At 36.5% G+C, this 72,089-nt stretch overlaps 1 protein-coding gene across 1 annotated transcript; it reads left to right on the top strand.

Moving 5' to 3' along the window:
- Window positions 1-506: 506 nt before the first annotated feature.
- On the top strand, window positions 507-57,100 carry RAD51B (DNA repair (Rad51) family protein). Its single transcript, XM_089982763.1, has 11 exons — window positions 507-597; window positions 5,704-5,817; window positions 5,909-6,061; window positions 28,911-29,014; window positions 29,134-29,197; window positions 30,330-30,410; window positions 55,804-55,869; window positions 55,976-56,067; window positions 56,141-56,260; window positions 56,396-56,539; window positions 56,641-57,100. Exons 1-7 carry the CDS (start codon window positions 514-516, stop codon window positions 55,804-55,806), a joined length of 603 nt encoding a protein of 200 aa, XP_089838889.1. The 5' UTR covers window positions 507-513; the 3' UTR covers window positions 55,807-55,869; window positions 55,976-56,067; window positions 56,141-56,260; window positions 56,396-56,539; window positions 56,641-57,100.
- The last annotated feature ends 14,989 nt before the right edge of the window (window positions 57,101-72,089 follow it).

Here is a 72,089-nt window from a genome sequence, read left to right on the forward strand (position 1 = left end):
AACTCATGAGGGATGGAGGCTGGGATTTTGAGACAAGGCCGGGGTGGAGGACCTTGTCCCCCGCTCTTGCCCTGGTCCACTACCATCCCTAGGGAACATATTTTTGATGGAGCTAGGTGTGAACTCATTTTGATGGGAAAGATATTTTTGTTGCGTTTATTACGTTGATCTCACCAGATACTTCTCATGTGATGTTTGTCACCCTCTAAGGAATGCATCCTTGTTTAATATGAAAGATGCCCCAGAAAAGTGGATGAACCAAACATCCCCTTTGAGATCCCCAACTAGCAAGTCAGAAAACACTTTCCCACGATGGGAAGCGTGAAAGCATTTTCATAAAAAAGCACTAGTGGGGCCCACTATAAGCCGGCATTTCCACTCATTGATGTTGAGTGAAACAAACGGGTCCGCGGCAGCTGAACTTGGAATTTGGGTTCTACCTCGTGACTTTGCTGTTTGAGAGAGAGAGAGAGAGAGAGAGAGAGAGAGAGAGAGAGAGAGAGAGAGAGGGGGATGGCGGGGAAACTGATTAGCGAGATGGGTCTTCCATCTTCTGTAGCGAACATCTTTGCAGCAAGAAACATATTGACTGCCAAGGTAGAGCATTCCTTTCTTCTTCCCAGCTGCGACCTCCCCTCCCAACTGATGATGAATTCGTGTACATTTTCGTCTTTCTTTCTTTCTGTCATTTCCGTGTTTTCTTTCTGCCGTTGTTTTCCAATGCTAAATTTGAAAGGATCGAATTCATATTGGTTTATCAGCGATTCAGCATGCAAGAAATGTGCAAATGTTACGTGGCGTTTCAACAGATTGGTGGTCTGATTGAGTCATATATTATGGAATATGAGTTTATTTGGAGTAAAGCCGTCAAAGAAATAAAACTATGCAGCACATTTGCTTATGTACCGATCCAATTGTAGTTAATGGTGATAATGGTACACGATTCCTAATAATACCCAACAAAATTTTGTGTGGATTCGTGGCCATTTCTGCATTTTTAAGGGTGCCCAAGCCTACCAATGTGGTCAAGCGTCAATGTGTCCTTTTGTGGTGCCTATATCCAGCAAGGTTACTTTATGGACATGGCAAAAGAAATAATTTAGATGCCGGTTGAGCCTGGACTTCTGGTTCCTGAGATACCTATGTTCTGAATGTATTTAGAATTGAAGATTGCCTTACTCTATATGCGGCAGGATATTCAATGTTCCTAGCTTAGTGTGAAGTGTGTGATTGCGAGAGTGGCTGTAGAGTTGAGGTGTTGGTGCCAGGGACTTTGGTGGAGGAGGTTGTGGAGTTGTTTGTCGAAGTAGATTGAAGCAATTCGGTTTTACCAATTAATCAGGGACTGGTTAGGAGGTTATTGAAATTCTCAAGTCATAATTGTAGTCTGGCATATTCATTCATCATATTGGGATCAGTTATGTTGGCTAATACATCTAGATACATAAGCATGAGATTCTTTGTTAACAATTTAAGGAAGGTTATGCACATGCTGACCTAAAGAATATGTATGCGTGGTGAATCGAAGTTGGCCTTAGGTGTAATAGAAGTTCCAGTTGCTTCAGGCGATCGTATACTGAGGTGCTCCACTGGTTGTTGGAAAGACACAAGCCTGTCGAGTGGAGCCTTCGACTCCATAGGCCTTTTGCTTGTTTTTGGCTTAAGGTCCATGGTGGGGGATAACTTCTTCAAAGTGTTAGTGAGCCTTGTTTCTTTCCTGATAGGCGGAGCATCACAGAACCTTGCATATATGTTTTGAGAAACTTTTTGAGCTCATCCATCTCTCACATGTAAAGCGTTCATGACCATGGCCTGTTGAAGAACTGTTGGCAGGTGGAATTTATACACCCAATAGACTCTTATCAAGCATTTGAAGCTGGTTAAATTTTGAATTGCTTGTATAGTGTGTCAATTTAAACATTTACTTCCATCTCAGCCATGTTATGCCAACTATTAGAATTTCGGTTGGTGGCACTGCTGTGTCCACCTATTTTATGCCGCATACTGCTCTCATCTCAGAATAAAATGTGTTAACCATGCGATACTAGGTTCTTATCAGTGGATTGTATATATTGTATATTCAAGGTCAACCATTCTTTAAATGTTTTAGCCTCTATGTTAATATGTTATAAATTTGTAGTTCGATATTCATACTATTTTTTTTTTGTTATATCAATATTGTGTAATTTCATTCAAATACACATAAATTTGCATCAATACACACACTTGTTTGTCTATTTTTATCAGTATGTCATCAAGTGTGTATTTTTCTTTCTTTTAAGGTTTAGGATAATGATTCCTTTCTTTTTTTTTTTTTTTCGAGAAGAAAAGAATTGAAGTGGCAAAGAGAGTATTTGAAACTTGGCAAGCACTCATCAACTTTGGTTTGACATGCTCTACCATATCTTGCAAGATATTTCTTTCTTTCTTTCTTAATGAACAACCCAAACTTATGTGTTAGGGAGTGAAAATTTTATGCTTGCTTGGAACATAGGGTCTTTAACTGGTAAGTTGGTAGAGTTAGTAGATGTTATGTGTAGGAGAAAGATTGATATTTTATGTCTACAAGAGACCAAATGGGTAGGTGAGAAAGCAAAAGTGATAGAACCTTGGGGATATAAGATTTGGTATACAGGAATAAATAAGAATAGGAATGGAGTAGAGATTGTTATGAGTCGTCAGTTTATAGATAATGTAGTTGAGGTCCGTAGGAAGGGTGATAGAATTTTACTTATTAAATTAGTATTAGGTACGGATATTATTAATATTATTAGTGTTTATGCACCTCAAGTAGGTTTAGATGATTCCATTAAGCATCAATTTTGGGAAGATTTAGATGGAGTAGTACAAGGGATATCTTATGGAGAAAAGCTTTTCATCGACGGTGACCTTAATGGACATGTAGGCATTAGTAGGGATGGATTTGAGAGTATCCATGGAGGCTATGGTATAGGAGAAAGAAATGAAAGTGGAGAAAGGATTTTAGATTTTTGTTTGTCCTATGATATGATCTTAGCAAACACTTGGTTTAGGAAGAGGGAGTCTCACCTAGTAACATTTAAAAGTGGGGTTAATACGAGTCAGATAGATTTTTTCCTACTTAGAAAGAGAGATAGGGGTTGTTGCATCGATTGTAAGGTTATACTGGGAGAAAGTGTAGCTACACAACATAGAGTCTTAATTTTAGATCTTAGAATTAGACAATGCCGCAAAAGGGATAGACATAGGATAGATCCTAGAATTAAGTGGTGGGCACTGAAAGGAGCTAAACAAGAAATGTTTGTAGAGCAGGTAGTTAAGAAAGCTGATTGGTGTCTCGAGGAGGATTCAGAATCAATGTGAAATAAGATAGCGGGTGGCATGAGAAAAGTGGCTAAGGAGGTATTGAGTGAGTCTAAAGGCGGTGCACCACTAGGTAAGGATACATCATGGTGGAACGAGGATGTCAAATTAGCTATTAAGGTTAAAAAAGAGTGTTATAGAAATCTAAGTAAGAGTCGTGATAATGAGAATTTGGAGAAGTATATGATAGCAAAGAAGGAAGCTAAGAAAGTAGTTCGAAACTCGAGGGCTAAGGTATATAAGGAGGTTTATGACAAGTTGGATACCAAAGAAGGCGAGAAGGATATTTATAGGCTTGCAAAGATGAGAGATAGGAAATCGAGGGATTTGGGTATGGTTAGATGTATCAAAGATGAAACGCAAAGGGTTTTAGTCAAAGATGAGGAGATTAAGGAGAGATGAAAAAATTATTTTGATAAGCTATTTAATGATAGTCATGCTCAAGATCTTGGAGACTTCTCCATTCCTTTTCATGAGATAAATCGTGACTTCATGCGCAAGATTCAAAAGAAAGAAATTGCAGAGGCTTTGAAGAAAATGAAATCAAGAAGGACAGTTGGCCCAGATGGTATACCTATCGAGGCTTGGAAATGCTTGGGAGAGAAAGGTTTAGAATGGTTGACAAATCTTTTTAACTTGATTTGGCGAACAAATAAGATGCCTAATGAGTGGAGGAAGAGTACTTTGGTGCCTTTATATAAGAATAAGGGTGATATACAAGATTGCACAAACTATCGTGGTATAAAACTCATGAGTCATACTATGAAACTTTGGGAGAGGGTGATTGAGTCTAGGTTGAGGAAGGTTGTCATGATATCGGAGAATCAATTTGGTTTTATGCCTGGAAGATCAACTATGGAAGCTATACATCTTCTTAGACAACTTATTGAAAGATATAGAGAGAAGAACAAAGATTTGCATATGGTTTTTATTGATTTAGAGAAGGCATACGATAGAGTACCTAGGGACGTTCTCTGGTGGACAATGATGAAGAAAGGTGTTTCTCTCAAGTACATTAGTATAATTAAAGATATGTATGAAGCAGTAGTAACCAATGTCCGAACTTGTGGAGGGGTGACAACCAATTTTCCGATAACAGTTGGGTTACATCAAGGATCTGCTTTAAGCCCTTTCCTATTTGCGATAGTGATGGATGAGCTTACGAGATCAATTCAAGAAAATGTACCGTGGTGTATGTTGTTTGCTGATGATATTGTTTTGATTGATGAGTCTAGAGCTGAGGTTAATGCTAAGTTAGAATTATGGAGACAGACATTGGAAGCTAGAGGTTTTAAGTTGAGTAAGAGTAAGACTGAATATATGGAATGTCGGTTTAGTAAGCAACGAAGTAGTGATGGGAGTGTAGTGAAGCTTGGTGAGCAAGAAATACCGGTGAATGATTATTTCAAATATTTGGGATCTATCATTCAAAAGTATGGAGAAATTGATGGAGATGTAAATCATAGGATAAAGGTTGGGTGAATGAAATGGAAAAGTGCAACTGGAGTGTTGTGCGATCGTAGAATGCCATTGCGGTTGAAGGGAAAGTTTTATAGGACGACTATTAGACCCGCTTTACTATATGGTACGGAATGTTGGGCTGCCAAGAGACATCATATTCAAAAAATGAGTGTAGCTGAGATGCGGATGCTTAGATGGATGTGTGGAAATACAATAAAAGATAAGATTCGGAACGAGGAGATACGTAAGAAGGTAGGTGTTGCACCCATTGAAAATAAGATGCGAGAGAATCGTTTACGGTGGTTTGGACATATTCGGCGAAGGCCTAATGATGCTCCAATTAGAAGGTTGGAGAAATGGGAAAATATATTAGTTAAAAGAGGTCGGGGTAGGCCTAGGAAGACTTGGATGGAGATGATAGGAAAGGATATGAATGCTTTGAACCTCACCGAGGACATGACATTGGATAGAAATGATTGGAGGAAAAGGATTCATGTGGAAGACCCAAAATGAATTTCTTTTTTTGGTTCATATCGCTGACCCCAATTGTTTTGGGATGAAGGCGTAGTTGTTGTTGTTGTTGATGCAATGTGTAGCCATTGGACTTTGTCTCACAAAGTCACCATCATTTGTGTTGCTCCAAGAACATCTTTTACTTTTGTACAAGTGGTTCTATGAGTGCAAAATTTGGCTTTTGGGATCTGTTCACTTAATTGCTAGTGTAAGGTATATCAACATTCTTGTTTGTTTATTATCAGTAGTGAGTTTACGTTGCAAGAGAAGCTATTGCTGGTGGTCTTGTAAAACTTCCAACTAATTGCATGAATGATGTGATTTTGCTTACGTAATTTTACCAAATGAAGTTACAATATTGATGTTAAATTCTTAATTTCTATGCAGGATGCACTATCATTAAATGAATTGGAGTTGATGGAGCTGTTAGATGTGAGGTTGGATATTGTAAAATCTGCAGTAGCTCAAATTAGTAAATCTGCATGCCCCTCTTATCAAACTGTAAGGTTTTAATGTTGTAATAAATTCAAATCTATCCTTTTATTTTTTTCTGGTGTGATCGGCTTACTTAGATCGACTTATTTGTTTCCAGGGATTCCAACTTATGGAAGAACATGTTCATAAAGAATACCTTGGTGGTCATCTTCCCACATCCCTAAAAGGTTTAGACATAGCATTGTGTGGAGGTATACCATTTGGTGCCTTGACTGAGTTGGTTGGTCCTGCAGGAATTGGTAAAACTCAGGTAATTTGGTGTTGCTAAAAATTTTCATGCGATGTCATAATGACATTACAATAATGTGAGGGGTATTTTTGTACATTGTGAAAATATTACATATAGTATCAATATAAGGACGTCCCAATATAGGTAGGGTACGATCCATCATATTTTTCCTTCCCATCTGGTTTGTTCTCTTCTCTTGTTCTTGAGCTTTTGCAGGGCATGCATCCCGAGGCCAAACTATGTCAGTATAATCTATAAAAAAAGTGTATTTCCATGTAGAATGCTCGAAAGTATACAATTAACCAAAAATACTACTAAAGTTACTTCATTCCAAAATATCCTAGGAACATTTTCAGAAAACGAAAGCGCTGATGTAATCTCAAGAATATGTCTATTCTTGCATTCAACCATTTCATTCTGCTCTTGAATATAAGTGCAAGATTTTTTATGTATTATTCCTTTTTAACTAATATTTGTTGCAAGTTAGCACAATGCAAAACCTTCAAGCAACTTGAAAACTAGGTTTCATCCAAGGGACAAAGCTATTTGAAAATACCAAACAATTCACTGTTATTTTTCATGAAATGAATCCATGTATATTTTGTGCAATCATCAAAGCAAGAAAGTGTGAGGACTTTCCTTTTAAAAGAATTGGAGAAATTCCCCATACATTACAGTGCACAAGATCAAACACATTAAAGGATTTAGTGCAACTAATTTCAAATAGTAGAGCATGACTGTTGGCTAACTTACAAATTTTTTATATTCTCTAAAGGTCATATAGAACTATTTTAGATTCATCAACCAAACCAAAAAACAACATATGTTAAAGTCTTGAGCTAGATACATCTCCTAGATGTTAATGCCACAACAAAAATAAAACCAAAGCAACACCACAATACCCAAAAATAATGGTAAACTAAAATCTGCGTCTAAAGAATCCAGGTAACATAAATGCCCTATCCGATGCCTAATCCCAATCCTTCTCCTAGATTACTGCTCATGCACATAGCAACCATTTGGAGAAAATACAACATCGTAGTTACGTGGAGTTACTTATCCAATATAATCAAGTGCATAGCCAGAGAAGGAACATGATGTGCATTAGAATTATGTAGTTACATTTTGAAGTATGATCCCGATGAAAAAGATCCAACTCTAGCGACAATCATGGTAGTTCAATTTGCAGTAAAAATCTATAGTGAGCTAGTATAAACTCATTTTGATGCAGGAGCAGAGCAGATATGATACTCCTGAGTTTGTCAACCAACCTAACTACCTAAGATAAGGTTTGATACACTTGTAGTACAGAATAAAGCGAAAGATAAAAGCAAGAATACAGCTGTTTGGGCAATAAGATGCTGCATTTATACAGCAACTAAGTGTGTTCCATAGCATCAATAGTAGTTGTACAAGATACAGATGAGTCATGGCCAAGGCAAGTGCTTCCCTTATTTAGCTTGGGACAATCATACTTTACATGGCCCAATCTCTTATACTAATTATTGACTGTGTTCACGCTTTTCACCTTCTCCATTGTAGTTACAATTCCAAACAAAACTAGTGACCAGTCACCAGAGTGCGGATACTATCCTCTTATAGACCGTCAGCACCCACTTAGTCAATTCCATCAAGCACACTTCAAGACAGTCACACAACCAATCATTCATCCATTTGGTCAAATACTCGGTATGCATACTCCTAGCAACCATTCTATACATATCAAATTCCAGGACACAAACTATCTGAGTTTATCAATAGAGATCTCAAAGAAACAAAATCATCTGCTCAGACCAGCTGTTCATATAGTCACAACACAGCTTTCTTTCTGCTAAAGACATTCTAGCTGCCAACCTTGAGTGTCTATACCCACTGTGACCAAACAAATCCAAACCAAGTCATAAAACAGCCAGCCACTACTAATAAATGGCTGCATGGCAACCATTCTTCAAACCAGCCACTAAAACTGCACGTGTATTACAAATGGCAGTCCATAAATGGACTGCCTGCCTGCCACTTTGCCCCCTTGAAAGATTTTCACAAACTCTAAAATCACTGCTAGATAATTCAAAGCACCACTTCTATTGTGCTTACCAAATCAAACAGTCCAATCAAAATGCTCAAATCAGACCAGAAATCAATGATCTTCAGAACTGTCCTGATTTTCCAGAAAATAAAGAAAAATCATAGGTTACTCAATATAACTACAAACGACTTGGGGTTTGTTTCCAAATATTTGTTCTCATACACTCTTTCAGCATCAATTACAATTCAAAACAATCCAGCCACTTCTCAGAAGGTTTGTTCCAATAATAGGTGATGTCAGCCACCTCAAACGAAAGCCATAATAGGTGATGTCAGCCACCTCAAACGAAAGCCAAAGGAAACCTCACTTTAGCCAGCTTCAAGTACTTCAATTCTCTCGTTTAAACAAGCCAACTCCTCCTAAATCAAAGAGAGAGAGAGAGAGAGAGAGAGAGAGAGAGAGAGAGAGAGAGAGAGGACTCCAACTCATACCCGTTAAAAAGTGGAAAATTTTCTTTTTTTGAAAACATTCCCAGAGAATCGGGGCCTTTACAGCAAGGTTTTAAAACCCGTGACTCGGAACTCGACTCGTTCTTTATTGACTCGTGACTCGGCGGGTCAACTCGGTGACTCGGACCGGGTTTTGTTAACTTTTGATTTTAAAAGAAAAACAATATATAATTTGTCTGAAACCATGTTTTTGAGTAAACATAGTCTCCAAATGTCTGTAAGAATATAAAACAACTGCAAAGAGCTATAGAGGTTTGCTTGAATAATTGAATTTGATATCTATACAAGCACTTTGATAAAGATTAAAAGTTTATTAGATGTAGAACAGTTGGTCACGACAAGCAAAAATTCATTAATTTTGCTAGTTTAAGTCCCGACTGCCAAACCATTTCATCAGCTTGCAGAAAGTACTAGACTCTTTTAGCCTTACTCAAGACCTGGTTCTCCATTTCAACAGTTTATCTGATTTTTCATATCAATCCCAATTTTGAGGTAAACAAGGTCTGAAACTGCAAAATAGACCATTTTTTATTTGACAAAAGCAAATGCATACAAAAATCTCCTGGTTTTGCCAATAGAGTAAGTTTTTCAATGTATGTTTTTACACAGTCAATTGTACATACAATCTATTAGAACACAAATTTTTTTTTCAAATAGTTTGTCAACATGTAAGCAAGTTTCTCAAGGGCTTCACAAATCAATGGCCTACAATATGCCAAAATTTCATGACTCAAAAAAACATATTTTTACATAACAAAATATGATAAAGGTGTGATTCCTAGCAAATAAACCATGTTGAACACATATATGAGGTCAGATTGCTTAGATACAACTTGTATCTATGATTTTTCAACTAGATTGTACAGACAGTAAATAGTAGACTGCATATATGTAAATATATCATTACCATTTGAAACTCAAAAAACAAATTTCAAACATCCCAGAGTTCGCCTGAGTCAGGCCGAGTCAAGCCGAGTCAGGCCGAGTCAAGCCCGAGTTTTGGCAAACCGAGTTTGCCTTGCCGGGTTGACTCGCTGGAGGGCTGAGCCGAGCCGAGTCAACGAGTTGACTCGGCGAGTTTTAAAACACTGCTTTACAGTCATAACCAATCTACAACCACAAGGGATCTAAAATTACCATAATCCAAACCAGACCAATTTTATTAAATAAAAAAAGTCTTATAACAATACATAAATGAATATAAATAGATCAAAAGGTGGAGCCACTCTGTCTCTAAGTGAAATTGTCAAGCAGTCGTGTATCCCTCGTAGTAGCAGGTCCCCTTACTGGGTCTCATAGGCTGTGAAAAATAGAAAAGTAAGGGTGTCAGAATCATGGATCCTGTATACGAGTCTCTCTAATGAATCACATAAGTAAAAAGAACATAAATAAGATTCATGCAACATTTCAGAGGGCTACAATTACAACAAAATCATTATTCAAATAATCATTCATGCAATAAAGAACAATTATTAAGAAATAAAAAATTATTATCATGCATTAGAAAGCAATTATCATGTAACTATTAATATAACACAAGTGAATAGGTAAATATGCATGTTCTAATACATAACAGGAATATGCATGATATCAATGCACATGCATGAGTAAATTATTATCTTTTATCAGAGTTTTCTTTTATATATATGTCTCTATTAAATGCATACCATTTTTGTTCTTCTTTTTATTACCATTGCCCGCGGATACTCAAAACGGGTAAATAATTCTCGAGGTCAAGTTAGACTCCCAGTTGTAGTTCAGCACACAATTTATATTTTATTACTGGGTTCCACACTTAACTCTCGACCGATATCAGGAATCAACACCACCCATCAGAACATTAAAAATCAATATCTAATGCCGGGATATTAGGGAAATCAATATCCACTAATGTCACTTTCTTGGTATACCAATAACATCAGCTGTGTCTACACACCACCTCCAGGCAAAGTGGCGAAAACTCCCTAAAACCGTGGCCGGTAGGTGAACCATCTAGTTGGGTTCATGGGCACAACAACGTACACAAAATTTTAGTATGCTCACGGTTCTTCAAAACCACAACTTTAGGATTCCCACACTAAATGAAGGAACATTCATGAAAACGTGAATTACACTGTTCTCTCCTTTTTATCTTTTTATTATTTCAATTTCTTTAGTTTGCAATTCAACATGCAAAACTAACATCATACGTTTTGCAAATCAACATGCGAAACTCATCACGGGACCACAACCCGTGACAACATGAAAAACATGGAACAATGCAATTAATTCAATAAACATTAAGTTGATTTTTGCAATGTATAAGAAAACTAAACATGGAACAACATCTGCTCGAGTCTCACACGGCCTACGATGATCCATCTTTTGACTATCGATGCATCTAATGCAAAAACCATAATGAAGATGCCACTTATGCATTTATTTCATATGCTTTTAAATGCTCATTCACGCATGCTAATCATGGATGTGCCTGAATAACAATTCTTATATACATGTGTTCACATGATCATGCAAAATACATGTTTCTTTTCATGAATCATCTTATACTTAACATGCCAACACTCATGCAAATATGCATATGCGAAACAACATGAAAGTTCAGGATTTGCACATGCCACTAGATGCAAATGTAAGTAACATTGCATTAGAAATATTGATCATGCATAATCGATCAATCATGAGCATGCGAAAACTCAATGCTTAACATGCGTATAGCCTAATCGTTCATTATAGGCAAATCTGAAAATTAAGTACGCTAAACTGAATTTTCGTGCACAATTCTGAATATCAATTCCACATAATCTGATACATGAATCATATCGACCCCCTCTCCCCCCCCCCTCCCCCTATTCCATTGCTTTTATATACTTTTTTTTGTAGCAATCTGGCCAACTAGGTGAAAAAGTGTGAAAGTGTGTTTAGGGTTTGGATATCATATCAGACCCGAGTTCTTTTAATGTATAGTTTTTATTTCATTCCGGGTGTGGATATTATACCAAACCCGAACCCATACTGTACACACAAACATATTAATACATTGTTTAGGTCGCGATTTCATTGATTGAAATCGTGACAGCTGCAACCCCTTCTCCTTCTATTCTCTTTCTCTTTCTCTCAATATAGGTTCCAGAGGATTCTAACATGGTATCAAAGCCGAGATCCATCTAGGGGTTGAAGAGGCTTCCAAAGGGTGTGACCGACCAAAGGTTTGAGGTTTTCTTCGTCTCTTGTTTTCACTTCAGTTTTTTTTTTTCTTTCTCCCTCTCGTTTCTTCATTTCTGCTCTAACTCCTTCTGGTGGATTCACGTCTCACGTCAATCCCGTGCGTCATATAAAAAAAGAAGGGAAAATCTGTTTCACGTGAATCACTGTGTATTCCTCATGACCCATCCTCTCCTTCGTCTGCTTTTTCAGATCTGATGCACCAGATCTGTGCGCACTGCGTATTCCCCCTTTGCTGTCCATATTTGCTGTGTGACGATAAATATTCAATCTGATTCTTATTCTTTCCAGCGATTCCATCTTCAATCTGTTTCTTCTTGCTGTCACAACTGATATCCACATACCAGTTGTCTGCCCACACCATATTCATCTGTGTTTTGTCTGAAAACACAATCAGTTAATTTTTTTTTTCTGTCCAACAAATTTTTTCTTATTGCATCAATCACAAACCAAAAATAAAAAGGGGAGGAAGGGAAAATCCAGACCTAATTCCCTTTTGAATGTGACAGTCTCCGATCGTTACCTTTTTAATCTGACAGTCTCCGATCGTTAGCCTCTTGAAGGTTGCACAACCACAAAAAAAAACAAAAACAAAAGGGGCGACCAACACACTTCTCAGGCAGTAGACTGAACACTTCGTGAACACCCTTGTTAATTTTATTTCCCCATGGATTCTCATTCTTCTCAATCGAGTCTTTCTTCGAGTTTTCTTAATCAGCTTGTTTCTGAAAAGTTAACCACCTCAAATTTCTTGATTTGGAAGAGACAAATCATTCCTTTTATAAGGAGCCAAGGTCTCTTAGGTCACTTGAATGAAACCACTCCAGTCTCGTTAGAATTTGTTACGAGAGAAGAGAAAGATGATAAAGGGGCAAGTTCAATTATGTATGTCAAAAATGCAAAATACCTCAACTGGGAAAGGAAAGATCAATCAGTAGTTGCATACATCACTTCTACCTTGTCTCGAGAGGTTCTTGTTGCAATCCCCGACAATTGTACAACCCTGCAACTTTGGGAGAGATTGGTTCAGACGTATTCACAAGTTTCATAGGCGAGGGTGGTTTTTCTTAAAAGGGAATTTCAGCTGCTAAGAAAAGATTCCATGACCATCATGGAATATCTAAGCAAAATGAAGACTATCACAGACCAACTTGCAGTTATAGGATGTGTCGTGAGTGACAGTGATATGGTGCAACAAACTCTAAGTGGATTGAGACCCGACTATAATATGATTGTCACTTCACTACTGTGTCTGCCTGCCCTTCCTACTTTTGATGAGTTGCGAGCTAAATTAATTCAGTATGAAATGACTCTGAAGGGATTTTTTGAAGAAACTCATGCTCATACAAATTTCTAAGAAGTTTTCGTCACAAGAGTGACTTATGGTCGAGGACGGGGGCAAGGGGGACAAAGGCGAAATGGACACAGAGGACATGGATTGCTTCCCACTCCAAATATGTTGACTGATGCTTAGGGACAAGGATCTATCCCCACTTGCTTCCTTTGTAACAAAAGGGGGCATATCAAGGCGAATTGTTGGCACAATCCTGAAAATAAAAGAAAGACTCCACAGACAGAACCAAAAAGAAAGTCTACCAATATTAGAGACAGTGGAGAGATTAGGGATCTATTGATATCCGCCTTATCATAATTGAAATTAAGGCAGAATGATCAAGGCATTTGGTTCGTTGACTCAGGGGCAGTAACTCACGTGACTGGTGATGCAAGTAAACTTTCTAAACCTATTCCTTATTTTGGCAAAAGTAAAATTGTCACTGGAAATGGATCCTACCATCCTGTTTCTCATGTTGAAAAATCTGTCATTCCCATGCCACATTCTACTCTTGAATTTTCTGATGTTCTTCATGCTCTCAATATCAAGAAAAATATTGTCTTTATTTCTAAACTTGTTGATGATAATCATGCTTCAGTCGAATTCACTCCCTTCTCTGTACAGGTCAAAGATCTTCGCACGAGGGAAACATTCGCTGAAGGAAAAAGATGAGAAAATATGTATGTCTTTGAAGAAGCTCCATGTCATCCTGTCTGCCCCACTCATCTGGATTCGAAGTCTTCATTAGAGTCGTGTTCCTTCTCTTCAGCAAATGTTTTTAGTATTTCTGAATGTAATAAGCCCTTCTTATGGCATAGTCGATTATGACATTGTGGGAGTCATTTTATTGAGAAACTTGTTTATAATAATCTCATTCCAAAAGAAGGTCTCAATGTGGATGAGAAAAGTCAGAAGTGTTCCAGTTGTCTTTTATGCAAAAGTCATGTATTGCCTTTTCACTCTATTAATAAGAGAGCTTCAAAGCCTTTTGAGGTAATATGTTCTGATGTATGAGGACTTGTCCCAGTTGTCTCTGGATCTGGGAGCAGATACTACTTAATTTTTGTTGATAGCTACTCTTGATACATCTGGATGTACTTCATAAAAAATAAGTCGGAAGTTTTTCTCTTGTTTCAAAATTTTCTTTCCTTAGTAAAAAATCAATTCAGTAAGTCCATCAAATTCTTCCAATGTGATGGAGAGTTCTCATCTAGTGACTTTATTTTCTTTCTTCAAAATAATGGAATAGGTAGAAGGGTGTCCTGCTCACACACCCCTCAACAAAATGAGATTGTTGAGCGAAAACACAGGCATATCGTTGAAAGTGCCATGAGTATGCTCCATGACAGTAATCTCCCCATCAATCTGTGGACAAAAGCTTTTCATTCTATACTACATGTGATAAATAGATTACATATGGTTGTTTTGGAAAATAAGTCTCATTATTACTGTCTTTTTGGAGCTCATCCTAGTTATCATGATTTGCGTGCCTTCGGATGTGTTTGTTATGTGTACATTGATCGGTCCCTGAGAAACAAGTTTAAGGACAAGGCTTAGAAATGTAGATTTGTGGGATATGCAGACGACTACAAAGGATATAGGTGTTATGATCCCGCCAACAGACGTATCAGAATCTCAAGAAATGTTATTTTGATGAACACAATTTTGATCACAAAGCTGGAACAACAGATATGTCCCCTACCATCACCGAAGTTTATTACCCTTGGCTGAATTCCGAGCTTTTTGCTAGTTCCAATGAAGTTTGTTCTCCAGGTTGTGGGCGACAGGAAGAAGACACGTCTGAGACTATTAGCACATCGGGACCACAGAATGGGGAAGAAATATCATCCGTACCGGGCAGATACAAGGGCATTTGCTATACTAAACGACGAACGACAGCACCAGACCTTTCAAATCACACCTCAGCAGCTGCACCTACTTCCTCTCATACTCTTGAGGTCAGAAGATCTAATTGCATGCGACACCCTATTGATAGGTGGGTTACCTATAACAATTTCTCCTTAGATTTTCAGCTCTTCTTAATTGCCCTAAATAAAGAAGATGAACCTATTATGTACTATCAGGCAACCACTTCTACCAAATGGGTAGAAGCCATGAATGATGAAATGCAAGCCTTACATGAATGTGGAACCTGAGAAATCGTTCCTAGACCACCTGACAAAAATGTTGTTGGATGCAAATGGGTCTACAAAATAAAGTATAAACCAGATGGAACCATTAAACGATATAAGGCAAAACTGGTGGCAAAAGGGTTCACTTAAGAAGCAGGGCAAGACTATGATGAGACCTTCAACCCAGTGGTAAGAATGAGAACGATTCGAATTATTCTTTCCTTGGCCGTTGAACATGAATGAAAGCTTAGTCAGTTTGATGTAAAGAATGCATTCTTGCATGGGGATTTGAAGGAGGAAGTTTACATGGAACAACCCCCTGGATATCAAGAGCAAAATTGTAAAACACATGTGTGCAGGCTAAAGAGCACTATCTATGGCCTAAAACAAGCCTCTCGTTCTTGGTTTGACAGCTTCTCCTTTGAGATTCAAAAGCATGGATTTTCACGCTCTCCACTGGATCACTCATTATTCATTTTTAGAAGTTAGAATGTGATAACTCTTATTAATTTATGTTGATGATATGGTTATCACAGGAAACTCTCAAGATCACATCAAAGAAGTGAAAAATCTATTAGGTCAAAGGTTCAAAATGAAAGATCTCAGGACCTTGCACTATTTTCTTGGCATAGAAATCGATAGTCAGACTCATGGCTTGACTCTCACTCAACACAAGTATATGATAGATGTTCTCAGTAAGGCAGGCATGAAATATTGCAAACCTTTAACAACTCCAAGTGTGCTCTACCACAAATTGAGTACTCATGATGGAGACCTGTGTGAGGACTCCACCAGGTACCGCAGTCTAATAGGGATGTTACAATATCTCACATTTACTTGACCTGATATTGTTTATTCAGTAAATCAAGTGTCTCAATTTATGCATGCACCACGTACTGGACATATGGAAGCGGTTAAGAGGATACTCAAATATCTGAAAGGGACCATTGGAGATGGGTTGATATATTCTCCATAGTCGTCTGGCAAGGTTGTGTGTGAACTTACTGTATATTGTGATGCAAACTGGGTAGGAGATCTTGATGAGTGAAGGTCTATGTCAAGATATTGTGTCTTTATTGGAAGAAATTTAGCCAAGCACCGAAGCTGAGTATAGATTCATGGCTGCCGCTACTGCCGAAGTCACATGGGTCAAGCATTTACTAACTGAAGTGGGAGAAACGATCTCTCCATCTACCTTGCTGTGTGACAATCAAAGTACTCTCAATATGTCATTTAATCCAGTACATCACAGTCGCGCTAAGCATATTGAGATCGACCAACATTTTGTGAGACAAAAAGTTAAAGAAAAAGAGATCAAGCCTGAGTTTGTTAATACTAAAAGACAAGTTGCAGACATTTTTACAAAGGGCTTGACAAAAGATCGCTTTTGGATGCTTAAGGGCAAGTTGTTCATGGTTCAAAACCATGATCAACTTGAAGGGGGGGTGAAAAAGTGTGAAAGTGTGTTTAGGGTCTAGATATCATATCAGACCCGAGTTCTTTTAATGTATAGTTTTTATTTCATTTCGGGTCTGGATATTATACCAAACCCGGACCCATACTGTACACAAACATATTAATACATTGTTTAGGTCACAATTTCATTGATTGAAATCGTGACAGCCACAGCCCCTTCTCCTTCTATTCTCTTTCTCTTTCTTTCAATATAGGTTCCAAAGGATTCTAACACTAGGCCCAACACCATGGTTCAAACATTTGTGCCAAGATCCATGATGTTATTGAGTTGCGCACAAAAACATTCATTCCATAAATTGGGTTGCTTTCAAATCCATCAACCTCTATTTTGACACATGCAGTTCATAAGCCGTGACCATGGCATATGAGGGCCATGGGTTCACACCTCGAAGGCATGAAATTTCATATTTTTTTTGACATATAATTGCAGGAACCTTCAGATTACATTGTTACACTATAATATTTGCAGTAGTCATCCATCTTTGATCTTGTAGTAAGAAGCAAAGCTAGGTTAGTGCTTCAACATATACACCATAGGGAAATTGAGCTTAATGACATGTACCAAGCTTCCGTGGATATGTTCACAATAACCAACCAAGGCAAAGCCGCACATAAGACTTCCATTGCAACATACACGTGACTATCATAATTTGATGCAATGCAATGTAAAGCATGCATTAACCACAAGACACCAAATAACCATTACTGCAGCAAAGAAACCAATAGAGCTTAGCGCTGGTAACCGAATCAAACCACTCATGATTCAGCTTTGTTCAGCTTATCACGATAAGTTCGTATAGCTGGCAAGCCTAGCCACAAACAGCTTGTTTAGCTTAATAGCGTCAAGCCCAAACATAGAGAGTTCAACTCAGTTCAGCTTGGGTGAGCTCATATATATAAACTGTATATTTTATCCAGTCGTCTGGCCCAGCCGAACTCAGGTCGGCTGGCCTGGCCTAGCAGGCCCTGCTCAGCCCAGCCGAACCCAGGTCGGTTGGGCCTAACAGGCCTCTGCAAAGTTTGGCTGGGCCTGGCAGGGCTTTCATTTGCCCAACAAAAAAAAACTTTTTTTATACTGAATGTCTGCCGGCAGGGCCTGCACCTGCCCAGCCAAACTGGCTGGGCCTGGCAGGTCCTGCGCTTGCCCAACCGAACCCAGTTTGGCTGGGTTGGCAGCCAGCCCAGCTAATTTTTTTTTTCCTTTACATTTCTATTTTTTTTTGCCGATTTGACAGTGTGCCAGCCCCAGCCGACCAGTCTGCTGGAGGCTCACTATATATATATATATATATATATATATATATATATATATATATATATATATATATATATATATATATATATATATATATATATTTAAACTTTTTTTTTTTTTTTGAACAGAGGCCCAGTCTCAGCCTGGACAGTCAGCTGGGACTGTCCTGTCCCAGCCGACTGTTCAGGCTGTTGTTCAGTCCCAGCTGACTGTCCAGGCTGGGACTGGACAGCTGTCCATTCTGTCCCGGACAAAAAACACCAAATCGGAAATATTATTTATTTATTTATTTATTTTTTCAAACAGATATATATATATATATATATATATATATATATCTTGTCCACCTGTTCGGAATTGTCCACTTGTCCAGCGGACAGATCTGTCCAGGACGGATAGAACGGATAAAGGTTCTTATCTGGCCAGATCTGCCCATCATCACGATGGCCAGATCTGCCCATCATCACGATGGCCAGATCTGCCCGTTAAACATATGAGACAGATCTGTCCAAATATATATGTAAATACATACGTTCCACACATATATATATATATATATATATAAAATACATAAATATATGCATGTAAACTAATGTAGGAATCAAAAATACATATTCTAACCATGCATACATCGATTCCCATGGATCGGAACGGTGAAACTAAAATAAAATTCATAGTTTTTCTTCAAAATCTTGCCTAAAGCCTATTTAGGCTCTCTTTCTCATCCGAAACAAAAGAGAACACCCGTATCTTACTTAGAGTTTGAAAAGCTACCGAGAGGATTGGCGGATGGTTGGAGAGGAAAAAGATTTCTTCTTCTTCCCTTCTCTCTTTCTCTCTTTTCCTCTCTCCTTTCTCTCTTTCCCTCTCTTTTTTTTTTTAAGCTTATATAGAAAAATAGGCCCTTATCCTTCAGGCCCCTTCTAACGTGGACTGTGCTGGAGAGAGGACTTCTCATTTGGGAGTCCTTTTCCACCCTCTTTCCATTTTTTTTGAAATTCTTTTTATGTTGACTTTTTCACCTCCTTTCCTAATTCAAGTAGCCTTTCTTATTTCTACTACCTTCCTCAAATGAGTAAGGACTCTACTAAGGAGTCCTAATTAATTAACAAATGTTGAAATTCAAAATTAATTATAATTAATTAATTAATTATTAATAATTAAATATCTAGAAACTTTCAGAGGGTACCTTATCTCTCTGGGAGTCTTTTTAACTCTAATTAATTTTAATTCAAGCATAATTATCGAATTTAGAGTTGTATTTTTGTTGGACATGGATTTTGGATTCGGATTCAAGATCCAAATCTATATCCAAAATCCAATCGGATCCTAAGATGGATCAGTTCTAATTTAATATGGGTCTTGGACTGAGTCCAGATCCATATTAATTTGGATCATGCAGATTGGATCCAGTTCGATCCAAATCCGGACCCGGCTCGTCGAAGCGGTCCTTTTTTGAAAATTTGCGATTTTTGGGCCAACTGTGGCCCGAATTTGAAAAAGTAAAATACCATAATACTTAGAATTTTGAGACACATCTAACAATATATAATTCGAATTTCGCCTTTGAAATTCACCCAAATTTAACTCTAGTTTCGCTTGAATTTAAAGGTTGAAAATAAATTTTTTTATCACCTTTTAATTGACTCATTTTGGTCTCGTCAATGAGACCTGGGCCACACCCAGACTCAATTATCGCATCCTAATATCGAAGGTTTTCTTATATTTCTACAACACAACCACATTTCAGAAATCTCAAAATTTAACTAAGTATGAAAATACACGATATTACACACACACAGAGAGAGAGAGAGAGAGAGAGAGAGAGAGAGAGAGAGAGAGAGAGAGAGAGAGAGAGAGATGCAAACAATGAATACATCTGGCTCTAGAGGTTGACCCCTTAGTTTGACAGTTTGACTCTCTAAACAAAACTTGGGCAACTATATCGTTATGAGGTTGGCCAGATACAAATGGACTATATATATGAATGAATGAAGAAAGAAAAGTATAAAAACACTTTGTTTACCTTGGGTATTGGGTTGGGCAACCAATGGGTGGTGTTGAGCATCTGACCCAATGTGGGCAGAGTTTGGGTTGCCTTGTGCTGCCCGAAGCCTGATAAATATCGAGCCCATCCAGATCCACTTAGTAGATGGGCAGGGTCCAGGTAAAAATGTTGTCTCAGTGGAGCTGATCCCGGCCCGACCTGTTTACTCTTGAGTTTTGAGGGACCAACCCAACCCACTTGGAACCCAGCCTGATAAGCCTCTGACCTGGCCTGAAAGCAACAAGAGTCAGGTTGGGCTTTCAGCAAGCCTGGGTCTGGGTTGGGCCCCAGGTCTGGCTTGCTTGGGCCAGCCCAATGTGCACCCTATGTGCATATGTCATCCTAATCATGACCATCATTACATTGTAAGATGCATTTTCTTCCCTATTTGAACAAGATATTCTGCTCGTCTCCACAGATATGCAGTTATATTGAAAATGCTTGACTGGTCTGCAAAATGGTTGACCTACTCATGGCTTTTGTATAGCATGAGCATGATCAGCTATGTCACATAGGTGCAGGTGCGGATGCGGCACTTTAAAAAAAGTTGGGTGCGGGGGTGCGGGGAGTATATATATATATATATAACAGTTTTCAGTTAACACTACATGTATTTGTGTGCATTTATGTATATATATATATATATATATATATATAATATAGATAAAAATGAACTTGATTAGGGTTAACAGAATCTACTTTTGGATAGAAATGAACCTCAGTGTGGTTGACTTCACCTAACACAAAGGAAGTTATGTCCAAGTGTCGCACCCGCCTGGGTGCGGGTGCGGTGCCATGTTAGAAGAGTCCGTGTGACATAGATGATCAGCCTTCTTGGCACTTCAAGGAATAACAAACTGTTCACCTAGTCTATGTGTCTTTAACTTTGTGGCCCTTCGCGCCTTCTAATATGACATCTATTTATTTTGGACTCATTCTTGAATGCTGTATCCTATAATTTTACATTTCCAAAGAGTTATATATCATCAGATACCTTAAGGATCATTTATAATGAATCCTCAAGGATTCAAATGTAGAATGCCTACTATGGGCAAGAGCACAAGAACAACCCACAAGGGGCACTCACAAAGCCAACACAAGAACACAATCTTAAAAATATAATCTTTGTTTATCAAATATGTATTACAAAAGTGCATAACATTTAATGGGACAAGAGGTCCTTGTTTATTTACAAATAAGAGGGCCAAGAGGACACATATAGCTATTGGGAAAGACCCTAACAACCTGAAATATAGTTGTTGGAGATTCTCGACAGCTATATTGACTAAAAGACAAAACTAAATATAGCTATTGGAGATTCCCAACAGCTATATTGACTAAAAAAAAGGGTCTGTTCTACCTCTAAAAGGAATAGCCTATTATATTTACAAAATTACCATTATGCCCCTAATGGGCAGAGCCCATTTCATGTACATAATTATCAAAATACTCCTAGAGGGTATTACCTATTACAAAGAAGAAAAACACATATCTATATATATCTATATAAATATATATTAACACTCCTCCTCAAACTTACGGTAAGATCACCAAAAGATTATCAAGAAGAAAGTAGAACCTAGGAGAAGGAAGCGCCTTGGCGAAGAAATCTGCTAGTTAATACTCACAGGTAACATAAGGCAATGATATAGTTTTCTTCAAATATTCTTGACAGACATAATGGCAATCCATCTCAATGTGCCTAATTATCTAATGGAACGTGTGATTGCGTGCAATGTAAATTGCGCTCTTGTTATCACAACAAAGTTTTGAGTGTGTCATAAAAATAAAAAGAATATATATATATATATATCAAGGTTGCTAGACTAGAAAGCGGAAGCGAGAAACGATACGGGAAGTGAAATGAAATGAGGATCTTCCAAACACGAACTAAGATCCGTAAGAAAGAGTGTCTTAAAAGGACACTTAAGCATAACCCTTAAAAGGGTATGAAAGGAAACAAAAAAGAATAAAATATATTCTTTAGTTAAAAGAGGTCGGGGTAGGCCTAAGAAGACTTGGATGGAGATGATAGGAAAGAATATGAATGCTTTGAACCTCACCGAGGACATGGCATTGAATAGAAATGATTGGAGGAGAAGGATTCATGTGGAAGACCCAGAATGATTTTCTTTTTTAGTTCATATCGCCGACCCCAATTGTTTTGGGATGAAGGCGTAGTTGTTGTTGTTGTATTGAAGCTGGAGAACTTAATGCTTAAGAAGCATTGAGATTATTTTACAAGAGGGGCTGCACCCCTATATATACAAGTTTGAAAAAGGGAAGAAGAGGAGAGCTCTTAAGGAGCTCTCCTTGTAGCCGTTGGAATGGTCCAACAGTTAGAAATGTAACCGTTGGACCATTCCAACAATTACCTTTCTAGTTAAGTTCCAAGTGAAACTTAACTAGATAAGGTTAGTCTAGTTCTATTAGAACTAGACACTAAAAAATAAAAAAATAAATACAGAAAAAATACAGAAAAATAAAATAAAATTACAGAAACATATAGATATAATAATAATATTTATATTATTATTATATCTATATGTTTTACATTTTAACACTCCCCCTCAAACTTACGATACAATGAGCGAAAGTTTGTCTAAGAGGAAGTGAAAACGAGGAGCAACGAGAGGCTTTGTAAAGAAATCTGCTAACTGATACTCTGAAGTAACATATGACAGATCAATTGTCCCATATAGATATTCCTCTCTGACGTAGTGACAATCCATTTCGATGTGTTTGGTGTGTTTGTGGAATGTTCTGTTACTTGCAATGTAGATCACACTTTTGTTGTCACAACACATTTGTGAAGCTTTTGTTGCTTCAACTCCCATGTCAGCAAGCAGACGTCGGAGCCAAACTACTTCCATGGTCGTGGTTGCCATAGCTCTGTATTTAGCTTCAGTGGATGATAGAGAGACCTTCTGCTGCTTTTTGCATCTCCACGAGATTAATGATTCACCTAAGAAGACACAAAAACCAGTGATTGAGTGTCTGTTATTGGGATCACCTCCCCAAGCAACATCAGTATATGCAATTAAATCAAGGGAGGAGGAGGAAGACAAGAAAAGTCTCCGTGAAAGAGAGGATTGAATGTATCTGATAATATGCATGACTGCTCCCATATGAACAGAGGTGGGAGCGTGCTGAAACTGACTTGCTGTGTGAACAACATGTGCTATGTCTGGTCTGATAATGGATAAATAGGAAAGTGCCCCGACAAGCTGTCTGTAAGGGGTAGGATCTGCAAGAAGTTCTCCATCATCAATCTTTATTTAAACATTGACAACTTCTGGAGTGTCTACTTTCTTATCATCAATAATACCAAACCTGAAAACAATGTCAAAAGCAAATTTAGTCTGAGATAATAAATATCCTCTAGGAGAAGAAACAACTTTAATGCCTAAAAAATATCTCAATAAGCCTAAATCAGTCATCTCAAAATGAGATTTAAGAAGTGTTTTGATCGTTTCAACTCCCTGTTTATCGCTTCCAGTGATGATCATATCATCCACATAAAGAAGAAGTACAATGATTTCTGCACCAGAATTCTTAACAAACAAAGCAGTGTCAATTAAACAGAATTGAAAACCAATATCAATCATAACACGACTAAACCTATTATACCAAGCTTTTGGTGCTTGTTTAAGTCCATAAAAGGCTTTTTCTAAGCGAAGGACTTTACCCTTAGGAATACTTAGACCAGGAGGGGGTTCCATGTATACTTCTTCAACTAGCTTTCCATTTAAAAAGACATTTTTGACATCCATTTGAAAAATGAACCATTTCTTGATAGAGGCTAAGGCAATTAAGGTTCTGACAGTTGTCATACGAGCCACAGGAGCAAAGGTTTCTTTATAATCAATGTCATATTCTTGGGCATAACCTTTGGCTACTAATCGGGCTTTATATCTTTCAAGAGTGTCATCACTCTTGGTTTTAATTTTATAAATCCAACGACATCCTATAGTTTTCTTGTCTGGAGGAAGATTTTGAATATTTCATGTAGAAGCCTTTTTGAGTGCATCTAATTCAGCTTTCATGGCTTCTATCCATTTGACATCATTTTTTGCTTGAAGATATGTAGATGGTTCTTCATATGAGTGAATTAATGCAATGACTACCCTATACGTAGGTGAGGACTCGTATGACACAAACTTTCCTGGAGGCCTCGAGACTCGAGATGACCGTCTAGTTGGAATGTCAGAATATCTTTCAAGTGCACATGGAAGATTAGGCTCTCGTCGCCTGAAATACTGTATACTAGTGTCTCTATGAACTTCTTCATTGTCAACATTATGATCAAGATCAATAATTCCTTGATCATTATCAAAGTTATAGTCAAGATCATATTCATCAGATTTTGATGTTAGATCTAACAAAAAAGAGTACTCAGTGACTTCCTTTGGTTTTTCAAAATCAAAGAAGCTCTCCTTTTCGAGAAAGGAAACATTTATAGACATATATAATCTATTATTTTTGAGGTCAAAACACCTATAACCTTTTTTATTTTCAGTATACCCTAAAAAGGCACATAGAATCGCACGAGGAGAAAGTTTATCATTTTTGTCGATAAATATGAAACACTTACATCCAAATATTCTCAGTCTAGAGTAATCTGGAGAAACGTTCATAAGTTTTTCAATGGGAGTTATATTTTGCAAAGAAGAGGATGTCATCCTATTAATCAGATAGGTGACAGTTAAGGCAGCTTCTGCCCAAAAATATTTCAGGACTTGATTTGCTATTAATAAAGTCCTAGTAGTTTCCATAATATGGCGATGTTTACGTTCTGCCAACTCATTTTGTTGAGGTGTGTATGGACATGACCTTTGATGTGTGATGCCATGTAAATTAAGATAATTTTTAAAATCTGTGGATAAAAATTCTCCCCCTGAATCTGTGCGAAAAATAGTAATATCATTTTGAAACTTGTTTTTAACCATATTATGAAATGTTTGAAAGTATGAAAATACTTCAGACTTGTGTTTAAGAAAGTAAATCCACGTATGTCGGAAAAAATCATCAACAAAAATAACGTAATAAGAAAGTCCTCATTTAGAAATTACTGGTGCAAGACCCCAAACATCCGAGTGTACTAATTCAAGTTGTCTTTAAGAGATAAAAGTTCTGTTCTGAAATAGTATTCTTTTTATTTTGCCAAGAATACAATCTTTACAATCAAATGATTCAGAGTTACAAAATTTTCCTAGATTTGGAAAATGTTGGATTTTGGCTATATGTGGATGACCAAGTCTTTTATGCCACAGTTCCAACTCATTTTTCTGAATGTTATAGCAAAAGGCATTCTTCGGCATTTCCAAAAAATCCATGTAATAGAGTCCTTCTCTATGGCCTTCCCCAATCAATTTTTCTGACTGACGATCCTGAACCCAACAACCATGAGAAGAAATTGAAATATTACATCCATAATCAAATATTTGAGATACAGATAAAATATTTAAATTTAATTTGAGAATATATCTAACTTCTGGGATAGAAAATCTTTTAGTTTTATGTTTTTTTTTCAAAATTTTCTATTCCTTCTATTTCAAGAGAAGTTCCATCAGTTGTAAAAACTTTTGACACACTTGTTTTATTTTTAACACATTCGGATAGACTTTGATTACTTGGGGTCATATGGAAAGAAGCACCAGAGTCAAGGAGCCAAGAAAAGTTACCAGGATCAAAAAAAGATGAGACAGCTGCGCCAGTTGAAGCTTCAGATGAAGAGTAGGCTCCTTTGATGAGAGGTTGGAGAATCTCCATTAGTTGAGCCATGGAAACTGATTCATCTTGATCTTTGGTCTCCAATCCAGCAATCACAACTCTTTTCTCTCTCAGCTCCTTAAGCTTGAGACATTGTGGCCTGTAGTGTCCACTTTGTCGGTTAAAATGAGGAGGTCTATAAGATCGTACATGATTCCTCAGTCTAGATACAACTAGCATAGAATCATCTTCAGTCTTTGGAGTATTCTTCTTGATTCTGTTTTCCTCCGTAGTTAATTCCTCTATAGTATCGACAATAGAGGGAACTTTTCCCCGATGAAGAAGGGCCGACTTGGTCGACTCGAATTCTAGTCTAAGACCATTTACAAATTGATAAAAGTGCTCCATGTCAAGTTGCTTTTGCCGGAGCTCAATGTCCTCGGGACAATGCCATTTTGGCTCTAAAATAGCCAATTCACCCCAAAGTTCCGATAGTTCATTATAATATTCACGTATAGTTTTATCACCTTGGGTCATTGATCTCACTCTTTCTTGAAGATTGTACACATGTGCAATATCTTTTAGGGAATACATATTCTTGAGATATTCCCATGCCTTATCAACATGCTCAAACTTGGCGAGACTAGAGCATTTCTTTATGTCAACACTACTAATTAGCTATGACATAATTTTAGCATGCGCCGTTATTCGCCATTCCTTCCAACTTTTTTCAAAGTTGGCTAAGACTTTGCTTTTCTCCTCTTCGGTTAAGAGAATTTCTTTATCACCTTCCATTTTGGTGAGGACAAGTTTAGGTTCCGAATCAGAACCATCTACTATGCCCCATAATTCTTTTCCCCATATGTGGTGCTTCATTATTGAAGCCCACGTTACATAATTTGTGTCGTTTAGCTTCATGGGTATGATGGTGATTTTATCTTAATCATTCATCTTTTACAAAGGTGATAAAAGGAGAAAGAAAAAGAAATAAAGAGGAAGAGAGGGTAAAAGAGAACAAACACAAGATTTTGATGCAACGAGCTTTCCTCTTTTCTCTTTCCTTCAAAGGGAGCTTCAAAGAACCCAACCAAGGTGATAAAACACCTTTGTAAGCTTGGCATGGAAAATGAGGCAAGAAATTCTCACAACGTAGGATGAACATTGCTCTGATACCATGAAATTGCTCTGATACCATGAAATGAAATGAGGATCTTCCAAACACGAACTAAGATCCGTAAGAAAGAGTGTCTTAAAAGGACACTTAAGCATAACCCTTAAAAGGGTATAAAAGGAAACAAAAAAGAATAAAATATATTCTTTATTGAAGTTGGAGAACCTAATGCTTAAGAAGCATTGGAATTATTTTACAGGAGAGGCTGCACCCCTATATATACAAGTTTGAAAATGGGAAGAAGAGGAGAGCTCTTAAGGAGCTCTCCTTGTAGCCGTTGGAATGGTCCAACGGTTAGAAATGTACGGTTAGAAATGTAACCGTTGGACCATTCCAACAGTTACCTTTCTAGTTAAGTTCCAAGTGGAACTTAACTAGATATGGTTAGTCTAGTTCTATTAGAACTAGACACTAAAAAATACAAAAATAAATACAGAAAAATAAAATAAAATTACAGAAAAATATAGATATAATAATAATATTTATATTATTATTATATCTATATGTTTTACATTTTAACAGGAAGCAGAAGCGAGAAGCAAAAAATCGATTTGAAAGAGAAAAGGAAATAAAAAAGGGAGTGATATGAGAATCAAAATGGAAATCGAATAAAAACTAAAATAAAAATTATGATTCTTAAATTTCATGATTCTTTATTGTAAGAATTAAATTTCTGTCAAAATCTAAAAATGATGGTTACTTCTTTAGAGAAAGCCCATGGGAAGTGAGTGAAAAGTATAAGATGAAGCACATAAAGAACATGAAAAGAAGCGTGAGATGACATATAGGAAGCATGTAGGAAGCATGGATGAAGCGTGTGGAAAGCATAGGAGAATCGAGATTCCCATCAAGTTTCGGAACCGAGGAGTATCACACTTCCAAAGTGAGTTTTCGGGAAGCACACCTCCCACCTACCTAACAAGCTTCTGGTAACACTGATATACACACACACACACACACACACACACACACACACACACACACACACACACAACATACTGTAACATTGTACAGCTCAAATTTTGGTTTATCAGTTTCCAAACTATTCTTGCTTGGGTTTGTTACGTCTACAGGAGATCACAACATTATCATTAAGCTTCTCGCAGCCACTTGGGTTATTTCATGAAATGGTTTGACACTTTTGTACAGAATCTTTACAGCCAGGTTCCCAGCAGATGCTACATACTTCTAATAACGAAAAAAAGAAAATTTAAACATGAGAAGACCAGCAAGGTGCACAATTAAAGACAATAATGTCCTGAATTACTGGCTCAGATTAGAACATCCCTGCCAGAACAGGGACCAAAATATAGATTTGTTGGCCAATTCCACAAGGATGGAATTTGCTTTTATAAGCAGACTAAGAACAATGGCTCTTTATTTTATACTTTGAGGACTGATCGGATCATTCAGTTTTTTTTTCCTTTAAGTATTCTTGTACTCATTGTTCTCAAGTTTGTTTGTCGAACTGATTCTAAAGCTTTGCATTGTAAGTATTTCAGGGTGTTTTCTGTTTTAGCCTAAGCTTCATACCTTTTAGTCAGGGGCCTCATCTAGCATTTTGGCAATAAGTTCTACTTGAATAAATCATTGTGCCATGTCTGATTGATTTGCATGGGTAGATTCAAAGCTATCATAAGCTTCTGCGTTTTCCATCTTCTTTCCTTTATTTATTTCAATTTTCACCTTGTTTTTCCTGCATGGAATAATGTGTAGCAACGGATTGATTGATAATATATGGGCTGCTAGTGGGATAATATAAATAAATTTAGTGCCATCACTTGTTTGTGTTGTGCCATGACTGGCAGTGGCATCTCCATTAAATTATATTTGTAGGTCACTTCATCTTAGTTTTTGAATATCTTTTTTGTATTTTTGAATCTAATTGTTTTTGTTTTCTATCCATTCTTATGTTTGGTAAAATTTATATGATTGCGAGCTTCTGCACTATCTGCATGTATCTCTTGTAACCTGGGCTTTCTTGCAGTTCTGCTTAAAGCTTTCACTTCTGGCTGCATTACCAAGAAGTTGTGGAGGTCTGAATGGTCATGTAATTTACATTGACACAGAATCTAAATTTAGTTCAAAAAGGTATTTGATGGCATGATCTTTTTCCTTAGGATTTGACTTCGATAACATCTAGAAAACATTTATCAATCTCTCCCTTCTGCTAACCTATAAATATGAGTTGAGTAATTTCATCTATGTAGGCTTATTGAGATAGGAGAAAGCAGCTATTCACATATATTTCATGTGAAGGGAATGGCAAAAGAGGTACAGGAAGTGCGTTGATTTGTTTAGCATGCGATTCTTTGTTTTAAATGTTTGATGAGTATTGCTAGTTTATGTTTGATGAGTTTTGCAGCTTGCAGGTCGGATTGTGGTTTTGCAACCCGCAACACTTTCTGAATTCACTGATAGGTCCAGACAGTATTAAATATTATTTTTAAAAATTGAGATGAGTTAGTATTTTGTTGGAGTTTTCTTCATCTTACTGTAATTATAATATACTTGTAGTGGATATAGTAATTTGATGTCTGATTTAACTTTTAGCATTACTCTCACTTTTTTCTTCCATTTTTTGTGAGTCTTTGGTTTCCGGACTGCATTATTTTCTTTAAATGATATTCTTAGGTACTTTTATCCTGTAACCATCCTTAGGACCAATGTTGTCAGTATCGGTATCGGCCCTGAATCGTTGGGCCACCAATTCAGCTGCATCGGCTGATACCGATACTCAACTGAATCGTTCTGTATCGGCCCAAAAATAATAAAAAATTATTGTGTCAATCATAAAATGACACGTGTTAAAACCATTAAAAAAATTATAAAATAATATTACAAAAGTATTTTTTTACATTTATTAAAAAACAGCTGATTCAAGCCTGTAGTATATCGAATTTCTGCCGATACGCACCGATATCGATAACATTGCTTAGGTTAGGACTATGAAATTCCAAAATACTTTTCTTAGTGCCTTGAATATTTTGTGAGTTTATCATCAAAGTAGAATATGTAATATTTAGTGCCCATTGTGATATTTTTTTCTCCATATTCTAGGAACTGTTAACTCATTTTCTCCAGTTCATTGAGGCTAATGGATGCAAAAGTTACAACAACAAGCTGTGTTATGTCTCGGGAATAAAAAATAAAAATAAATGTTCTTGAATGTTATGGTTTTCGTAAAATACATAGGTTTTTTCAGTTGCATTCATGTTTATTTTTTACCTATTAATGACCCTTTCTGACCCATGGATGGTAAACTTATGTAGCCTGCCAAGGCAAATCTCTGTTGTCTGTATTGTTGGCATAATTTTGTCTATTCTGGCACAAGCCTGTAAATTCACAAACCAAATAAAATTATGTATCATAACTTTGATTTTTTTTTCTCATTGTTTTCCCACAGGTTACAGCAAATCAATGTATCTCTACTGCAACACCATGTAAAATTAGTCATTATCGACAGTATTGCTGCTCTTATTTCCAGGTATGCAACGTCCATTAAACATGATCTTCACAATATGGTGGTCTACTGCAGTCAAGCTATCTCTATCACATATTTGTATTGCGCATGTATGAAGTTTATTTGGTGCACAAATAGCTATTGTTAGGTATTCACCTCAAAATGTGTTCATTTCCATGAATATGCTAGCATGGCTTGGGGATTGTTGAAAAGGTCATCTCTTCTCCTTTAGATCTTGTTGCCATGGTTACTGGATTCTCTACTCCGCATCTGAATTGTGGGCTCTAATGCAGTTTTTCTCCATAACCAACAAATTGAGAGACATACATGCTAGCAGATGTATTTTAGCCTATGTAACCTGGACTCTTCTAACAAGGCAACACACCCGTGTTGCACCCACACAGATGTATGTGTTAAGATTAATGTAATATATGTATATATATACGCATATTATAGAAATCTAAGTAAGAGTCGTGATAATGAGAATTTGGAGAAGTATATGATAGCAAAGAAGGAAGCTAAAAAAATAGTTCAAAATGCGAGGGATAAGGTATATAAGGAGGTTTATGATAAGTTGGATACCAAAGAAGGCGAGAAGGATATTTATAGGTTTGCAAAGATGAGAGATAGGAAATTGAGGGATCTGGGTATGGCTAAATGTATCAAAGATGAAACGCAAAGGGTTTTAGTCAAAGATGAGGAGATTAAGGAGAGATGGAAAGCTTATTTTGATAAGCTTTTTAATGGAAGTCATGCTCAGGATCTTGGAGACTTCTCCGTTCCTTTTCATGAGATGAATCGTGACTTCATGCGTAAGATTCAAAAGAAAGAAATTGCAGAGGCTTTGAAGAAAATGAAATCAAGAAGGGCAGTTGGCCCAGATGGTATACCTATCGAGGCTTGAAAATGCTTGGGAGAGAAATGTTTAGAATGGTTGAAAAATCTTTTTAACAAGATTTGGCGGACAAATAAGATGCCTAATGAGTGGAGGAAGAGTACTTTGGTGCCTCTATATAAGAATAAGGATGATTTACAAGATTGCACAAACTATCGTGGTATAAAACTCATAAGTCATACTATGAAACTTTGGGAGAGGGTGATTGAGTCTAGGTTGAGGAAGGTTGTCATGATATCAGAGAATCAATTTGGTTTTATGCCTGGAAGATCAACTATGGAAGCTATGCATCTTCTTAGACAACTTATTGAGAGAAATAGAGAGAGGAACAAAGATTTGCATATGTTTTTTATTGATTTGGAGAAGGCATACGATAAAGTACCTAGGGACGTTCTTTGGTGGACAATGATGAAGAAAGATGTTTCTCTCAAGTACATTAGTATAATTAAAGATATGTATGAAGGAGTAGTAACCAATGCCTGCACTTGTGGAGGGGTGACAACCAATTTTCCTATAACGGTTGGGTTACATCAAGGATCTGCTTTAAGCCCTTTCCTATTTGCTATAGTGATGGATGAACTTACGAGATCAATTCAAGAAAATGTGTCATGGTGTATCTTGTTTGCTGATGATATTGTTTTGATTGATGAGTCTAGAGCTGGGGTTAATGCTAAGTTAGAATTATGGAGACAGACATTGGAAGCAAGAGGTTTTAAGCCTATTATATTGACTAAAAAAAAAGGGTCTGTTCTACCTCTAAAAGGAATAGCCTATTATATTTACAAAATTACCATTATGCCCCTAATGGGCAAAGCCCATTTCATGTACATAATTATTAAAATACTCCTAGAGGGTATTACCTATTACAAAGAAGAAAAATACATATCTATATATATCTATATAAATATATATTAACACTCCTCAAACTTACGGAAAGATCACCAAAAGATTATCAAGAAGAAAGTAGAACCTAGGGGAAGGAGGCGCCTTGGCGAAGAAATCTGCTAGTTAATACTCAGAGGTAACATAAGGCAATAATATAGTTTTCTTCAAATATTCTTCACGGACATGATGGCAATCCATCTCAATGTGCGTAATTATCTAATGGAACGTGTGATTGCGTGCAATGTAAATTGCGCTCTTGTTATCACAACAAAGTTTTGAGTGTGTCATAAAAATAAAAAGAATATATATATCAAGGTTGCTAGACTAGAAAGCGGAAGCGAGAAACGATACGGGAAGTGAAATGAAATGAGGATCTTCCAAACACGAACTAAGATCCGTAAGAAAGAGTGTCTTAAAAGGACACTTAAGCATAACCCTTAAAAGGGTATGAAAGGAAACAAAAAAGAATAAAATATATTCTTTAGTTAAAAGAGGTCGGGGTAGGCCTAAGAAGTCATGGATGGAGATGATAGAAAAGGATATTAATGCTTTGAACCTCACCGAGGACATGGCATTGGATAAAAATGATTGTTGGAGAAGGATTCATGTGGAAGACCCAGAATGATTTTCTTTTTTGGTTCATATCGCCGACCCCAATTGTTTTGGGATGAAGGCGTAGTTGTTGTTGTTGTATGCAATTATGTTCTCTTATGAATTAAGAACTATGATTTCTTAAAATTATCTATTAAAGTGAGTTTCTGCCTCTCAATAATTATTATGTTTGAAAAATTAAAGATTTTTTAAAATGATTTTGAAAATTGTTAATTTGTCTTATTAAATATTTTCTATATATTGCATTTTTGGTGTGTTTGGCCCTTGTCTCTCCATCATATATAATTGATATAGATTTATTTTTTTAATATTTTATGTTTTATGATATATATGTGTATAGTTGAGATGTTTTGTTATCTCTATTTACAAGTTCTCAAATATTGATGATATTAAAGATCGTAAAGACCCTCTCTATAATAATAGAACATATGATTGAAGATCAAGATCATCCTTTAAGGAAGCAACAAATGAAAGAACTTGATGAAGTCAATGAAGACATTTTATATAATGGGTTCTTTATTTATAATAGCAAACTCATGGTGAGTCACCGTAAGTTTGAGGGGGGTGTTAAGATTACTCTATCCCTTTTGTATGTATATAATATATTATATATATACATATATATTCATTGTAAAGTGAACTAAAGTTTACTTTACCCTAGTTGTTGGGAGCCCATTGGGAACTAAGCCCAACAGTCTCGTTGTTGGGAACTCAGCCCAATAGCTAGAGTTCTAGTCCAATGACTAGAGGGGACTTTCTCTCTCCTCCTTTTACTTTATCTCTTCCTCTATTTTCTCTATATGTATATGGGGTGTGTGTGTGGCTATTGTGGGTGAGAGAGTGATGGATAGTTTTTGTTGAGTCTTAATATGGTGAAACACCCAAGAGAGGGTAGGGGGGGGGGGGTGAATCGGGTTTTAAAACTTTTTGCTTTACACGAGATATTATTAGAGATAGGGAGAAAAAGACAATTTAAGACACCAAATTTATAGAGGTTCGGCTAATCCCGACCTATGTCCTCTCAACCTCACACTTAATCCATTAATTCCACTAGCTTAATGGTGCTAGTCACCAATACAACAGTTTTGCACCCTTTGTGAAACAATAGTGTGAGTTTTCCCAACTCACAGTAGCTCAACCCTAGAGCTTTACAAAATAAAGATAGGTTGATATAAGTCACTTTTTTCATAATACAAGATTTATATATAATAAGCAAGAGTGAAATAAACCCAAAGCAAAATGCCTAAAATATATCCAACACAAAAGAAGGAAATCAAGGTAGTTTGTTGTTGAAGAGCTTTAAAGTGCTTGAGTGCTTGAAAGCTTTGAATCTTTGATGTACTTGAAGGTATATGTGATTTTACCAGTCTCAAAGCATTCCTCTATCATCAATTTATAATTAGGAATGAAAAGTAACTGTTAGATAGCCATTGGGGTCAAAGAACACCTTTATTCAACGGCTAGAAGTCCATTAAATTCTTCCCGTTATGCTTAGGAGTTGGCTCAGCATGTCGAGAAGTCGACTCTTCTCCCTGAGGGTTGACTCTTCACTTTGAGAGTCGACTCTTCTCTTGTGAGAGTCACAACTCATATTACTTCTGTAAGTTGACTAACTTATAAGTGAGCTGACTCTTCAACTTGAGGGTCGACTCTTGCTTTATAGAGGGTCGACTCTTTAGCATGAGAGTTGAGGATTGACTCATCCTCCCTTGAGGGTCGACTCATGATTTGTAGGATCGACTCATTCTTTGCACTGAATACATGTTTTCACTTGGATCTTTGAGGGTTGACTCTGACACACTTTAGGGGTTGACTCTTAGAGTGAATAGCAATGAAGTGCTTGTGTCTTTCCATGGGTTGACTCATACGAACAAGAGCCTTTTCAAAGGGTTGACTCATCCTCATTTGAGTCAAGTAATTTTGCCAACTTTGCTCCAAATTTTGCTCAATCAATTCCATTGAATATGAGTAATCTTTAAACACATTTTTGCTGCATCTTGAACTTTATAGGCATATGATTTAAGATCGAATCCTTGGACACCTATGATTCAATTATTAGCCCTTGGGGAGTTTTGTAATCATTAAAATCAATCTAGGAGCTCATAAGTTTTAGGTTCTTTCGTGTGTTTTTGAGTGTATTGTAGTGAGGCCCTTATGTATTTATTTCTTTTATGTATTTTTGTTCATCATGAATGAAATCATTTATTTATACTTGTATCAAGTTTTGCATATTGTTAGTATTAAAATATATTTTGATTGGCATTTGGACTATGATTTGAAATGTCTTGGGTTCTATGCTATTTTGTGACAATATATATATATATATATATATATATATATATATATATATATAAATAATAAAAGACTAAACTACCCTCGTACCCTAAGCAGAGATAGCTTAGTTGCCGGCTAGGCACCTTAGTTGGCAAAATTGGTACCGTTTAAGCTGCCCACCTAGGAATTGCAAAGCCTTGGCGTTTTACTTATGCCTAGACCGTCTAGGTGGACTAGTCGAGGCTTTCGACTATATATATATATATATCTGTGTGTGTGTGTGTTGTGAGAGCCCAAGTTTTTTAAAATTGTCATATCGCACCTTCTGCACTCGCACCTTTATGGCATAGATGTAAGCATATATTTTTCATATATATATATATATTTCATATATATATATATATATATATATATATATATATATAGAGAGAGAGAGAGAGAGAGAGAGAGAGAGAGAGAGAGAGAGAGAGAGAGAGAGCAAACTAATGTCAAACACTATTATTATCGAACATAGTGTGATCATCCGATTTTATTCATGTAACGCCCCAATTTTTGGAACTGAAAATTTTAAGGAATTTTTTTTAAATCCCTTTACACGATTTTTTTTAAGAATACAACGAAAACTCTTTTTAGATTCGGTTCAAACCTTAGGCGAGATACAATTACCAACACACACTTGAAAGACTAGAATAATTGAATCAAATCATTAATTAAATTGCAATAAATCTAATACGAGTCTTTTAAACATCAGAGTTTGCAGGACTAAAGATAAATAATAGAGTAAATAAAATCATTTAGTCTCTCCAACAAGCTCAAAGGAATGCTACCCTCTTAACAACACCCGAGCCTCCTGTCATCGCCTTCTAGCTTATTTATTACTTGGAATATTAAAATATAAGGGCATTAGCCACAACCCCAATAGAAAAACACCCTACACACATGCATGAAAAAAAATACAAGTTGATAAAACATACATCTTTCTCAATACACTCAATCATAGCATGCCATAGCATATAAAGCCAACACACTTAATGATTATAACACTAATAATTTAATCACGCAAGATTTCATAATAATTCAATCTTACCATAAAGAGATGTACCTACATCATCATTAGTCAATAAACAATAATCAAAGGGTTCATGTATGCCAACATATGCAGGAACTAGAAATTTCACAAGACATGCATAAGAATTTATGCCAACATTCAATGAACCATTTAACCACTGGTGAACCTGATCTAATGCATTGTTTTTTTTTTCTTTCCTGAAGGGTACACACTCAGGACTTAATCCTGACTCAACAATCAGATGAGGGTTTATTATGCTATGTATTTTAATTAACCCATCAATTCAAAGAGCCAGGCCAAACATCCATTGAAGTGGTCTTTAACTGAGAGAGAAACTTACATTGGTCTAGGGAATCGATTTATACTCTGTAGAGCGTGACTGTTTACCTAGGACAAATTGACAGCCCCAACCCCCTACACCGACGACTGGAGACCCAAGAGGTGCCAATGCCCTCAAAGCATGTCAATCGATGAGTGTATCTCCTACCCTCTCCAAGGTAAGCCACTAGAACAAATGAGATATTAGGTGTTATTTATATTGGGTTCAACTACAACATTGGGTGTACTCAGCACCAGGCTCAACAGCCCCAAGCTCCACTAAGAGCAGCTCAACAAACCACGGCCTCACCAGGCACAAACCCATACCTCCTACAGTCATTGAGGTGTCCTAACATAGCTCATTTGAACCCAACTCAAGGTACATTCAATTTAAGGAGCACCCAAGAGTATCTAAAGATACGTACTCACATTAAGGAGTACCCAAGAGTGTTTCAAGGTACGTATTCAACTTAAAAAATACCCGAGTCCAGTTAGAGTGTGTGTATATGAGCATATATAACAAGGTCAAACTAGGTACTTACAAGCACCCCATTGGTTCTACCGAACCTGACTCGCATTCGAGCTCTATGTATGCATGCTTCACATTACTTACAACATATCACATGCCACATATCACACTCCATGATGCATGAGACTCGTTTCAATTTAGCATGAACTATAAATTTCATAGAATAACACATGCATGATGATGCATACCCTTTGGTCTAATTATCATGTTTAATATGTAGTCTTATATGTCATAATGCCCAAATAATTCATATGCATACATACAACATATTCATGACAAATTCCACATTAACATATGTATGATTAACATCTCATATCAAAATTAAATACATGACTTTAGAAACATAATTTCACAAATCAAGATATCATCTAAAATCAAGAACTGTATAATATCAGAATTTGCATGTTGTTCACGGGTCTAACAAACCATAAAAAAGAACAGATATAACTCTATAAAAATTCACCGATATGTCAGGGGATATTAGCATCCAAGTGGTAGATCTAAAAAAACAATTTTGTTTGCCCGTGAAAATTCACGAACCCGAAACTGTTTTTCTGCACTTGATAAAACCTATCAGAATCTTGTTTCTCAAAGAAATAGTCACCAGGCCCAATCCGAGAGGGATTTCGTCTTCCCAAATTTTGTGGTGAAAGGTATGCTTGTTAGCTTTTAGAATCATCTGAGTTTGTCAAAAAACTCCATTATATGAATTTTATAGGTTTTTTGGACCGGATCCTGCTGGAGACAGTTCCAGATCCAGGTTTTCTGCAAAATCTTGAATCTTTCACAATTTGTGTGAGCCTTCAAGATTTACAGAAAATGAAACGTAATTTTCTTTTATTTTTCTCATATTTATTCATATGATGTGAATGACATATCCAAAAATCAACCATTAACCTGAAATCATTGATTTATTAGATTTTCTGCAAAATCGACTGTCAAGAATCGCTATGCACAAAGGGCATAATTTTTGTCTTGGGTTGCAACAGCCATAACCCTCACTTTTGTACCACCAATAAGGTTCAATATTTTTCTAAGACACCTTCGAGATGTCTGGAAGGCCTCTATGAAAGGGTTTGGCCATTGGTGATCCGATTTCAGAGGTAGAATTATTTTACTACAATGGATCGGTTAAAAAAATCAAGAAAGCATGTGAAATATAATATAAATCATGAGAAAAACAAGAAAACTCAAGCCTCATAATAGATTAACGATTTTTAATCATGCATCAACCCATGGACAGTATCTAAACATCATCTACTGTCATAAAGAGACATCATATGATCATTATACATGCCTTGGAATCGAAACTTTCAAAATAGATCACAATTTTTTTGCACAAAATAACTAGTTTAAGATGCTAGCATGCGAAAACACCATGAAACGCATAAAATAAATTTGCAGAGACATGATTCATAATGTAAACACATGCAAGAAAGCAAATATACATCCATTCATGTTGAAAACAAAGATTTAACCATCTAAAATTATGCAGGAAAACAAAACTATGCTTTTCGGGTTACCCGATTTTCCGGTTTAGTCGTCCGGGCAAAGATTTACCAAAAACGATTTTGTAAATCTGTTTTAAAGCATAATAATGAATTAAAAACACTTTCAAAATCTTTTTTTAAACCTATTCCAGATCTGATCCACCATGGATCATGTAAAATTTGTAAATTTTGGATATTATTAATAAATAAACAATTCATCTTTATCTTCAAGTTAGAAATGTGTTTCTATCATTTAAATCTCATTTATTGGTGTTTAAATGCTCAATTACTCATTTATGGCTAACAAGGGTAAAATTGGTATTTTTAAAACTATTTTAGATATTTAACAATCAATTATATTACTTTTGATCAAAAACATGTTTTTAAGAGTTTTATAAAATATTGGTGTGATATTATTGAATTTTGGAATTTACTAGATGAATTTAGCAAGTCAAAAATCTTAATTTTTAACCAAGGGGCATTTCAGTCATTTTAATCAAAAGTACTATTTAAAATATTTAATCTATGTTTTGCAGTAACCAAATTTAGTGAGATGGATATGTTAGTGTATGCAATATTTTCTGCTCAGCATTTAATATTTATTGGTGGTTTACCCTATTTCTCTGCATTTTTGGAGATTTCATATTTTTAGAGCTTTTGGCATTTTCGATCGTTCACCAAATGTTCGGTGTATCGTTGCTTGAGCGGTCTTTGCGGATTGCCTAACTGGACTCACCATTCTATACTCCGGCTACATTAAACTCACCAGTCTATACCTTGGTTGCACCAGACTCACCTTTTTACACGCTGAAAACACCTCCTTACACTCCCGTTTTGCCCCACTCCCCTCTGCACAAGGCAAGGCACACAGATAAAATGAGAGACTACCTCAAGCAGTTCTCGAGTTGTAGTTAGGAGAAGGGTGGGACAAATGTAGTTTTTATTTTGGTTTTGGAGTTATTAGACTCATGTTAGCCGAATTTCCCCTTTTTTGCAAAATAGACCAGCAATGCTAAGTTTTTGTATAACACTTATAGATATATAATATAAATACGCTTACTTCTGGTATTTTAATGTGTTATCAAATCCTGATTTAGCCATCCTTTGATTTGCATCAAGGGTGACTCGACAAACCAATTGCGAATCTCCTGACGAATTGGCCGAACAAAGAAGATTCGTCATGGATACCATCAATACTATGGCCACAACCCTCAGGAGCCAAGTGCGTGCCCAATAGGATAATGTTGCACCCGCAGGGGCAAGTCATCATTAGAGCAGTCACTTATGAAAAGTTTTTAAAACTAGACCCTCTAACCTTCATAGGAAAGGCCGACCCAAAGCTCCCCGAGAGCTGGATTGAGGAAACAAAATGAGCCTTCCGGGTACTGTCTGTGTCGAAAGAGAAAAAGATGGTCTTTGGCACTTATCGGTTAAAGGATAATGCCAGAAAATGGTGAGACACGATTTGAAGAGTCTGTTTTCCTAATATGGAAGTCATCCCCTGGGAAACATTCCGGGGAGCCTTCATTGAGAACTACTTTCCCCTCTATGCAAAAGATTGAATTTCTAGAGTTATACCAGGAGAACTCAAGTCTGGTGGATTGCATCACCAAGTTTCAAAACCTGGAACGATATTGCCCCAACCTATTTACAGACGATCATGAGTGGGCAAGCAAGGTCATTCGGGGGTTAAAGGAAAGACTCCGTTATAGGGTCCTGACCAGTATGCCCTCGATTTTTTCTGCCACTGTTGCAGCAACCAACCTACTGAGCGAGGAATGAGAGCACTCTAAGGGCGTTATGAGCAAGTAGCCAGTTGCGACCGATGGGATTTCAAAAGATTGTTCCATTGTGAGCAGGCTCAGAGGCTACCATTTCAAAAGAGAAACCAAGGAGGAAAGAATTGTGTCCCTCCAACGAAGAAGCAACGACCACAAGGTGGTCCCCAACCCCTTCCATAGTCCAACGCCATGTGCCCCATCTGTAACTTGCCGCATAGCGGGCAACTCTGCCCCCGTGAGACAAGTGGTTGCTTTTATTGCTGCAAGATGGGCCACTTCATCCGTGACTGCTGCAAGGTAGTAGACGATTAAAGGAGAAACATTGGTGGACCCCAACCTTCCCGACCACCACAACCTCAGCAGACTCAACAGCCAAACACTCATAAGAAGGTGGTCGGATGGGTCTATGCCACCTCTATCGAGCAGTTAACCAAAAAGGATCTCATTCAAGGTACCATTATAGTTGCTAGTCAAGCGGCTCTTGTGCTTTTTAATTATGGTGCCACCCACTCCTTTGTTGCTATTAATTTTGTTAAATAATTGAGTGTACATGTAGAAGCCCTGAAAAATGTCTTAGAAGTGTACAACCCAATTGGGAGCAACTCGGTTTGTGTAACCTATATAGCGAACCTAAACGTGGTGTTAGAGGAGTAGCATCTGCTTGCCGATATGATCCTGCTTATATGATTGAGTATGATGTCATATTGGGTATAGATTGGTTGCATAAATATCATGCCAAGGTCTTATGTCATGAAAGGAAGGTTGTCTTGTCTCAGCCTGATGCCCCTAAAGTGGTGTTCATACTCTCTAGACCATTCCTAAAGAGCCGAGTTATATTAATGTTAAGGGGCACAAAAGTACCTACGAAATGGATACACTGCCTTCCTGGTCAGTGTTATCTTGTCAGAGCCAACCATACCGATTGAGGACTTGGAAGTAGTCCAGAAATTTCTTGATGTGTTCATAGAGGAATTGCCATGACTTTCCCCGCTTCGCGAGGTGGAATTCAACATCAAATTATTGTCGGGAATCACACAAATTTCTACGGCACCATATCGGATGGCGCATGCAAAGCTCGAGGAGCTCAAGAAACAATTACATGAGCTAATAGATCAAGGATTCATTCGGCCAAGCGTATCGCCCTAGAGAGCACTAGTTTTGTTCATGAAAAAGAAAAATGAATCGTTGAGACTGTACATATATTACAAAATACTCAACAATGCCACCATAAAAAATGAATACCTCCTACCCCGTATCAAATATTTATTCGATCAACTGCATAAAGTTAAGGTGTTCTCAAAGATCGACCTTAGATCAAGATATCATCAACTTAGAATTAAGAACAATGATATTTCAAAGATGGCTTTCCGAACGAGATATGGGCATTGTGAGTTCGTAGTAATGTCTTTCAAACTCACTAATGCACCTGCAACCTTTATGGATCTAATGAACCGGGTATTCAAGTCATACTTGGACACCTTCGTGATAATATTCATCGACGATATCTTGGTGTACTCTGAGAGTATGGAACAATATCGAGAACACTTTAGAGTTGTTTTGGAGATCTTGAGAAGGCAATAATTATTTGTTAAATTCTCTAAATGTGAATTCTGGCTCGAGGAAGTCATGTTCCTTCGACACGTGATTTCGAAAGATGGAGTGTCTGTAGATCCTGCCAAAGTAGATGTCATATTAAGTTGGGAGCAACAAAAGAATGTTTGTGATATCCGGAGCTTCCTTGGTCTAGTCGGATACTATATGTCATTTATCCAAGACTTCTCGAGAATCGCTTTGCCTATGACCAAGCTTCTAAAAAAGGAATTAAGTTTGAATAAAATGACAAGTGCGAGGTGAGTTTCCTAGTTTTGAAGAAAAAACTCACAACCGCCCCTGTATTGGACTTACCATAGTTTATACCGATGCCTCAGGGATATGCTTGGGTTTTGTTCTGATGCAAGACAGGAAGATCATTGCATATGCATCATGTCAATTGAAAATACATGAGAAAAACTATCTAACCCATGACCTGGAGTTAGCAACAATAGTTTTTGCATTGAAGATCTTGTGGCACTACCTGTATGGAGAACAATTTGAGGTGTTTACTGATCACAAGAGCCTCAAGTGATCACAAGAGCTCAAGTACCTGTTCTCACAAAAAGAATTGAACATAAGACAACGTCATTAGTTAGAGTTAATCAAGAACTACAGCTTTACGCTTTCCTATCGTCCGAGAAAGGAAAATGTCGTAGCCAATGCCCTTAGTCGCAAGTCTAGTGGTGTTCTCACTAGCCTTGTAAGGAATGGATGGATACTCATAGAGGATTTTGTCGTGTGAATAATCTTCGCAGACAAGCCAAGAACCCTTCAACTATCCACTTTGGTAGTCCAACCTGAGATTCTCGCCAGGATTATAGCATGACAAAAAGAAGATTCTCAGTACGATAAGATGAAAGCACGAGCTCAACGGAAGGATGCCTCATTTTGTCTTAGAGAGGATGACAACATTTGGTTGAAGGATCGTCTTTGGATTCCTAATGACTCTAAGTTGAAGGAAGAGATACTAGGCGAGTCTCGTAGAGCCAAATACACCATTCATCTTGGAAGCACGAAAATGTTTAAAAACCTACAACAGAAGTACTGGTGAAACAATATGAAGTGAGAAGTGGCTATGTACGTGTCAAAATGTTTGACTTGTCCGCAGATGAAGAACGAAAATCAAAGGCCTGGTGGAATGATGCAACAAATAGAAATTCTACAGTGAAAATGTGAAGATATCACAATGGACTTCATCATGGGCTTGCCAAAAACCCAGAAGCAACACGATGCAATTTGGCTAATCATCGACAGACTCACCAAATATGTATATTTATTACCAATCCGTATAAATCAATCAGTGAAAAGTTTGACAGACCTGTATGTCAGAGAGATTGTTAGGCTACATGGAGTACTGGTCTCGATCATCTCTGATCGTGACTCTCGTTTCACCTCTCGGTTCTGGGGACCATTGCAACAAGCCCTGGGTATGAAGTTAAAATTTAGTATGACTTTTCAACCCTAAACTGACAGACAATCCGAACGAACAATATAGACTTTAGAAAACATACTTCGAGCATGTATGATAGACTGGAAGGGCGATTGGGATGCACATGCGATATTGGTTGAGTTTGCATACAATAGTAATTGCCACACTAGCATCAGAATGGCTTCGTATGAAGCATTGTATAGGAGACCCTGTCGATCGCCTGTCTATTGGGACGAAGTTGGCGAACGAACGATGAATTTGCCAATGGTATTGCAGCATTACACTCAACGAATCCAAATGATACAGGAAAGACTGACCATTCAGAGTCGACAAAAGAGCTATGTCGATCAACGACATAGAGAACTCACTTTCTCGATCAGTGACTAGGTGTTTGTCAAGGTGTCCCCAACCAAAAGTGTTTTTCGTTTCGAGAGGAAAGGAAAACTAAGTTCCAGATTCGTCAGACCGTTTGAAATCTTAGATCAGATCGGTGAGACAACTTACCATGTAGCGGTACCTCCTCAATATGCGCAAATTCACAATATCTTTCACATATCCATGTTAAGAAAATACATTTACGATCCATCGCACGTCATTCAATATGAGGATGTGGATATTCGAGAAGACCTAACTATTAAAGAAAGTCTGATAGAGATCATGGACCAACGAGAACAAGTATTGAAGACGAATATCATTCCTCTAATAAAGTATTGAGGCCGAAGATGATTTTTTTTTTACACAAATCAGCTCATCTCTTTAATGGATAAGCCGAGCTCAGCTTAGATAAATACCAGCAAGAGCCGAGTCATGAGCATAGTCTATTGCTAAACAAAGCGAGCCTGAACATGCCTTGTTCGGCTCGTTTACCATCCCTCTCTCTCTCTCTCTCTATATATATATATATATATAGTGGGGTGTGACAGCCAGCATAAAAACTTAGTCATACCCTATGAATATGAACCAATATGAGAATTTCGTTGGGGTGTTCCCTACTGAGCGAAGCGTTGTACTCTATAGGCCCAGAGGCAGTGATAAATGGGCAAGGGTTGCTAGGTCGTCGCCCGGAAGCGACGTGTCACACCGGCGCCTGGGTGTGGTGTCAAATAAGCAAGGGTTCCCTCACTTTGTTGGACGGGTGGGGGTAAAGAAGTTAGTCCAAGACCATAAATTTAGTTTAGCCACTTGGAATATAGGGTCTTTAACTGGTAAGTTGGTAGAGTTAGTAGATGTTATGTTTAGGAGAAAGATTGATATTTTATCTCTACAAGAGACCAAATGGGTAGGTGAGAAAGCAAAAGTGATAGAACCTTGGGGATATAAGATTTGGTATATAGGAATAAATATGAATAGGAATGAAGTAGGGATTGTTATGAGTCGTGAGTTTATAGATAATGTAGTTGAGGTCCGTAGGAAGGGTGATAGGATTTTACTTATTAAATTAGTATTAGGTACGGATATTATTAATATTATTAGTGTTTATGCACCTCAAGTAGGTTTAGATGATTCCATTAAGCGTCAATTTTGGGAAGATTTAGATGGAGTAGTACAAGGGATATCTTATGGAGAAAGGCTTTTCATCGGCGGTGACCTTAATGAGCATGTAGGCATTAGTAGGGATGGATTTGAGAGTATCCATGGAGGTTATGGTATAGGAGAAAGAAACGAAAGTGGAGAAAGAATTTTAGATTTTGGTTTGTCCTATGATATGATCTTAACAAACACTTGGTTTAGGAAGAGAGAGTCTCACCTAGTAACATTTAAAAGTGGGGTTAATACGAGTCAGATAGATTTTTTTCTACTTATAAAGAGAGATAGGGGTTGTTGCATCGATTGTAAGTTTTTACCGGGAGAAAGTGTAGCTACACAACATAGAGTCTTAATTTTAGATCTTAGAATTAAACAATGTCGCAAAAATACTAGACATAGGATAGATCCTAGAATTAAGTGGTGGGCACTGAAAGGAGCTAAACAAAGAATGTTTGTAGAGCAGGTAGTTAAGGAAGCTGATTGGTGTCTCGAGGAGGATTCAGAATCAATGTGGAATAAGATAGCGGGTGGCATGAGAAAGGTGGCTAAGGAGGTATTGGATGGGTCTAAAGGCGGTGCACCGTTAGGTAATGATAGATCGTGGTGGAACGAGGATGTCAAATTAGCTATTAAAGTTAAAAGAGAATGTTATAGAAATCTAAGAGTCATGATAATGAGAATTTGAAGAAGTATATGATAGCAAAGAAGGAAGCTAAAAAAGTAGTTCGGAACGCGAGGGATAAGGTATATAAGGAGGTTTATGATAAGTTGGATACCAAAGATGGCGAGAAGGATATTTATAGGCTTGCAAAAATGAGAGATAGGAAATCGAGGGATCTGGGTATGGTTAGATGTATCAAAGATGAAACACAAAGGGTTTTAGTCAAAGATAAGGAGATCAGGGAGAGATGAAAATATTATTTTGATAAGCTATTTAATGAAAGTCATGCTCAGGATCTTGGAGACTTCTCCATGTAATGAAAAGAGGCGGAAGCACCAATATAGCAAAAGCACTCTTTAAGAGTGACACCAAGAGCCAAGAACACAAACACTAGAGGTGTACCCACAAAACTCACAAAAGTAGAAAATGACTTAAAGTCATAAGTTGAATATTATTGAAGAAAGAAAGAGAGGGGTGAAAAACCCATGCCTTACAAGAGGAGAGACCTCCTCTATTTATAGAGGAGGGAGTGCAAAGGAAGGGACCACAAGGGGCTCCCATGTAGTCGTTGGGAGCCCCAATAGTCAGAAATCTGACCGTTGGGGCCCCAACGACTACATGTGTGGGGCCCTTGTGGTCTTACAAAAAGGAGAAAATAAAAAAGAAAAAAGAAAAAAGAGAAAAGAAAAAAAGGAAAAAAGCAAAAAAGTAAAAAAGAAAAAGGGTACATGTGGTTTTACAAGAATACCCCTATTGGGTATTTTAAGAAATGGAAAAATGTATATATATACATATATGTATATATATATACTTATATATATACGTATGTATATATATATAAGTATATGTATATATATATATACATATTTTAACACGCCCCCTCAAACTTTACGGGGAGAAGACTGAAAGTTTGCTAAGAAGAAACATAAATCGTGGAGTTGTGAGCGCTTTGGTGAAGAAGTCAGTTAGTTCATATTCTGAAGTGACGTATGGTAATGTGATAGTTCCTCTGAGGTACTCATCTCGAACGTAGTGGCAATCCATCTCGATATGCTTGGTCCGTTCGTGAAACGTATGATTGCTTGCAATGTAGATCACACTTTTGTTATCACAACAGAGCTTGGTGGGTGAGGAAATGAGGACACCCATGTCACCAAGGAGTCCTCTGAGCCACACGATTTCCATTGTCATCATTGCCATAGCTCGATATTCAGCTTCAGTGGATGATAGTGAGACCTTTTGCTGCTTCTTACATCTCCACGAGATGAGAGATTCACCTAAAAAAATGCAAAGACCAGTAGTTGAGATACGATCATTGGGATTTCCTCCTCAGTCAGCATAAGTAAAAACAGTTAATTCAAGAGATGAGGAAGAGGATAAGAAGAGTCCCTTGGATATGGTATTTTTGATGTATCACACAATTCTCATTACAGCTGCCATATGAATTGTAGTAGGTGCGTGCTGAAACTGGCTTGCAGCATGAACTGCATGAGCTATGTCTGGACGGGTGATGGATAAGTGAGAGATCCAATTAATTGATGATAGGGAGTTGGATCCTCAAGAAGAACACCATCCTCAAGTCTTAGTTTTGCATTGATAACTTCGGGAGTCTCAACCTTCTTTTCATCAGATATTCCAGATTTGGTACAAATGTCTGCTGCCAATTTCATCTGAGATAAAATGTATCCTCGTGGGGAGTATGCCACTTCAATTCCTAAGAAATATCTCAAGAATCCAAGGTCAGACATATCAAATGTTTCTTTTAACATAGACTTTACATCATTTACCCCCCTTTTGTCATTCTCAGAGATGATCATATCATCAACATATAATAGAAGAATAACGATGAGATTACCTGTTTTCTTAACAAAAAGAGCAGTGTCAGTATAGCAAGAAGTAAATCCTAAATTGATTAAAACACTACTAAACTTATCATACCAAGCTTTAGGAGCTTGCTTAAGTCCATATAAAGCCTTTTTCAATTTCAAAATTTTACCATTTAAATTCATACCCGGAGGTGGTTCCATGTAAACTTCTTCATTTAAATTTCCATTTAAAAAGGCATTTTTGACATCTAATTGAAAAATAGGCCATTTTTTAGCAGAGGCTATTACAATAAGAGCTCTAACACTAGTCATTCGAGCAACAGGGGCAAAGGTTTCATCATAATCTATCCCATACTCTTGGGCATATCCCTTGGCCACTAACCTAGCCTTATATCTTTCCAATGAACCATCACACTTAGTTTTTACTTTAAAAACCCATCTACATCCAATGGGTTTCTTGCCATTGGGAGGATCAATGATTTCCCAAGTTTGTGCATTTTTAAGAGCATTAAGTTCTAGTTCCATAGCTTCATTCCAATGAGCATATTGTTTAGCATCATTGTAGTGAGATGGTTCATGAAAGGAGTGAAGAGCAAGTAGACATGCTCGATAGTTGGGAGAAAAAGAATAATAAGAAACAAATCTATTTGGTACTTTTGAAATACGATTTGATCTTCTTTGAGAGGTTTCTTCGATTGACTCACTTTGAGAGAATTTTTCAAGGGCACAAGGTGGATTTCTTTTATTTCTTCTAGAGTAGACTTGTATTTGTCTTGACATATTTTCTTCTAAATTTTGATCATCATTTGGATGTTCAAAATGATCTTCAATGAGATGTTCACTAGGATCAATATGATCATCTATGATGTTTTCTTGAGGCAACAAGTCAAATAAGAAGGAATAATCAATGTTTTCATTTGGTTGGTGCGAAAAACCATTTTCTTCTTCTAGGAATGTGACATCCTTTGAGATATAAAGTTTGTTTTTGAGTATGTCAAAACATCGATACCCTTTTTGTTTTTCGCCATATCCTAAGAAAATGCATTCAATAGCCCTAGGAGAAAGTTTATCATTTTTGTGAGTTAGAACAAAGCATTTACATCAAAAAATTCTTAGTCTTTTATAATCGGGAGACATATTGTAAAGTTTTTCAAATGGAGAGAGATTTTTCAAAGAAGATGAAGGGGTTCTATTGATAAGGTATGTTGAAGTTAGAACCGCTTCGGCCCAAAAGGATTTTGGAATATTTTTTGAAATTAATAACGTTCTTGTGGTTTCTATTATGTGCCTATGTTTTCTTTCCGCAAGACCATTTTGTTGCGGAGTGTTGGGACAAGAACGTTGATGACAAATTCCGTTTTCTTTTAAATAACTTTGAAAATCATTGGACATGTATTCGCCTCTTAAATCGGACCTAAGAATAGATAAGTTTCCCAAGAATTGATTTTTAACCATCGCATGAAATTCTTTAAAGAAGGAGAACACTTCGGATTTGCGACTTAGGAAGTAAATCCATGTAAATCGAGTGAAGTCATCAATAAAGACCACATAGTACGAAAAACCTCCTTTAGACAAAATAGGGGAAGGTCCCCATACATCGGAATAAACAAGTTCAAAAGGTCGAGTGGTGAAGTAACTTCTTTGAGGAAACGGAGTAGCTTTAGATTTCCCCAAAATGCAATCTTTACAAGCCATGTGATTGTCTTTACAAGTATTGTTCAAAAAAGGAAAAAGAGACATTTTTACAAAATTTGGATGACCAAGTCTCTCATGCCAAATTCCAATACTTTTGTCTTTTACAAGATTGCAAGATGACTTAGATGGAAGAGTCAAAAAATCCAAAAAATAGAGATCACCCCTTCTATGGCCTTCCCAATCAGCTTCCCTGACTGGAGATCCTGCACGGTGCAATCTTTAGGTGAGAAAGAGACTTGGCATCCATGATCGGTGATTTGGGAAACGGAAAAAAGATTTAGATTAATTTTTGGAACGATTCTTACTTTAAGAACGAAAAAGTTTTGAGAATTTTTAAAATCAAGTGTTCCAATACTTTCAATTTTCAAAGATGTTCCATCGGCCGTTGAGACATAAGAGGATATGGGTTCGGAAAAAAACATTTGAAAGAGAGTTTTTACGAGATGTCATATGAAAAAAAGCACCGGAGTCTAGTATCCACATACCTGGAGGTGATGAAGAATAGGCGATGGCGGCTCTGGATGTTGAAGAAGACATCTTGAGAAGATGTTGGAGAACTTCGGAGATATGATTAAGAGTTTCTTTGATATCTCCCTCTTTGACACTTTCTTCTTCCTTCTTTGGAGAATTTTCTCCAACCGCGGCTACTTTTCCCTTAAGTTTGGGACAAACCGGTCTAATGTATCCCGGTTCATTACAATAATGACATATCACTCCCTTTCTAGGCCCATTGTTTTTGTTAAAGTGAGGAGGTCTATATGCTTTTACATTTAATCCGGGCCTAGTAACGGCCAAAACTTCATCACTCTTAATGCTTAGGCCAAGTCGAGTTTCTTCTTGGCATATTTCGGCAAGGGCGTCTTCTATGGGTAAGGCTTTGCTTCTATGGATAAGGGATGCCCTAACTTGTTCAAATTCCGGTCGAAGACCATGAAGAAATTGAAAAAAATGCTCCTTTTCTATTTGTTCCCTTCTTAACTCAATATCTTCCGGGGCCACCCATTTGGGCTCAAGAAGAGCAAGTTCATCCCAAAGAGGGGTTAGAGAGCTAAAGTAATCCCGGACACTCATATCCATTTGTTTGGTGGAACAGATTTTTTCTTGACAAAAAAATTGTCGAGCAAGATCCTTTTGGCTATACATACCCTTAAGGAAAAACCAAACCTCATTGGCCCTTCTAAATTTGGCAATATTAGCACAATTTTTAAGGTCACATTGTTCATAAACCATGCCAAAATTTTGGTATGGTTACTCTCCCAATCCTCAACTTTGGATTGATGGTCATTGATAGCTTTGATGCGCTCATCGCCATCTAAAGCTTTTTCAACATCATTTTCGATTTTAGTGAGAACAAGAGAGGGTTTGGGAGTAGTTCCCATAACAAAACCCCAAAGTTTCTTACCTCTTAGATGATTTTCCATAGCGGAAGCCCACATAAGATAGTTGGACCCATTGAGCTTAAAAGAAAGCTCAACTTTAGAATCACGTTCCATCGGCACCAAATATTCTTCCTTTCTTCAAAAGCTTGAGAGGTACACGTCCCAAGATAACAAAGAGAAGCCCAATCACCAACCGAGCTCTGATACCATGTAATGAAAAGAGGCAGAAGCACCAATATAGCAAAAACACTCTTTAAGAGTGACACCAAGAGCCAAGAACACAAACACTAGAGGTGTACCCACAAAACTCACAAAAGTAGAAAATCACTTAAAGTCATAAGTTGAATATTATTGAAGAAAGAAAGAGAGGGCTGAAAAACCCATGCCTTACAAGAGGAGAGACCTCCTCTATTTATAGAGGAGGGAGTGCAAAGGAAGGGACCACAAGGGGCTCCCATGTAGTCGTTGGGGCCCCAACGACTACATGTGTGGGGCCCTTGTGGTCTTACAAAAAGGAGAAAATAAAAAAGAAAAAAGAGAAAAGAAAAAAAAGGAAAAAAGCAAAAAAGTAAAAGAGAAAAAGAGAAAAAGGGTACATGTGGTTTTACAAGAATACCCCTATTGGGTATTTTAAGAAATGGAAAAATGTATATATATACATATATGTATATATATACTTATATATATACGTATGTATATATATATATATACATATTTTAACACTCCATTCCTTTTCATGAGATGAATCGCGACTTTATGTGCAAGATTCAAAAGAAAGAAATTGCAGAGGCTTTGAAGAAAATGAAATCAGGAAGGGCAGTTGGCCCAGATGGTATACCTATCGAGGCTTGGAAATGCTTGGGAGAGAAAGGTTTAGAATGATTGACAAATCTTTTTAACAAGATTTGGCGGACAAATAAGATGCCTAATGAGTGGAGGAAGAGTACTTTGGTGCCTCTATATAAGAATAAGGGTGATATACAAGATTGCACAAACTATCGTGGTATAAAACTCATGAGTCATACTATGAAACTTTGAGAGAGGGTGATTGAGTCTAGGTTGAGGAAGGTTGTCATGAATCACGATATCGGAGAATCAATTTGGTTTTATGCCTGGAAGATCAACTATGGAAGCTATACATATTCTTAGACAACTTATTGAGAGAAATAGAGAGAGGAAAAAAGATTTGCATATGGTTTTTATTGATTTGGAGAAGGCATACGATAGAGTACCTAGGGACGTTCTCTGGTGGACAATGATGAAAAAAGGTGTTTCTCTCAAGTACATTAGTATAATTAAAGATATGTATGAAAGAGTAGTAACCAATGTCCGCACTTGTGGAGGGGTGACAACCAATTTTCCTATAACGGTTGGGTTACATCAAGGATCTGCTTTAAGCCCTTTCCTATTTGCTATAGTGATGGATGAGCTTACGAGATCAATTCAAGAAAATGTGCCGTGGTGTATGTTGTTTGCTGATGATATTGTTTTGATTGATGAGTCTAGAGCTAGGGTTAATGCTAAGTTAGAATTATGGAGACAAACATTAGAAGCAAGAGGTTTTAAGTTGAGTAAGAGTAAGACATAATACATGGAATGTCGGTTTAGTAAGCAACGAAGTAGTGATGGGAGTGTAGTCAAGCTTGGTGAGCAAGAAATACTGGTGGATGATTGTTTCAAATATTTGGGATCTATCATTCAAAAGTATGGAGAAATTGATGGAGATGTAAATCATAGGATAAAGGTTGGGTGGATGAAATGGAAGAGTGCAACTGAAGTGTTGTGCGATCGTAGAATGCCATTGCGGTTGAAGGGAAAGTTTTATAGGACGACTATTAGGCCCACTTTATTATATGGCACGGAATGTTGGGCTGCCAAGAGACATCATATTCAAAAAATGAGTGTAGCTGAGATGCGTATGCTGAGATGGATGTGTGAAAATACAATAAAAGATAAAATTCAGAACGAGTTGATACGTAAGAAGGTAGGTGTTGCGCCCCTTGAAAATAAGATGAGAGAGAATCGTTTACGGTGGTTTGGACATATTCGGCGAAGGCCTAATGATGCTCGAGTTAGAAGGATGGAAAAATGGGAAAATATATTAGTTAAAAGAGGTCGGGGTAGGCCTAGGAAGACATGGATGGAGGTGATAGGAAAGGATATGAATGCTTTGAACATCACCGAGGACATGGCATTGGATAGAAATGATTGGAGGAGAAGGATTCATGTGGAAGACCCAGAATGATTTTCTTTTTTGGTTCATATCACCGACCCCAATTGTTTTGGGATGAAGGCGTAGTTGTTGTTGTAGTGGGGTGTATCATCGAACCCCAAAAAAATCAGAGACCAAAATCAGACGCGTGCGCACCACTAATCACGTGTGCGATCAGCAGTGCGTGCACAAAAGATGTCCTCCCAAAGCTTTAGCGGCAGTCAATGACCACTGCTAAATTCCTTTTTATGCTACACATGGCGAGTGATTGGCATGCCCGATTTTTTGGGGGTTTGATGATACTCCAAACCGTGTGTATATATATATATATATATATATATATATATATATATATATAGAGAGAGAGAGAGAGAGAGAGAGAGAGAGAGAGAGAGAGCTGAACATATTAGGCCCCCTTTTCTCGTTTTGAAGTGTTTTATGATAGATTTGAATGTTAGATGTGTTTATCGTGCTCGATTTAGTAGGAATCAACTCTTGGATCATGTTTTTTCAACGAAAAAATGTATTTTTATGAGCCGGGAAAATTTGATGCCTTTATAGCCATTGATTTTTGGATCACCAGAAAAACCTGTATACAAGTCAGATTTTGGCAATCCAAAAGTCGGTTCCCACTAAACAAAACCTATAGATCACATCTATGGTGTTAGATGTGAGAAAAAATACTAAAAACTATGATTTTTGAAGGGACCTAACGTGAAAAGAGGGCCTAAGGAGCACATTACTCTCTCTCTCTCTCTCTCTCTATATATATATATATATATATATATATATATAGAGAGAGAGAGAGAGAGAGAGAGAGAGAGAGAGAGAGATCATCATTCCCCTAAATATAAGGTCAGTCCTTAGGACCCTTTGAGAATCATAGTTTCAGGTGTTTCATCCTTGATCTGAACTGGTAGACATGTTTGTCTTATTTACTAAAAGACATGCCTTGGATTGAATCCATTTAATGAAATAACTTGAATATTTTATCTCAATTTTTAGTACAAGAACAGTATTTGATTTTTTTATCTCTCTCAAAGACATATCTGAGCACACAAATACCTGATCTAGTACATGTTTTCTACCAAGTAAACTGTTGTGAACAGATCTACTGGTTTTGATCAAGTAAAAAAACCTAAAATTATTATTTTTGAAGGGTCCTAATGAGTGACCAATTCTTTGGGTAGGATCTCTCTCTCTGTATATATTTTATATTTATATAAGCAAATAGAAAGATACATAAAAAGATGCACAATTATGTTATATTCTACAAAATGCTGTAGGTATGAAATTATGGACTGTTGATTATGAGCTAAAAGTCTAAAGCATGTCAAATCAATATAGTTAACTAACACATAATGTCATCAGTTGAAAAGCTCTAGGTTGACCTAATTATTTACAAAATCAGCATTATGTTGTTGCTTATGCTTGGTTCTTCCACCATGTTGCTCCTTCTTAAGGATTCTTTGATCATTCTCTCTGGATGATAAAATTACAAGTTGGGTTCAAGTGATTTCAATACAGTGTTCCAGTAAGAATGTTTTATAGACAAAATTCAAGATGACTTTAGTCAATATTCTTGAGCTCTCAAAATAGGTTGTATGGTTGTTCATATGATATGAGAACCAAATGGCTAGAAAACTTGTTTGTCAAGAAGCAAAACTGTATGTTATCATTTTACTTGTATGAGAGTGACTTTAAAGAATAATGGATGGTATTTGCCTGACCAATAATGGAAGTTTCATGATTCACTTATTCCAATGGTCCAACCACAATACCAATAATATGAATGAGTGCATGCAGCTTGAGGGCTTTTACTGCAAGCACTAGGATCAAGCAAAGCATGGATTTGGTCTCTAGCAGTATTAGCTGTTCTGAATATCAACAGTAGTAAGGGCTTCAATGTGTGTGTGTGTGTGTGTGTGTGTGTTTTCTTGTACTGTTTATGCCCTGACTGTCTATTTTGCTCTGCAGATTTCAGATTAGTCTGTCTAGTTGAATCTGGTTCTGTTCTTGATCCTTTCTTTCACACTTTGGTTTCCAGTCTCTGTTGTCTTTCTTGTGAAAGTTGTTATATTTGACAACATTGATCTGGATTTTCTGATAATCTCCCTTAGAATTTTCTTCTTTATTCGATCCCGACTTTACAATGATCCCTTCATAAAGATCCGTCTTGATTCCTATTTTAATCCATATTTGTTTGAACTGTGCTTATCAGGCTCTTTAATGGTTGAGCAAAGTTGTCCAAAATGATAGTAAGGGCATTCTTTTCTGGCCACACTAGTCAAGCGACAAGAATTATGTCCTCCATAGAATGGTGCAACTCAATAAGCTAGTGTATGTTGGTATGCCTCTTTTGGCCATCATCGAAATGTTCATTGATAAAACTATGGCAAGTTTGATCAACATGACTGCACTCTGAAAATTGGTTGACAGTTACACTGTCCATATGAATTAAAGGCATATCACTAGAAAGAAAGTGACATCTACATGGTATCATCGTCACTATTAAGGAGTTAATAAAGGATTTGAAGATACTATTGACTTGAGAGTGGAAACATTATGAATTATTTATTTGCATGCTTCCAAAAACCAGTCGATGAGTGAGAAACACATGAGAACTTATGATGTGCACACAGAGATCAGTCAAGTCACAGATCTTCTCTGGTGAGAGCATCTCTGTACATGTGAAACAGTTATAAGGGCAACTGACCTCCTTTGTGTTTCAAAATCCAAAGAAGTCCTTTTTCAGTTGTGTAGAGAGTTGACAAAAGTCAAGATACATTAGTTGTGCACGTAAAGTTGTATAAAGGTTTATTTTGAAATAGTGAAACTGAAGAAACCACTGAATTGTATGGTGAGAAGCAACAAACAGAGGATATCTGAGTTACTTCTTACACTAGATTGTGCTGCAATACATGGAAACAGTTAGAAACTTGTAATAACCCATGAGATGTTTAGCAGATGAAACATGAGGATTTTACTTCAAGATATACAAATGTGACTAGTATAGACATTGTACGGCCACTTTCATCTAGCACTGTGTATGTTCTTTTTCTTCATTATTAGTATCATTATTGTTTTTAGTTAAATTAAAGGTGCAATTTCTGTCTTTTTAGTTTATTAAAGGAATGTCTTTCATTCTTCATAAAGAGTTGTATTGTACTTGTCATCTGTTCATGTGAAACCCAAGCAATTTGTTTTATGTGAATTTACTTAAATAGTGTTGTTTATTTTAGTGAATACGAGATGCAGGCAAAAGCTCCTAGACGAGATGCACTTGGCTGGCATGTTTCATTTCTCAAGTAAGAAGAGCAAAGTGATGTTAGTCCATAACATCTATTGGAACATCCATTCCACCAGATGGAAATCAGTCCACACAGTAACAAACTTTTGTGATACTTTTTCTAGATCACTTTCAGAGCTGTCAAGAGTTCCCATTGTGGTGACCAACCAAGTGAGGGCAGTGAGCAGTGATCATGCATGGAATTATTCTTTCCAAGGTTTAACAGTTATCTTTCTGTACTAAAGGAGTTACTCCGAAAGCTTTATTTTGACTTTATTTATAAAATGCAGTGGACAGAAAAGATGAGCTTGTCAGAAATACAGAGAGATATGAATCTCATTTAATTCCAGCATTAGGAATCCACTGGGCTCATGCTGTTAATGTTCGTCTTGTTTTCGAAATGCATTCAGGTTAATGCTTTTCATTGTGAATTTATCTTATATTGGTGGCAGCTTGAATCTATATACTACCAGAAAGAGTGTCGTATTCTTTTGGAAATTATAATGTTTTTCACAAAGTTCACTCAATGTGAAATATTCATGCAGGCCAGAGATTTATTAAGGTGGCAAAATCCCCAATTTCTCCCCCATTATCATTTCCATTCGTCATAACTTCATCTGGAATTTCTTTACTGAATGATGATGGCATTGAAATATCAGGCAGTGAGATAAATTCAATCCGCTGTCAAGGTTTGACCTTCCTGTCTCAGATACTGTCATAAACTCATGTCTTATTTACATATTTCTCATTGTACTGAGTATTTGATTGAACTATTCTGATGAATGTGCAGGTGATGGTCTTCCTGATGGTTTTCCATTATGAAAACAATTATTGTTCTTTCCAGAACTCATCATGAGGGTCTGTCCATGACGTAAAATTTTTGAACATTCGGGTGAGAAAGGTTGGTGATCATTTAATGTGCCTTCTAGTGGTTGTTGCATAGATGAAACACATAATGTAGAGATGCCAACAGTTTGGATTTGTGTAGGATATCCAACCAATTCCAAATTGTTTAGTCAGATTTGGTAAATAAATAACCAATTCGGAATCAGTAACATCCAAATCGGATTACATCAATGTATATCTGATTGTCTGTTTACCAGCTCCCTTAATAATGATGGTGTATGTATTAACTTGTACACCTATGTAATTTCAATTACTTGTGCAATGGGCTTTGATACCTGGCTTCTGGCATTTTCAGTGTACAATGTCATGTATCGGAGATGGAACATAACTATTGCACGACTTCCTTATTGGCTTGTGTGTCATGTATCAGAAAAAACTGCCTTAATAGCTTTTTATTTCAGAAAATGACTGTACTGTCTTAGTAAAATGGTGCAATTTCGAAAATACCTTGCAATTTGCCAAAATCTCCTAATCTTGGTTCTCGACTTTTTAGGATATTTTTACCCTTCACACAAGCAAACCTGGATACTAGATTTTTTTCTCCAGTGAGATTCCTCCTGAATCTAGACTTTCTCCAACTGGTTTTTAAGAGCAATTTCGATCTGCAAAATCCGGATTAGGACAGTCGACCTTTTGCTGCACCACATGGAGCTTCTCTCTCAACGCACCCAACCTGTCATCAAATTTACCCACTCTAATTTTCTTCATAGACAATTTGACTTCCACCTCATTAAGCTTATTCATGATATGAATCATAGGGCAGCTATATTGGGTAGAATTAACATTAGTAAATAATGTCCATGTATTCCGGTTCAGACAACGACCACAAATAAAATTTAAAAGGGTATTTTTTCTTAGAATCCGTGTCAAACAGAATCATACAATGGTCAACAACTGAATTACGGAAGGCCTTCAACAAACTCTTCTTACCCACATCATTAAACCATTGGTAGTTAACAAAGCACCTGTCCAACTTTCACTTCACATTAAATCTACCCTTTTGGTTATTTGTCCAAGTGAACCTAACATTGGGATTTTCAATCTCAAATAAACCAGCAGCAGAAATAAATTCTTGAAACTGATTGAAAATGTGGATATTAGGGAGAAGGGCAATTTTTTCAAAAGCATTCAGGACACAATTAAAGTCTAATCACAACTCAGGGTTTCAGATAACTCTTCATAACATCCAACAGAGCATGGGATTGATGCATCCGATGCCCATATTTACTTAAGTAAATTCCAGCAACCATAAAATTCTTATTACTCTTTCGATCACCATATAAAGTCATCATTAACATGAATGTCTCCCAGAATAATATACATGCGATCAAACTCGGAAATAACATCATGCGCCAAACTAAAATCAGTATACCTGAATTTAAGAGCTTTAAACCTTGAGAAGGAAATCATAGGCTCGATAATGAACATCATCTCTGTTCTATAAGAGCGAATAGAGTTTTGTAACTCTCTATGAGCGGAAGGTTTTGCAAACCCTCTCAAGTTCCATGATAATGTCTTTATTGGCTGGATTTCGCCTCGAGGCCGAAGATTCATCATATCTGGGGTGCAAACCACACTCCCCTTTCTAGATCGTCCTGGCTTCCTTTTCTCAGATACTTTCTTGTTACTCATCGGCCTCACATCAGTTTCCCATTCAGAACCATCTACTACCTCAACCTCTGTCTGTATATGCTGGGCTTGCGTACAAACATCATGCTCCACCATACCCTCGTTGGAGATATTGTTGGTTAATGTTCAAGTAATGGGTGCAGTGGATGAGAGCATCCTATGTTCATGTCAAGTTAGAGTCAATGTTGGTTAATGTTCAAGTGATGAACGTAGTGGATGAGAGCATCCTATGTTGACGTCAAGTTAGAGTCCTCAAAAGTAGGGGTTTGTTTTTAGTAAAGTTAAAAAAATGAATGTAGTGGTTTTGTGAGTCGGTAATGGAGTAGTTATTGCTCCTATCTTTATGCTATTTTTTCTTTTAAATAGGTTTCTTTACCTATGTTATCTGATATAGAGGAAAGAGAGTTAAAAAGTAAAAATCTATTGCAATTTCGTTTTCAGTGATGTTGTATTCTCTATTTTCTAGTTGTTGTTTTTGTGTTGTGTTCTATTGTAGATATATCCTTCAAATTGTGGTATTAGAGCCAGGTTGCAATCAAAGTTGGACGTTACAAAACATAGTGAGAGAACATTGCTGAAGCAAGGAGTTCCTGTAGACTTGGAGTTTGGAAGGATAATCTCTAAGTGAAACAAAGTTGCAAACTGGTATAACAAATAACTCCAATACCCTCAACGTATCCCAATCGTTAGTACCAATTTTTAATTGTGAGAATTATGAATTTTAGAATATTAAAATGAAGACTTTTTTCATCTTACAAGACCTTTGGGAGTTGATTAAGAATGGTTATGCAGATGTTGAAGGAACTAAGGCAGCAGAAAAATCGACAAAAAAATTTGATGCAAAAGAAGCTTGAAGAAAGGACGCAAAGGCATTGTTAGTATTACAATAGGTTGTATCTGAGACCATCTTTTCGACAATTGTTGGTGCTACAAAGTCAAATGAAGTCTGACTACTCTTGAAGAAAAAAATTTATGGGGATAAGAAGATCACAGTGGTTAAACTTCAAACTTTACGAAAAGAGTTTGAGACATTTTCTATGAAAACTGGTGACTCTATTCAAAATTTCTTTTCTAGGCTCTCCACTATTGTGAATCAAATAAAGACTTTTGGTGAAGTCTTAAATGATCAAAAGCTAGTTGAAAAAGTTTTGAGGTGTCTCCCTTCTAAATTTGACCATGTTATTACTGTGATTGAAGATTTCAAGGACTTGTCTGTGTACTATATTGATGAACTAATGGGGTCTCTTTTAGCACATGAACAACGTATAAATAAGTCATCAGAAAAAATGGTGGAATAGGCTTTTCAAACTAAGGTAGAAATTTTAAAAGAAAAGAACAACAATGGTGATCAAAGGAGTGAAGGAAGAGGCCGAGGCCGAGGAGGTTTTAGAAGAACTATTTATGAATGGGGTAGAGGTTGAGAAAGATTTTATGATACTTTTCAAAGGAGTGATGCAATAGAAAAAGGTAATCAAAATAAGAGTTTTAGAGGAAAGCAATGTTATTTTTGAAGAAGTTTCGTCATATTGAAGCCAAATGTTTTGAAAAGGCAAAGCAACAAGCAAATTTTGTAGATAAAAATGAAAATTTGTTTCTTGCATATATGAATGCTAATAGTTGCAAAAGTAAAATGTGGTTTGTAGACAGTGGTTGTAGTAACCATATAACCGGTGATAGAAGTCTTTTCAAAAATATTGATAAGATCGTGAAACTTAATGTGTGGCTCGGGGACAATAATAAAGTGGATGTCAATGGCAAATGAGCAGTTGCTATCAAAACAAAATCAGGTATAGAACGACTCATCCAAGATCTGTACTATGTTCCTAGTTTAGCTCAGAATTTACTTAGTGTGGGGCAATTGGTTCCAAAAGGCTACACTTTTTTATTTGAAAATGATGTCTGTGAAATTAAAAATAAGAATGGTGTAGTTCTTGTAAAAATTAACATGGTCCAAAATAAAATGTTTTCCCTTGAAACAATCAAGATAGATAACTGCACCTTTATGGCAAATGCTCTTGATCAATCTAAGCTATGGCATATGAGGTATGAACATCTTTATTTTAATGGTTTAAAACTTTTACATCAGAAAAATATGGTGTTTGGTTTACCAGCCATTGATTGCACAAATGAGGTGTATGAAGGGCGTGTTTATGGTAAACAACACCAATCATCATTCTTAGTTGGGAAGGCATGGAGAGCTAAGCAACCGCTTGAATTAGTTCATGCTGACATTTGTGGCCCCATGAGAACTCCTTTATTAAATGATAGCAAATATTTTTTGCTATTTACTAACGACCTCACTAAAATGAGTTGGGTGTACTTTCTTACTCATAAATCTCATACAATTGATAGATTTAAGGAGTTCTAAGTCTCTTGTGAAAAATGAAGGAGGGAAAACTATAAAAATACTGCTCACAGATAGAGGGGGAGAATTTTTATCTAACGAGTTTGGTTTATTTTGCAAAAACCATGGTATTTGTCATAGTTAACAGTAAAAAAAACCCCACAACAAAACAGAGTGGCTGAAAGAAAAAATCATACAGTGGTGGAAATGGCATGCAACATGTTGAGTAAAAAATAGTTGCCTAACAAATTTTAGGCAGAAGCCATTAATACAACAATGCATATTCTTAATATTTCTCCAACAAAGGCAATTCAAAACAAAACTCCATATGAGGCTTGGTGGAATCAGAAACCAAATGTAAGTATGCTGAAAGTGTTTGGATATGTAGCATATGCTTTGATTGATTCTTCTGATAGAACAAAGTTAAATAAAAAGAGTGAAAATTATAATTTTGTTGGCTATAGTAGTGAGACTAAAGGGTATCATCTTTATAATCCTACTATTAAAAAGTTGATTATACGACAGGATGTCATTTTTGATGAGAAAGCGTCTTGGGAATGGGCTAAGAATGAAAACTTGAAGTTGCAAATTGATGAAGTTGTAGTACAATCAAATCATTTTGATACTAATGTAGCATCACCTTCAAAAGCATCAAGCATGGAAGATGAATTTTCAAAAGATCAAAATATAGAAAACATTGAGTGCACCCTTGATGATGAGATTCTTCCCAAAAGGTACGCTCCTTGGAAGATATCTATAAATGTGCTTTCGCTTTTGTTGCAGTAGAACCATCATCGTATGATGAAGCATGTGCAAATAAAAATTAGACAAATGCAATGAGAGAAGAAATTGAGGTCATTTAGAAGAAGGACACATGGGAGCTTTCTAATTTGCCACTCTAAAATGAATCAATTGGAGTAAAATGGGTCTATAGGGTAAAGTGTAATGCTGATGGAAATTTGAAAAGTACAAAGCAAGGTTATTTGCTAGAGGATTTGTACAAAAACATGGAATTGATTTTACTGAAACTTTTTTACTTGTCGCAAGATTTGAAATAGTTAGAATGGTTCTTGAAATTGCAGCTCAACTTAAATGGAAGGTTTATCAATTTAACGTTAAAGCTGCATTCTTAAATGGTTTTCTGAATGAAGATATGTATGTTGGCCAACCACCTGGGTTTGTTGTTAAAGTAAAAGAAGAAAAAGTTTACAAATTAAAAAAAGGCCCTATATGGGGTAAAACAAGCTCCTCGTGCTTGGTATAGTCGCCTTGATAAATTTTTTTATCAAAATGATTTTCAAAGTATTGACAGTGAACCTACACTCTATGTCAAAGTGAATGAGAAAGAGTTGCTTGTAGTCAATGTTTATGTAGATGATATTATCTACACTAGTTCTTCCTCTAAAATTATTGCAAAATTTAAAGATAGTATGATGAAGGAGTTTAAAATGTCGGATTTGAGGTTGTTATATTTCTTTCTTGGCCTCCATGTTGTGCAAACTGATGAAAGGGTTTTTATCTCTCAAGAGAGGTATGCATTGGATCTTTTCAAAAAATCTAAAATGTTGAATTGCAAAGTTTGTGCAACTCCTATGAATTCCAATGAAAATTTGAGTTTGGAAGATGGAATGGCAAGAGAAAATGAAAGGTATTTTAGAAGCTTGGTCGGTGGAATGATGTATTTAACACATACTCAGCCAGACATTATGTTTTCAGTAAGCTTGATCTCAAGATTTATGCACAATCCATCTGTGCAACATCTAGGTGCAGCAAAAAGGATTCCTTGTTATATTCGAGCAACAACTAACTATGTAATTTTTTACAAGCATGTTACTAATTTTAATTTAACTAGATATACTGACAGTGATTGGGCATGTTTTGTGGACGATCGAAAAAGCACAAGTGGTTTTGTGTTCAGATTTGGTTCAGGCGTTGTGTCATGGTGTTCAAAGAAGCAAAATTCAATAGCTATATCATCTTCAGAAGCAAAATATATTGCTGCCACAGCTGCTACTTGTCAAGCAATTTGGATGAAGCATGTTTTGAAAGATCTGCATGTGGAACATAAATTTTCAACTAAGCTTTACTGTGATAATAAGTCTACTATTTTTATTGCAAAAAAACCTGTCTTTCATAGTAAAACAAAGCACATCGAGCTTAGATATCATTTCATAAGAGATGCAGTTGAAAAATGTGAAGTGGTATTGAAGCAATACTCTACAAATGAACAAGTTGTTGATGGTCTCACAAAAGCCCTGTTATCCTCAAAATTTATGGTGTTCAAAGAATCTATGGGTGTGCAGGGACTTTCACATTAAGGGGGAGAAATGTTGGTTAATGTTCAAGTAATGGATGTAGTGGATGAGAGCATCCTGTGTTCATTTCAAGTTAGAGTCAATGTTGGTTAATGTTCAAGTGATGAACGTAGTGGATGAGAGCATCCTATGTTCACGTTTAGTAAAGTTAACCCCCCCCCCCCCCCGAATGTAGTGGTTTTGTGAGTGGGTAGCGGAGTAATTGTTGCTCCTATCTTTATGCTATTTTTTTTTAAAATAGGTTTCTTTACCTACGTTATCTGATGTAGAGGAAAAGAGAGTTAAAAAGTAAAAATATGTTGCAATTTCATTTCCAGTGCTGCTATGTTCTTTATTTTCTGTTTGTTGTTTTTGTGTTTTGTTGTATTAGAGATATACCCTTCAGATATTTCTAGTCTTTTCCAAAAGAATTTCAACAGTGCCTTTCACGACAACATCCTCATCTACCTTCTGCCCTATAATAGATGGAGAACAGTTCTCATTTTCTTGAACTGTAGGTAGTTGTGATGCCTCCACATCACTAACATGCTTCCTGACAATTGAAACACCACTAATATGAGTTGTGGTTTGCTATCAAAGGAGATTTTCATGTGAAATGTGAAATATGTGGACCTTCGAACAACCCTGGTAAGAACGAACCTTCTAGAATTTAGAAGTTCTAGTTGAGATTTGCTCCATACATTTGTAGCAGTTCTAATATTTGTTGAGACATCATGCTTATATTCTTTAATTAAAAACATGCTTAAAGTCAGGACGTACGCCTACAAATGTCTGATTGATTTTTGGTTCACATCACATATTTGCGAACATTATGACCTTTGCGTAAGTACCATGCAAACCTCCTTTAACTAAAAACTCAAATAAATTATAGACGAATGTCGGTCTATGTGTGTTTTGACTTTCGCAAACATGTGTTGTGAACCTCCTTACCTTTGTTTTTTTATTTATTTGTATATAAAGTTATTGATTGTTCTTTATTTTGTTTTTTTGTTTTTCTTTAGAACTTTAACTCTTTTTCCTTTAAAACCTTAACCTTTTTTCCTTTCTCCTTGTAGTGATTTCTATGCAATTTATCTTGTAACAATTTAGTGAAGTTGTGATAGCTTTTTTGACAACTTTCATGTTTTGATCTTTAAAAACTTTGGACAAAAAAAGTGAGTTTCATATATTTTCTTGTATTCTTAAGTTTTTTTTTTGTAAATATATATTTATTGGTCTTATAGTATTTATATTTGGTTATTATTATTGATAATTTATGTTTGTTTGCTTATATTTTATTTAATATTTAACACCGGATTGTACGTTTAGGGTTTTATATATATATATATATATATATATATTTGTTGGCCTTGTAGTAATTGTGTTTGGTTGTTGTATGGTTATTGTTTGTTTGATTATTTTTTATTTAATATTTAACTGTTTTGTTTTAGGGTAATGATGTTAGGGTTAATTGTGCACAAACATATAATTGGGGTAATGAGGTTATGGTTGAAGTCACTCTTTTCAGTGTAAGACAACCATCAGAGTTGGTGTAGGTGTGGATCCTCTATTTCTAAAAGCAAAAATGTAGGTTTTTTCACTAAAAATTTATCTAAAAAATGGATTTGAGGTTCGAATCCAAATTTGAGAAGAGTGGAGAATTGTTCTTCAAGACCTCGAGTCTTTCCTCCTTCGTTGAGCAAGAATCAGCTGGATCAAGAATGTTGGATCATCGTTGTCGAAGTTGTGTTGCAATGATACGTACCTTGTGCATGAATATTTAAGAAAAAATGAGTTTGATGGTGAGAACTACCAAAACTCAGAAAAAGACAAAGAAAATAACAAATATGTGAAAATTAGAATAATCTTAACTTATAAAATGCATAAAATAATTTAAATAAGCAATAAAATAAGCAAACTAGACTTACCTTGGGCTTAAGTAGCCCTCTCTACGATCGTTGAGCATGAACAACACTTTGGCTAGGTTCAAGCGCCAAAAGGGTAAGTCGAGTGATCTGGACCCTAAGCTATACTAGGCCGTAGAATAATTTTTGTAGAGTAGTGTTGCTTGAGAGTTGAATTCAGATCTCCCAAATAGGAAGAATGGCTCCCCTTATTTATAGGTTTTGAAGTGGATCTAGATATATTCTTACATATCCGAGATTCGAGACAAGATCTAAGACTGAAACCAAAAGAATTCAAATCTAAGGCTAAGATTTGATCTTAGAAAGGTGATTTAGAAAAAAAATCTTGGGTTTAATGGGCTCATTAAGTTAGGGAGGTATCCTTGACTGTCCATCATACTGCTTTACATCAATGAAGCATACATGCAGAAATTGTTGTTCACTTTGTCACGGATTGTGTAGCTAAGAATCAATTAGTTGTAAGCACTTGTCCTCTTAAGACCAGCTTGTGGATATTCCCATAAAGGCATTGCTTGCTCACTGCTTCAGATATCGCAGGTCCAAACTCAATGTGCACTTCGGACCCTTGAATTTGAGGGGGGAGGGTGTTAAAGATCCATGTGATAATAAGAGGCGTGAAGGTCTTGATTCATTAACAAGTCTAGCTTCAATGTATTCTCTAAAAGGTTGTGGAGTAATGCCCAAGGAATTAGAAGTGGATAATAAGAAGGAAACTCTAGGAGAGGAGGCAACTCGTGATGGGTTAGAAACTTGCTGCAAGGTGTTTCTGGATGGAAATCATGTAACTATTCCTAAGGAAAAGATAAGGACTTGTAAACAAAATTTTATATAATGGATTCTCTTCCTTTGTTTATCGGTGAGAGAAGAAGAGAGCAAACCTTAGCCCTTAGGATCGTGGATGTAGGGCATCCTTGCTGAATCACGTTAAAATCTGTTCATGTGTATATTTTCATAAAATTTACACCAGTTTAAAGTCATTTATTTTTCATTTTTGGCAACCCATTTTTTTGTGTAATTTTTCTGACATCCATGTTTTTTTAATGCAAAACTGTTTATCTATTCATATCATAGTTACAAGAAGCTTCTTGCTACACGGGGAAGTTTGCTTCCCTAAAAGCTCACTTCAAAAGCAGAAAAACTCTCACTTTCCTGAAAGGAGGGAAAGCTTTGGAAAACCCACTTCCAGAATACGGGGAACTTGATTCCTTTTAGTGGGAAGCCTGCTTCCTCCTCCTTTGCCAAATCTTGTCATACAAAAAAAAAAGTCAGTTACACATCCATTTCTTAATCTTATTCCATAATTCAAACAGTTTAAAGTAGTTTCTTTTTTTTTGGTAACCCATTTTTTTCTGTATTTTTTTTTTTAATATCCATCTTTTTTAGTGTGAAACATTCTCTGTATACTGTTGAGTTCCAAATCCGATAATCATATTGTTGTGTTGTGTTTTATGGCCAATTCATAGACCAGACTCACGCATTTATCTAATCAAATAATCATGTTATAGTCCCAATTCAACCCATTGACATCCTTAAAATGAGAGATACTTTTTTTGTGGTCGAATGCAACTACCATCCCCCCCAACTTTTGGCTCGTGCATGCTACGATCAGGCTGAGACTCCCCAAGAGACTTTTAGGTGAGTGCAAGTTGGTTTTGATTAGCAGAGGGATCAATTTAGAAGAGTTAAGACTACAGTGATATATAAAATGTTCACAACCGGAAATCAACGGCAACCTTTTTTCTCAAGAAACTTTGAGTTTTTTTATTTTTATTTTTCACGTGCTTTTTTTGGCATTTGGTGAAAAGAAATTAAAATTTCAAAAAAGATAATTTATGCCGATATTTACGTTTCATTAGGCTGATTAAAATATCACATTTTTTCACCACTTTTTTTCCGAAGAAAATGCCAATACTTGCCACACTGTGTAAGACTAGCCGCGGAAGGTCAAAAGCCAGTGCCTTCAATTCAATGATCAACCAAGCTTACCTTCCAAAACAACTGTTAATTTCACAAGATTAATGTACTCAGCCCCACCCGTACCCTAATCAATGCACTCCTCTTGTCCTCTAGAAACAGTATGAAACATTCACTGTATACTGTTGAGTTCCAAATCCGATAATCATATTGTTGTGTTGTGTTTTATGGCCAATTCATAGACCAGACTCAAGAAGGGCAGTTGGCCCAGATGGTATACCTATCGAGGCTTGGAAATGCTTTGGAGAGAAAGGTTTAGAATGGTTGACAAATCTTTTTAACAAGATTTGGCGAACAAATAAGATGCCTAATGAGTGGAGGAAGAGTACTTTGGTGCCTCTATATAAGAATAAGGGTGATATACAAGATTGCACAAACTATCGTGGTATAAAACTCATGAGTCATACTATGAAACTTTGAGAGAGGGTGATTGAGTCTAGGTTGAGGAAGGTTGTCATGATATCAGAGAATCAATTTGGTTTTATGCCTGGAAGATCTACTATGGAAGCTATACATCTTCTTAAACAACTAATTGAGAGAAATAGAGAGAGGAACAAAGATTTGCATATGGTTTTTATTGATTTGGAGAAGGCTTACGATAGAGTACCTAGGGACGTTTTCTGGTGGACAATGATGAAGAAAGGTGTTTCTCTCAAGTACATTAGTATAATTAAAGATATGTATGAAGGAGTAGTAACCAATGTCTGGACTTGTAGAGGGGTGACAATCAATTTTTCTATAACGGTTGGGTTACATCAAGGATCTGCTTTAAGCCCTTTTCTATTTGCTATAATGATGGATGAGCTTATGAGATCAATTCAAGAAAATGTGCCGTGGTGTATGTTGTTTGCTAATGATATTGTTTTGATTGATGAGTCTAGAGCTGGGGTTAATGCTAAGTTAGAATTATGGAGACAGACATTAGAAGCAAGAGGTTTTAAGTTGAGTAAGAGTAAGACATAATACATGGAATGCCGGTTTAGTAAGCAACGAAGTAGTGATGGGAGTGTAGTGAAGCTTGGTGAGCAAGAAATACCGGTGGATGATTGTTTCAAATATTTGGGATCTATCATTCAAAAGTATGGAGAAATTGATGGAGATGTAAATTATAGGATAAAGGTTGGGTGGATGAAATGGAAGAGTGCAACTGAAGTGTTGTGCGATCGTAGAATGCCATTGCGGTTGAAGGGAAAGTTTTATAGGACGACTATTAGGCCCACTTTACTATATGGCACGGAATGTTGGGCTGCCAAGAGACATCATATTCAAAAAATGAGTATAGCTGAGATGCGTATGCTGAGATGGATGTGTGAAAATACAATAAAAGATAAAATTCAGAACGATACGTAAGAAGGTAGGCGTTGCGCCCCTTGAAAATAAGATGAGAGAGAATCGTTTACGGTGGTTTGGACATATTCGGCAAAGGCCTAATGATGCTCCAGTTAGAAGGATGGAGAAATGGGAAAATATATTAGTTAAAAGAGGTCGGGGTAGGCCTAGGAAGACATGGATGGAGGTGATAGGAAAGGATATGAATGCTTTGAACCTCACCGAGGACATGGCATTGGATAGAAATGATTGGAGGAGAAGGATTCATGTGGAAGACCCAGAATGATTTTCTTTTTTGGTTCATATATCGCCGACCCCAATTGTTTTGGGATGAAGGCGTAGTTGTTGTTGTTGTTGTTTGTTGTTCATAGACCAGACTCACACATTTATCTAATCAAATAATCATGTTATAGTCCCAATTCAACCCATTGACATCCTTAAAATGAGGGATACTTTTTTTGTGGTCGAATGCAACTACCATCCCCCCCAACTTTTGGCTCGTGCATGCTACGATCAGGCTGAGACTCCCCAAGAGACTTTTAGTTGAGTGCAAGTTGGTTTTGATTAGCAGAGGGATCAATTTAGAAGAGTTAAGACCACAGTGATATATAAAATGTTCATAACCGGAAATCAACGGCAACCTTTTTCTCAAGAAAATTTGAGTTTTTTTTAAAAAATTTTCACGTGCTTTTTTTGGCATTTGGTGAAAAGAAATTAAAATTTCAAAAAAGATAATTTATGCCGATATTTACGTTTCATTAGGCTGATTAAAATATCACATTTTTTCACCACTTTTTTTCCGAAGAAAATGCCAATAATTGCCACACTGTGTAAGACTAGCCGCGGAAGGTCAAAAGCCAGTGCCTTCAATTCAATGATCAACCAAGCTTACCTTCCAAAACAACTGTTAATTTCTCAAGATCAATGCACTCAGCCCACCCGTACCCTAATCAATGCACTCCTCTTGTCCTCTAGAAACAGTCTGATGAGGTGACCCATGATTTCTTGCAGAATCCAACATAGGATCGCACATGCGTGAACTGTGCACCATCCATGTGAAAGAATAGCAGTGAAAAAAGGTTGAACTCCCATCCAACCAACTTAGATCTTGATACAAAACAGGGTAGATGGTTAACTTCATGTTCCATGCATCAACTCTATGTGGATGATCAGTTAAAAGCTCATGCCATTAGAAATAAGTACCCTAGCCCAAATGTGGCGATCCAGGTCCATGAGGATTGGATCATTACCCTATGGATGTGTTTGTCATGCTTTGTTTGCCAAGGATCAAACCTTAGGATCGTGTTATTTTCTATCTAAAAATATGATTTTTTGAGTTGTAAAATTTTAGTGTATTGTAGGTTGTTGATTAATTTAACATGATTCAAAACTCATTTCCTACTAAACAAGCCTTCTATATCACATCCATAATGTCTGATCTTAAAAAAACATCAAATTCTTTTTGGAAAGTATGTGACCTACTTAATTACTAGCTCCATGCCCTCAATTGCACCAAACATTAACCCATATAAATACTCACTAGGTTCACTACGTTCAATGGTATGGCGTCCACATGACGCATCACTTGAATATTTTAGCGTTAATTAAGTTTTATGTGACATCAGCGATTGAATTTTATCCTTGAAAAAAAAACATCTGAGCACAAAAAATACTTTATCTAATACATGTTTCCAATTGACTAAACCATATCTATAGCTCAGATGAAGGAAAAAAATTCTACGAGTATGATTTTTGAATATTGCACCAGATGCACTACTCGATCTCCCTAATAAAGTCAAATGGATTTGGTTTGATGTAACAGTTCTAATAATTGAAAAAATATTAATTTCTTAGGCATTGCATTAAATGTGTTGCTAAAAATGGTGAAGGGTTGAAAAATCTCTCTCATACTACTGATATACTAAAATATAGTGCACTAGGTCTGTTGCTCTAATCAAATCCGTTGCATCTGATATGACCTAAAGCTGTGATAGTTCAAAAAATAATGCATTTATTTTAATAGGATATTTCATTTTAGTATATCAGTAATGAGAGAGAGAGAGAGAAATTATATAATTTCCATTTTTAGGGACACAAATAATTAATCCAATGCCTAAGAAATTAATAATTTTTTAATTATTAGAACTGTTAGCTCAAACCAACTCCATCCGACTTTATTAGGGATACGTGTAGTGCATTGTATCATTACTGCGATATATATAGTGGTTTATATTTGGTACAGTCATTATACCTGCATTCTAGTTTGAATCTGATGATGAGAGTTATTTTGGTAAAATCTAAAGTTATAAACAGCATGCTTGATTTAGTAGGATTTAATGCTTGGATAATGTTTTTTAGAAGAAAAATATGCTTGGACCGTTGTTTTTTTAAATCTTGTAAAAGCCCACCCATGTGCTGAAATTGACTGTTCCACGATCTGATTTCTATAAAATCAAGTTTGTTGATCACATTTGTTATGTGATATTGTAAAGATATAAAGAAAAAAACTTAAAACCCCATACATATATACACTATAAGGAGCAGATCAATAATGGTGAGATGTCTCGCCGCTATTTCCCTATTTCTCACCGTCAGAGACCTATAACAGCAAGAATTTATGCTGACAAATCATAATTTTTTTTTGGCATTTCTTGAGTGATAACGATGACATTCATAGCTTATTGTTAAAGGGTGAACCAATACCATCTAAGAATCTCATAGGAATTGAGAACACCAATAGCACTGTAGCAATTTTTAATGGCGAGATATGATATAACAGCGAAATACCTGGCTCACCATTATAGGATACCTATAGGTTATAACAATGAGGTACTATTCTCGTCATTCTAGGCTATAACGGCAAGATCCCTACTCATCGTTATAGGCTATAACGGTGAGACAGAAATCTCGCCATTATAAGTTATAAGCCTGCAAACAAAAAACTAAAAATTAGTTTAAAAAACAGTATAATCAAAAGGTGACGATGTATGTTTTCAAAAGATGTCCTGTAAAGAGCTCTTTGCAAACCATATGATACAAGAAGGCACCACCAAAGTAATACAATAAATAAATAAATAAAAGAAAAGTTTGCTCAACTAATTTAAAAGTAAGCCGTTTTCCTAACAAACTGGGATACCTTTTGATGGTTGTCACTACTACAAGGCATCGTCATTGTATTAAAGTCAAGAAATATTCTGCTGTTAGCTTACACTAAACCATCTAAGTTAATTATTCAAAACCATCAAGTAGCAAGAGTAATAACTAAAAGAGCAGAAAACACAATTATAAAGGTAAAAAATATATCTACCTCTATCTGGAGTACACTATTAGTTTTAACTAGTCTTGCAATCATTTCCTTTGATAACATCTACAAAATTTCAAAAAATCCAGTGAAAAATATGAAATGTAAGAGATTTTCACCCACACAAGTATCAAACAACCTATATGATCTTAATAAAATAAGGCCCTGCACTGGCTAAGGAGCACACAAGAGAATAAACCTTCAAGTAACACCAAAATAAGCCTCACAAAAAGAAGTGCAAAGTTATCACAATAAAGAATAATGATCAATATAATCAACAAGTGCATCATTTAATAAAGATTCTTTAAGGCATTCAAAGAGAACTACATATTCTATGGTCTTTATCAGTTGACTTATTTCCTTAAGGATGAAAAAATCTGGTTTACTTAATTCAGAAAGAAAAGATGATTTTTTCACTTTATTTCAAATAAAAAATTAAAGGTTATTAACTAATGAAAATAAACCAAGAAGAAAGGCAATAATGATGAGAAATCACCTGACCCAAGAACTATCTAGTACTAGCAATACAAGATCTGG

Source organism: Nuphar pumila, chromosome 12, assembly GCF_984573655.1.
Source record: "Nuphar pumila chromosome 12, dmNupPumi1.hap1.1, whole genome shotgun sequence".
Classification (NCBI taxonomy): Eukaryota; Viridiplantae; Streptophyta; class Magnoliopsida; order Nymphaeales; family Nymphaeaceae; genus Nuphar; species Nuphar pumila.

Excerpts from the sequence above, each read along its gene's own strand:
- RAD51B (XM_089982763.1), top strand. The coding sequence starts at position 514 with ATGGCGGGGAAACTGATTAGCGAGATGGGTCTTCCATCTTCTGTAGCG. Across the intron at positions 598-5,703 it reads GAAACATATTGACTGCCAAG|GATGCACTATCATTAAATGA; the intron begins GTAGAGCATTCC and ends ATTTCTATGCAG. Across the intron at positions 6,062-28,910 it reads CAGGAATTGGTAAAACTCAG|TTCTGCTTAAAGCTTTCACT; the intron begins GTAATTTGGTGT and ends GCTTTCTTGCAG.